This window comes from Bidens hawaiensis, unplaced genomic scaffold (genome assembly GCF_021521415.1).
Source record: "Bidens hawaiensis isolate Kalapana, Puna unplaced genomic scaffold, B.hawaiensis_p1.1 tig00000820_1, whole genome shotgun sequence".
Taxonomy (NCBI): Eukaryota; Viridiplantae; Streptophyta; class Magnoliopsida; order Asterales; family Asteraceae; genus Bidens; species Bidens hawaiensis.
In genome coordinates, this window is record NW_027491048.1 from 2,002,655 (window position 1) to 2,063,807 (window position 61,153).

General features: G+C 35.5%; 3 protein-coding genes and 1 pseudogene across 6 annotated transcripts; 3 read left to right on the plus strand and 1 right to left on the minus strand.

Annotated features, from left to right (window-relative positions):
• Positions 1 to 23,629: 23,629 nt before the first annotated feature.
• LOC143542288 (ENHANCER OF AG-4 protein 2-like) lies at positions 23,630 to 36,431 on the plus strand. Of its 3 annotated transcripts, none has more exons than XR_013136878.1 (13): positions 23,630 to 23,978; positions 25,116 to 25,192; positions 25,809 to 26,266; positions 26,419 to 27,709; positions 27,788 to 28,205; positions 29,861 to 29,969; positions 30,048 to 30,160; positions 30,242 to 30,429; positions 30,602 to 31,175; positions 31,256 to 31,667; positions 33,294 to 33,389; positions 33,488 to 33,818; positions 35,441 to 36,431. XR_013136878.1 is itself a non-coding variant. In XM_077034913.1 (12 exons), the coding sequence occupies exons 1-12, from the start codon at positions 23,868 to 23,870 to the stop codon at positions 33,538 to 33,540; spliced, it is 3,900 nt and encodes a 1,299-aa protein (XP_076891028.1). In that variant the 5' UTR covers positions 23,630 to 23,867; the 3' UTR covers positions 33,541 to 34,068. The 3 variants fall into 3 exon arrangements, 1 of the variants encoding a protein (XP_076891028.1); XR_013136881.1 differs by having other exon boundaries at positions 35,444 to 36,431; XM_077034913.1 differs by lacking the exon at positions 35,441 to 36,431 and having other exon boundaries at positions 33,488 to 34,068.
• A 4,877-nt stretch (positions 36,432 to 41,308) lies between these two features.
• On the plus strand, positions 41,309 to 43,680 carry LOC143539832 (uncharacterized). Its single transcript, XM_077033036.1, has 3 exons — positions 41,309 to 41,493; positions 42,438 to 42,577; positions 42,681 to 43,680. The coding sequence occupies exons 1-3, from the start codon at positions 41,344 to 41,346 to the stop codon at positions 43,369 to 43,371; spliced, it is 981 nt and encodes a 326-aa protein (XP_076889151.1). The 5' UTR covers positions 41,309 to 41,343; the 3' UTR covers positions 43,372 to 43,680.
• Positions 43,681 to 44,929: 1,249 nt separating this feature from the next.
• LOC143539843 (photosystem II stability/assembly factor HCF136, chloroplastic-like) lies at positions 44,930 to 48,766 on the plus strand. Its single transcript, XM_077033045.1, has 9 exons — positions 44,930 to 45,348; positions 46,461 to 46,696; positions 46,848 to 46,978; positions 47,105 to 47,237; positions 47,310 to 47,432; positions 47,525 to 47,599; positions 47,712 to 47,827; positions 47,946 to 48,019; positions 48,472 to 48,766. The coding sequence occupies exons 1-8, from the start codon at positions 45,033 to 45,035 to the stop codon at positions 48,010 to 48,012; spliced, it is 1,197 nt and encodes a 398-aa protein (XP_076889160.1). The 5' UTR covers positions 44,930 to 45,032; the 3' UTR covers positions 48,013 to 48,019; positions 48,472 to 48,766.
• A 3,646-nt stretch (positions 48,767 to 52,412) lies between these two features.
• LOC143539852 (cytochrome P450 76T24-like) lies at positions 52,413 to 58,358 on the minus strand (annotated as a pseudogene). The gene is made up of 4 exons (XR_013136502.1): positions 57,800 to 58,358; positions 56,391 to 56,840; positions 55,882 to 56,225; positions 52,413 to 52,834 (listed from the first exon to the last, which is right to left on the minus strand). The product of XR_013136502.1 is annotated as a cytochrome P450 76T24-like (transcript).
• Positions 58,359 to 61,153: the final 2,795 nt, after the last annotated feature.

Below are 61,153 nucleotides of genomic sequence, written 5' to 3' on the forward strand. Positions count from 1 at the left end.
CTTGTCTTGACAAAACTATTTTATTTTCAACGCATATGCAGGTTATCGTGTGACGTGATTATCAAGATTGTTTGAAGCAACTTAGGATGCATGTTAGAGAAAAGATACAAGAACTTAATTTTGGATGTTTAATGTAATTGTTTATTTATGAATTTGATGTACTTGATTATTTAAATAAATTTAATAGATATTCCCATACTTAATAATGCATAATAGTATCTTGAGAGCTGTGGGCAATCAGTTCACGCCCCGACATTTCCGCCATAGGTTGGGGTGTGACATAAATTCTCTTAAGCCACCAGATTTCTTTATTCTTAAATGAAAGCTTCTCATGCATTTTACCCGAATTCATGGGTATGGGTCTCACCAAACCCAGATAGCCCTTAAACGGGTTATAAAATCTCATTATATTAAAAGTTAATCATATCAAATATTAAGGATATACTAAAAATTAATATCCATTTTAAAAAATATATATATTATTCATAATTAAGAAACAATTTTATAGTAAAAAATAAATAAATAACCGGGTCATGGGTCTCACTAAACCCAGATAGCTTATAACCCGTTAATCCGTTATAACATCTCATCTCATTTATTAATAAAACTCTTTTATCATTATATCCTTATTAACTTGCTTACAACAAATAAAATTAAAATTCAAAAAACATATATAAATATTTTAAACGAATAATGTAAAACAATATGTGATGATGTAAATAAATTACAACACATGTTGTGTGCAAAAAAAAAGAAGAGAAAATGAAAGAGAAAAATGAAAAGAAAAGAAAAACTATAGAACTAAGAATCTTAATCTTAAATATATATAAATAAAACCTTTAAAAGTTTTCTGATTGTTTCTTACATTCTCTCAAGCCATCAGATTGTTTTATTTGTAAATGAATATTTCTCGTGCATTTGACCCGGATTCACGGCTATAGGTCTCACCAAGCCTAGATAACCTTAAACGGGTTATAACATCTCATTATATTAAAAATTAATCTCACCAAATATCTAATATGAAAATCCTATAAAATAGTGATGTACTAAATATTAATATCCATTTTTTTAAGACAATGATATTATTTATATTAAGAAACAATTTTATAAAAAAAAAAATAATAAGCGGGTCATGGGTCTCACCAAACTCATAACTTTTAAACGGGTTATAACATCTCATTTATTTGTGAAACCCTTCCATCATTAAACCCTAAGGTAGCGTTGAGAGACAGAATGGAATGGACCATTATGACGGAATATAAAAAAGTGTGTTTGGTTGGTTAATGGAATGGATCACTCATTACCATGTTCATTCCATTCCCTCCAAAACACCTCAAATTTATTCCATCCATCCCCTTGTTTTTTTTTTCATTCCATCCCTCTTCCACACTATATTACCTCCACCACCCTCCCACCACTAATACCATTGCCCTCTCACCACCCACCACCGCCTCTGCCGCCCGCCACCACCACCCGCCTCCGCCGCCCACCGCCACCAACACCCTCCTCCGTTGCTCGCCGCAACCACCCGCCTTCGTCGTCGCCGCCATTATCACCCGCCTCTGCCGCCACCTCCGCCGCTCGCCACCACCACCACCCGCCTCCGTTGCCTCCACCAACCACCCACCCACCACCTATCATCGCCACCCGTCACCACCACCTCCAACCATCGCTCCCAGCCATCACCACCATCACTCGCCGCTTACCACCGCCACCTCCGCCACCGCCCACTATCACCGCCACCTACCATCGCCAACAATTGCTCTCGCCACCCACCAACCACCACCAGAATTACTGCTCGCCGCCCACCACCACCATCCCACCGCCACTCACTATCATTTTATATTTTATTCTGTCTTTTTCTAGCTTACCAAAAAATTAAAACTAATAATTCATGTCATTTCCACATGGTAACCAAACATGTCAATGGAATGGTAATGATCCATTCAATTACCTCATCCATTCCATTCCCTCGCTCATTCCATTCCATCGCTCCAAACAGACCATAAGTAATTTATTAACTTTCTTACAATAAATAAAATTAAAATCCTAAAAATTATAAGTATTAGACACGAAAAAGAAATACAACCCTTGTAACACGAGGGATAAAAACTAGTATCACTTATATGTAACATTCAAATAGTACATTAGTTTAAAACAATATTACACATATATGTAATATTGTTGATACCATAAGATACATTATTAAATTATAAGCTTACTTAGTGTATCATACAACACGTTTGGACGTTGTGCGACTCCTTACCACACCGTATGACACCTATCAACACTATATAACACCATAAAATGTAACATCCTAGGCAAATCTCACATCATCCGTGGACAAGACAGATCCTTGGTTCATAAGTAAATGTCCCGCCTCTTAAATCACCTGCGCGTTTTGGGCTAAATGGTAGTGGACGAGATGTAACATCCTATTTTCGATGATAATAATAAAAGAAATTCTGTTTATTTAATAACGTGTCTTTTGTCGGTTTAGATAAATAAATTATTAGAGGGTGGGCTTGGACATTTTAAAAGATGGAATAAGGGATGAAATGGGACTTAGGTCCATGGGCTTAAGGGAGTATAAATACCCCTTAAACCCTAAATCTTTTTATCTATCTCTACACCATAGCCTACACCTTCAAAAACACACACACCCTCCTATATCCTGAGCCAAGATACGAAGGTGAAAACCCGAGCTCGATAGTGATAGCCAGACCGACATCAAGCTTAGATCGTGTTCGTGAAAGCCGATTCGTTAAAGGAACGTTTATATCGGAAACTTGTTCATATATGTTCAATTCATTTAAGAAGTCCTATATCTATATGAATATGGTGAAAACGAATCAAACGAACTGATTCACAGTGCAATCCATTAGCATTTGATTGGTTAATCGATGCTATGATGAACAGTATGTAAACATCAATCAAAACACCCTTTAAACACGAATTTTTGGCTGATTGGATGATTATGGTTTGTTAGCGCTGTGATTCCGAGTCTGTTGGTACCAAGATTGTGTTGTTTCATCATGATTTGAGGTTTAATCGCGAATCTGGTGTATGTTAACTGTCCTTGTTTCATATCAATTTTGACTTTGACCATCGGGGTCAAAGATTGGATAAGAACAGATATTCATTCTTTATGAATAGCGAATGACTGATCATTCGCTAAGTAATCATAATGAATGGGATACATGTGAACACACTATTAACGAATGAGCCCTCATTCGTTCTATAGGAGTCACGAATGACATAATTCATTCGTCATCCATTCATTCGCCATGAGGAGACAGCGAATGAAGCCATTCGTTATAGATGCTCCTGTAACGAATGAGCCCTTCATTCGTCTCAAAGATAGCACGAATGGCCTTAGTCATTCGTTATACACTCATAATAAAGAATGAGACCATTCGTCATAGCGAATGGTATAGCGAATGATACTTAACCAGAATGAAGTTTTCATAACAAATGAGATAGCGAATGGCGCATACTCATAAGCCATTCGTCATAACGAATGGGATAACAAACAAGATAATAATTTAAGGATTTTGATGAAATTTTAGTAAAGGACCTTTAATAGAAATACAAATTTTTTAAGCTGACCTGGCAGCTCAACCCCAGCCAGGGGCTTTGCTAGGGGTTGCCGTCCCTGTAACCCCACTGCAAGGGGCGCTGCCCCCGGACCCCCGTTCGATGAGGGTTATAAATAAACTAGAAATACGATATGGGTAATGAATGTAATTGATACATGAAATTGTTATACAGTTAGCCGTGCTCGACTAAGGAAAGTGATTACCATTAACTACGAACGTAGCCGAGCTCAAGTGACTTATAATAATACGTGTGTTTTGAAGCAATTCTTTGTGTTCCTTGTGTGTTTCTCTTTGTTCTTGAATCGTCTACTGTTGGATTTCCGCACCAACAATTAGACACGTTGATATCATAATTGAAAGATCCTTCTTGGACCTTACAATTGGTATCAGAGCCTTAGACCTATTCAGGCTCGTTATTGTGATATCAAGGATTCAAGATCTTGATTTCTTGGTGGTTGTGTTACTTATTCCAACGATCTGCTCATTGGAGAAGAGAATGATTCGTTTTTTTTTGGTAAAATATTGGTTTTGGTTTGGAAACAAATCAAATCCCAACTTTTTCGGAAGTTAGTTACGAATTTAAATTGGATTTCGGCCTAAAACAAGTGTTTTCGGCCAACCTTTGATAGTTTTCGGCCAATCTCTAATAGTTTTCGGCTAAATTGTTGAGTTCTCAGTCATCTTTGGGTTTTCGGTCAACTTTTGTAGTTCTCGGCATCTATTCTTGGCATTCATTAGTTCTCGGTCAACTTCTTGTCAACAATACATGGTTCTCGGTCAAGATTACAGGTTCTCGGCCCAGTGAACTGTAAATGTTGTTTGGGCCTGGTTAATTAGATTTGGGCCTGTGACTGGATTATAAAACTTGTTGGACTAAAATTACTCGTGGACTTTGCAATTTAAATATGGATCAGATAACAAATGGAAATAGTTCAACCAACAACACTTCACTCCATCAAGAATTGGACTCTATAATGGGGACCACCACTCGTATACCCCGTCTCTTGTCTCATGAGGGGTTTAGTGAATAGAAGTTTTGTTTTGATAAATACGTCAAGATGAAGGATGCCAAAGTCTGGAGAAGTATCGTTAGGGGACCCCAAAGAATTACTTATCAACGTGCTAACTCAACTGAAGTTATTGTGAAACCAGTTGCTTTGTATGACGATGATGATGATGATTTTGCTAAAGTTGAGGAGGATGAAAAGGCACTTTCAACTTTAACCATGGCGCTCTCACCGGAGATTGCCCTTGGTTTTAGAGAACTGCAGTATGCTAAAGAGTTATGGGAGGCATTGATTGAGATGTATGAAAGAAATGAAGACATGAAAAGAAGTCGCCAAGACTTGCTGCGACAAAAATTCAATATGTTTAACCATGTTCTTGGAGAGCCATTAGAGACTCAACTTCAAAGGTTCATGACTGAAATGAGATCCGCAACATTTATCTAGCAACCTCTGAGATAAACAACAAGCTGGTAAACTCGTTGCCAAAGAGTTGGGATATGAATGTTGTTGTTATCAAAAAGACTAAAGATCTCAACAGAATGTCTCTCTCTGAGATGATGGCAGCTATCAAGGCATGTGATATGGATGACAAGCAACGTGCAATAAATCATGCAAACTCCTACAGTGTAGCTGGGTACAACGTTGCTTCCAACAATGCCCTCATCTCTCAAGACAGTTTCTCAATGTTCAAGGCCACTCAACATCCACCTCAGTGAAACTTTCAAATGTTCACATCCACTCAAGGCCAACCATCTTCCATTCCACCTCAACCAGCTCCAGTATTCTTCACTAAGTCTGGTCAATCTTCAGCTGACAATGGAAAAGCTTCATCCTCTGGGGTAACTTATGGTCAGAACTCCAGTCAGATTCCTTCCAATCTAAAAGAGACTCAGGAGAATATAGCTCTAATAGCGGGATTCATGAACTGTTATAATGGAATTCTAGCTGGAGACCTGGTTTAACCTGTGGTTGTTGCTTGCTGCTGAACTTGATCAGATCCATCCTGATGATGTTGAAGAAATGGATATTTCTTGGCAAATCGCCATGGTAGTATTTCGGTCCAAGAAGTTCACCAAGAGGACGGGTAGAAACAATTGGAATACGCCTAATAATCAGAAGGTGGGTTTTAATAAAGACACTATGAGATGCTACAACTGTCACGAGTCGGGTCATTTTGCTCGTGAGTGTACTAACCCAGCGAAGAATGGAAACACAGAAAGGGCACTGGTTCCAGTGGGTAATGCTAGAGGTGAAGCTGGGGTAGTTCGGGAAATGGTGAAAGGGGATTGGTTGCTCAACAATTCTCTTGGGAGGATCAAATGGCTGCTCTCAACATTGGAAATCAAACCGCAAACTTCGCAAGTGTTGAAGACACCGGAGAAAAAAATGCTACTGAGGAGAAGATCAAGGAACTTCAGTTTGCATATATGGCGTTCGCTTCTCCAAATTCATATGAGGTAAGTTTTCAACCATGTTCTCTAGATTTGTTGATAAGATAGAATTATATAAGCTCCATAATGATAACTTAATTAGAGACATGAAAAGAATAAAATTTGAAAATTTCAAACTTAAGAAAAATGAAAAAGGCTTTCTTGATAAGATAGAAGCAACCCAAAAGGATTTCTCAAAACTTAAGTCTGAATTTAGTATAAAATGTTGTCATTACCTAGACGCCCAACAAGAAATCGTTGAATTAACAGCTAAACTGGAAGCCTCCAAGTTGGAAATTTTGAATCTAACTAGTAAATTTGAAAAGACTGAACTATATTTTAAAAATTCAATGTTTCAAGTGAAGTAGTTAACTCAATGATTGAAAATTAATTGTGGTGGAAAGAAAACGAAGGTGAGGGCATAGGATACAGTCAAGTTCCCCCACCCTATAACCACAATTATGTTGGTACTCCTGTTACCAAAGAACATGAAGAAAAGGTAAAGGACATAAAGTACGGTAAATAAGACAAATGCGATGGAGCTAGTTCTGTGAATGCAAGTCCGTCCACTTCATAAGTGAACGATTCTAACATGTTTACTTCATATGCAGAAAAAGTAATTTTGAAGGAATGGACTAATGAGGATGACGACCCTTGTTTTGAGTTTAATAATGACATTGTTTTTAATGTTTCTTTAAAACTACTTGTTTTGAATTATGTTATTCTGACTGTTTGTGTGGGCTCTGTTTTAAAGAGCAAGGATTCTTGTGTGGTTGATTATGTTAAAACTTTGAATTATGATAATATGGTTTCCAATAAGATTAAAAATTCAAAAAAAATTCCAAAAAGTACTTACCACCTAAATTTGTTAAAGAGGGATGCTCTAATGACAAACAAGGTGATAAGTTCAATAATAAAAAAATTAGTCCTCGAAACTTTAAGCAAACTGGTCCACACAACCAGTCCAGACGAGGAGTTTCCCAAAATGATTTCTACATAAAACGTTAAACGTGTTTTACTTGTGGCACTCCTGGTCATATAGCCAGAAACTGTCCACGTTGTCCATATGTTCCATATTATGGATTTTATCAGAGGAATATGCCCTATATGCCTCATAATTCGTACATGCAAAGATTCAGGCATAATCAGGCTAATCCTTCTGAAGATGATTGGAATCGAAACAAACATGGCAGGTTTAGTCCTCATCAGACCAAGCCTGACATGTTTCGCTATAGGGTTAGCAAAGGTGCTTCGGTTTCAAAATTGAACGCACATCCTAAACGGAAACAGGTTGAGAAGACACATTCGTGTCCTTCCAACCCAAAATCACTGGAGATGAAGTCAACCATTCATACTTATAATGCCAAATCTTACAATGGTAGGCATAAATGGTTGCCTAAATCTCCGGTAAAAGAGTCTGCAAACCAAACGTTTGATGATCAAAAGGATATGTCATGGCAACCTGTGGCAACTTTAGATGAGTCAGGGTCACCCAGTGTAACTATGGACTGGGTACCAAAATCTAATTAATCTTGAGCATTGTGCAGGGACAGCTATGGAGGAATATCATCAGACCTTGGTATGTTGATAGTGGCTGTTCCAGGCACATGACAGGAGACATTTCCCAACTACACAACATTCAGACATTTAATGGTGGGTATGTGTCCTTTACGGGAGGAGAGAAAGGGAATATTACTAGAAGGGTACTGTAAGTAACGGTGTTCTAAAATTCGAAAATGTTAATTTTGTTCCATAATTGAAGCATAATCTTTTGAGCGTGTCACAAATTTGTGATAAAGAATTTTCAACTCACTTTACTAAGAAGGAGTGCTTGACTCTGAAACCTGGTATAATTATACCAGAAGACTGGATTCTTGTTCAATCACAAAGAAAAGATAATGCTTATGTGATCGACATGAACAAAAATGTTCCTGATGAAATAACATGCATGTTTTCAAAAGTGTCAGAACATAATGCCATGCTATGGCACCGTCGTCGTGGTCATGCTAATGCTAAAAATTTGAGTCGTCTTGCTAAAAATGATTTGGTACGTGGATTACCGATTAAAGATTTCGTGACTATTGAAAAATGTGTGGCCTGTTCTTTGGGTAAACATCATCGTAAAACTCAAACGCTAAAATTGATTAACTCTATTTCATAATTTTTCAACTGTTACATATGGATCTTTTCAGACCGGTTCATGTCTTAAGTCTTTGTCGCAGCTCTTATTGTCTTGTTATTACTAATGACTACTCACGTTTTACTTGGGTGTTTTTCTTGTCAAATAAGAGTGAAACTGCAGATTTGATCAAGAAGTTTATTGTGCTTATGGAGAACCAACTGAATTTGAAGCTAAAGGGAATACGTTGTGATAACGGTACGGAGTTCAAGAATGCATCACTGATTATTTCTGTTCATAAAGGGGTTATCCGTCTGTACAGTTCAGCCCGAACACCACAGCAAAATGGTGTAGCTGAAAGGACAAACAGAACTCTTATCGAAGCGGCAAGAACGATGTTGTGTGATTCTAAGCTGCCATTGTTTTTCTGGGCAAAAGCTATTAATACGGCCTGTTATGTTCAGAATCGGGTGATAATCAACAAATCTCAAATGAAGACTCCATACGAGATTGTCTATGGTCATAAGCCTACTGTTGCACATTTCAGAGCATGGTTGTCCGTGCACTCTACTGAATCTCGAATCTACTCCGAAATTCGGGGCCAAAGCTGATGATTGTTATTTTGTTGGTTATGCGGGTCATACCGCCTGCAGGGTCTACAACAAGTCAACCAAGCAGATTCTAGAATCATACGATGTCCGCTGGTTGGAAGAAAACAAAACCGATGCTCGTGTCGGTCCTGACTGGTTGTTCGACTACAATGAACTATTAAAACCGTTCAACGTGCTTCCAGTCACCAACTCAAACGTCTCAGGTGAAGCTTCCGTAGACACTGTGAAAAAAGATCAAAATGTCGTGTCTCATATATCCCTTGTTCTGGATGATGATCTACAGAACCAATCGATGTCACTCCATCCATGCCTGTAATCCAACCAGAACCTGTCACAACTTCATCGTCTTCACCAACTCCATCAGAAAGTACTTCAACAGTTTAGGGGGAGCCTATTCTTTATATTTTCGGGAGCACACTATTTGTAGATGCCATTCCAAATGAATATGTCGCCAGCACCTCGTACTCACATAGTACAGCGACCTCTGGGTGGAAAAACCCTCTTAATGATATTGATAAAAATATGACAAACTTGCACTCTACCGAGAATGTTTCCGATCATTTGGTTCCATCGAGAATTCAGAAAAATCATCCAATTGAGAATGTCATAGGTCCTCTTGAAACGGGTGTATCCACCAGAAGTCAGACATGACACATAAACAGTTGATTGTTTTCCCGTTTCATCTCTCAAATTGAGCCAAAGACCGTGGAAATGGTTCTTCAGGAACCAAGTTGGGTAGATGCTATGCATGAAGAATTGAATCAATTTGATAAGTTAAAGGTTTGGAGATTGGTTAAGTTACTGGAAGGTAAGAAAGCACTTGATGTGAGATGGGTCTTCCGAAACAAGCAAGATGACACGGGGGTTATTGTTAGAAACAAGGCACGGTTGGTAGTTCGTGGTTTTCGTCAAGTTAAGGGATTAGATTACACTGAAGTTTATGCTCCAGTGGCTAGACTTGAGGCCATCAGAATCTTTCTGGCCTACGCGTCATTCATGGGGTTCACAGTATATCAGATGGATGTCAAGACCGCGTTTCTGTACGGGGAAGTCAAAGAAGAGATCTACGTGGATCAGCCACCGGGTTTTGTTGACTCCAAGAAACCAAATCACGTCTACAAGTTAGACAAAGCATTGTATGGGCTTCATCAGGCTCCTCGGGCGTGGTATGCTACAATGACCGCACATCTTCTAGATCATGGTTACAAGCGAGGGACCATTGATCAAACCTTGTTCCGTAAAACTGTCGGAAAGGATTTGATTATAATACAGATCTATGTGGATTATTTTTGGGTCCACTAATGCTGAATTGTGTGCAGAATTTGAAGGAGTAATGAAGAAAAGGTTTGAGATGAGTTCGTTGGGTGAAATGACTACGTTTTTTGGGCTACAGGTTCGCCAAATCTCGGCGGGAATTTTACTGCATCAAGGGAAGTATTTTGAAGATATGCTGGCTAAGTTTGAATTTCAAGATTCCAAGAGTGCTAACACTCCCATGGCGGAAAGGCCTCTACTGTCATCTGATCCGGAAGAGAATCCCATAGATCAAGCGTACTATCGATCGATGATCTGGTCTCTGATGTATCTGATTGCCAGTCGTCCTGACATCATGTTTGTAGTCTCCCAATGTGCTCGTTTCCAGGCTAATCCTAAACTCTCTCACTTAATTGCTGTTAAACGTATTTTTAAATATCTGAAGGAACAACCGAAGTTAGGTCTTTGGTATCCCAAGAACTCAGAATTTGATCTTTATGCTTTTGCTAATAGCAATTATGGTGGAGATGACGTTGACAGGAAATCCACATCCGCTGGATGCCAGTTTATAGGAGATCGTCTCATTTCATGGCAGTGTAAGAAACAACAAACGGTGTCCACTTCGACCGTTGAGGCGGAGTATGTTGCTGCATCAGCTTGCTGCTCTCAGGTTATCTGGATGCAAAACCAACTGCTGGATTACGGTTTGAAATTTCTTGAGTCCCCTATCTTTTGTGATAATGATGTTGCCATTGCAATTGTTAAGAATCATGTTCAACACTCTAAAACCAAAAACATAGATATTAAAATTCATTTTATTCGTGACTGTTACGGCCGAAAATTGATTCATCTTGAACAAGTTCACACTGATAATAATGTGGCGGACTTATTTACGAAACCGGTCGGGACAAACAAATTTAATGTGATTGTGAGTTTTCTTAAAATGCTCCGTTTCGAGGATTGAGTCTTTTTGTACATATTTTATTTTTGCACAAATTTAGGGGGAGAAAAACTTAAAAAAAAAAATTCAAAACGAGTGTGTGTGCGTTTAATATAAAAAAAATATTAATTTATAAAGTTATAAATGTTTTGTCTATGTCTTTCAAACTTCACTCTCGCTTAAAATTATGTCGGCTGCTCAAGTTTGAGGAACATATACTTGTATATGTTTGGTCCGGTGATCTACTTGTAGATCCACATGATAGCCATTTATCTAAAGACTGAAAGCATCTGGGGCGATTGTGATGTGTCTTTGTGTGTTTTGAATTCTTTCACTTAAAATTATGTCGGCAATTCCAAGTTGGAGGGACACGTATTCCCATATGTGTTTTGGTCCTGTTAACCATCAGTGGTCATACGGGACAACCATTTACCTGAAAACTGAAGAGTCACCGGGGTGACTGAGTTCTTAACATGTGTGTCTTCTGCAACTTTCTGGGAAGTGATATGATTATTCAGTTAACAGCATTTTAAAAGCTTCAAAATATTTTCAAATGAAAATTTATCCAACCTTTGGAAAATGATAGATAAATTGTTTTTGTGTGACAAACGGGTGAAGTTGTTAAGCTTAAAAGGCTCTAGAACAGTCATTGATTTGTATGGTAGCTTTCCATGAAGCATAAAAGTAGAAGTGATATAAACTAAATACGTTGAACTTACTGTGGAGAGTCATTTTGAAGACATGTGCATGTCTCCATATACATCTCTCCGAATGATAGGCAGAAAATCAATTACCCAGTCATACACGAGCCCGTTAGTGTCTTGATCACCAAAAATATTATGCTGTCTTACTGTAGTGATCCAGATTCCGGACTTATAGGCATTCGTTATTGATAATATATATATATATATATTCAGTTAAGTTTGTATATAATCTTTGATGTTGTACATCAATAGGCTTAAAACTCAAAGTTTTATTGCTTCTTTAAAATTTTTGATCAACAACTAGAGGGTTGAAGTCAAATTGGGGTGATCTGGGGAAAGCCAAATACGCTTTGAGAAGAGATAGGAGGCATCACAGGTCCATAAGTGATGTCTATCTAAGATTTATGCCGAACTGAACCTAACTCATATCACTGATGCAATGAAAATCATGCTAAGTTTGTTATACCTGCTATCAACCTGCTTCTTTAGGTTATAATAACGCTGAACATGAATCCTTGTGAAAGCATCTTGAACAATATGATTCCATGTTCGAATCTTTTCATAAAAGGCGGCAGTTTTATCATAGTACTGAAATTTGATTCCAGATTTGCAAAATTCAAAAGGATTATTTGTTTCATGTTACTTTTTATTATTATTAATTTTAGTTTTGTTTATTTATGTCTTTTTCGTTTTATCTCGAAACCACTCTCCTCGAAACATATGTTTTAACTGGGCTGTCTTCAACATAATTGAACTGTGTTTTGGGTTTCAAAATTTATCTACTGGATTGTTTGGACGTCGTTTTTGGGCTGTGTTTTGTCTAATGGATACAATAAAACCTGGTTTGGGCCAAGATGGCAATCTGGACTCATCTGGCCTGTTATTAAAGTTTCTCGGCCAAACTGTTGGAAGAGTAAGGAAGTGCTGATGTGGGCCTATTAGGGTTCTCGGACCATAAGTTGTGAGATTTAAAAGGTCTCTCAAACTCATTTGTTTCATTATTTTCAAAATCATTTGTTCATTGCATCTGTCTCTCTATCTCACAAATCATCTGGCCGAGGACCCTCTCCTGCTATATTAATCATTAGCTGTTATCCGTATTTCGTGTTTATTTGATTCACGGGTATATGAACCCAGGTTCAAGTAAATCATCTTAGTGAGACTCGATGTCGTGTAGACGAACATGGATAATGAGTAGTTAGGGGCTTCGATTAGAGAGTGCTAGGGTTAATTGTTGGGGATCCAATAGTGATTGTTGCAGGTTTAATGGAGTTTTTGGCCATTCACGGAGAAGAGCGCACATGTTTCAAGAAGGGAACACAAAGGGTTTTTTCTCTGTCTCCAGCTGTCAACAAATCAAAGGGTTCTCGGTTGACTTTCGTTGACTGAGATCTCCTGGGTTTGACCGAGAACTCTCTTTCTCGGTTGACCTTCGTTGACCGAAATTGCTGGCCTTGACCGAGAACTCACATTCTCGGTTAACTTGACAGAAAACCCTGGCTTTTGACGAAAAACTACTGTGCTTGACCGAAATCAATTATAATGTTATTGTTGTTTTTCTCTTATGGTCCACCTAATATGATCTTGTCATCTTTGGTCCCTTATGTTTTAAAATTTGACTAACTCGCTTTAAAATATAACTATAGTCAAGTTTGCATTCACTAATTTGACTCGTTTGATGCAGTAATGGCTGAACAGGTTCCCTTAAAGTTCGTTGACACTCACAATATAGCTGGACACTTGTTTGATCCCCCTATAACACACAAGGAGTTCAAGTCTATGATTGTTGGCCTCAACACCTGCAGAATTTCTCACGCCTTACGAGAAAATCCTGTCATATGCAGGAAAATGATCACATATTTTTGGAACAACGCCTCAATCAATCAACGAGGACTGGGGGGGTTGTGTTGATATACTCCAAAGTACAAAAGAAGCCGGTCGTCATCACAGAGGCCATCATACGGGAGGTGCTTTTGTTTGGGGATCAACCTGATTACCCAACGAAATATTCAACTGCTGAGGTATCCGAGGTTCTCACACAAATGGGATATGAGCGCACCTATGCTCCAGCAATCAAGAAATTGTTTCACCCGTACTAGAGATTCTTGATAGACAAGTTTTTCACATGCGTGTCGGGAAGAAAGGGAGGTTCTTACGAAATAAGCCACATGCAGATGTCGCCTATAGTTACTCTGATCATGGATTGGAATTTCAACTATTCCAAGTTCGTCTTTGATGAGATGATGAGCAATTTGAAAGGGAAGAAGAATGAGATGTTTCTTATGTATCCTTGTTTTTTACAGATGATTTTTGACTCTCATTACACTGACCTTGTCAAATCTGTTGAAACGTTATATATGAAGTCTATGGGACCCAACACTTTTGGACTGATGAAACAGTCCAGGAAAGGATCAAAGATTGTTTATCAGGGCCTTCATGCTTTGGTTAAATTTGGCCGTTTTGCCGAAACAGAAGTTATTCCTTTCATAGCTCAAGTGGCTGAAGAACATGTAACGCAAACTCAAAGGCGTGTTGCTACACTTGAGATCTCTGGCAATGAAGATGAAGAGACTGAACACCGTGACACCGTTAGTGCTCCGACTGCTGAGCAACTAAAGGATTTTGAGACCTTTAAATAATTACTACAGTCAACTGCATTGAAGCCTCTCATGCAGTTACTGTAAATGAAGATGATGAAGATATTCCCGAAGAACCAGTAGCCAATCTCATTCCACGTAAACGAAGGAAGAAAGATCCAAGATCTGGCGTGCTGGTAAATGAAGATGAAGCAACCACATCGTCAACAACAAAAAGCCCACAACAAGAATCACATCAACCTGAGTCAACCGCTCCTGAGACTCATATTGATCCAAACCCATCTACTACTAAGCCTCAAACTCAAGATCAGATTTTTGACGATATTGCTCGTGAATTTGAGTTTGAGGCTGACTTTCAACACACTGACGCTCCCTCTGGCTCATCTGGCCCAGTAAATCAAGGTAAGTCAAGTTATGGTGTTCATGATAAGATTGCTCAGATTCTTGCCATGCTAGAAAACTTTCTACAGAACAAAGGCAAGGGTATTGTGCTTGAAGATGCTCCAGTTGATGTACAAGCTCTTCAACGTCGAGTCTTTGAACTCGAACAAGACTCTGTCGTCAAAGATGTACGCATTCAAGAATTCGAAGCCAGTAACACTGATAAAGATTCCAAGATTAAAGAGCTTCAATCTAGCATGGGAGAACTAACTGGTATATATCCAGACCTCCAACAAAAACTTGTTCAGAAGTTTGAAGATGAATTCAAAACCAATGATAATGTAACTTCAAAGGTGCCCAACGTTGATCAAGGTGATAGCTCTGGTATTCGGACAACTTCAAACATCGAGGAATCTGAGACGTTGAAATAGTATATGAATGCACCACCAAATCTCCAAAGAAAAGTCCGATAGAATTCAGAAGAAACTACTGGTGATGAAAAACTCAAATCAAAACGTTGAATCATCTCATCACCCAGACAGGTTCGTTGTTACCTTTCCAAAGGGATTTTCAGACAAATATGGAGATCGCTCTGGTGTAGTGTCATGGGGTTTTGACGCTGAAAAGAACATGTGGTGGGTTAAACGGAAGTCCTAGGCCACTGAGTACTATAAGAAGATGAAAGATTTTGGATCTTGGACTAAGGTGGATCTCAGTTACCTGATAAACTCTCCATTCCACAATCCAACGAATGATAAACGTGGTAGAGATTTCTGGAACTTTTTGAGAAGTCAAGTTGATAGAGACTTTCCGAATATGTCAAATGCAAAATCCTTTTTGAAGAAAGCTAAGGGGGTCAAGGATCCAAGGACAGGAAAGACAATGGTCAACGTTATGTGGCCTGCTACAAACAAGGCCACTCATATTCCTATGCCTAAAGCTATTCCAGATGGTACTCTGGATAACATGAGATTCCGGATGTATGATAGCGAGACTGCCACCGTTGTTATACGTTTGCAAAAGGGAAAAGGGCAGTACATATTTGTTGGTCCAAGAGATTTGCTAAAGCTAGGAGAGAAAGACATCAAGACGCTCAGTACATTTCAGATAATTGCTGACCGGTTTTTGAAGCGGCTGCAAAAGAATACACAAGCATGACAACCTCTATTATCAGGTGCAAATTTTGGGCATGTGCTTTGAAAGACGCTGACATTGATTATATGGAGCATGATTGAGGACCAAGCTACAAACCAAGTGGGAGATTGTTGGGCCTAGTTAATTGGTTTGTACTTAGTTTGTTTATTTTGTTTGGGCCGCGTATGTAAACCGAGATCCCTTTGGATCTCGGTGGGCTTTTATTCATTGTTGGGCTTGCGTGTTCAGTACCCTATATATAGAATGCATTGTATCGGGTTCGAGGTTGTTCATTCACTTGTAAGTTGGCCGTCTAAGGTTGTTCTAGACGTGGTTGTAATCGTAGTGCTTAAGCACCCGACGTATAATAATACGTGTGTTTTGTAGCAATTCTTCGTGTTCCTTGTGTGTTTCTCTTTGTTCTTGAATCGTCTACTGTTGAATTTCCGCACCAACAGTTAGATACGTTGATATCATAATTGAAAGATCATTCTTGGACCTTACAGATGACTGTGTCGTACCGATCATGCAAAAACCTAATTTTACCTATAGACAGGGTAAGTCAGGTATCGAATCCAGAGGAGCATGTGGTCAATGTCATACGTTTGTTCATTTATCTAAATATATTTACAAAACAATTATAAAGAAACAATTATGAAGTTTTGTCGAGTGTTTATCACACTAGCAAGTTTTGTTTGGAAGCAACACACACTTAAACGAGTTTAACAATTAATGAGAATAGAATCACACATAGGGTTCAAGCATGCAACTAAATATTAATCTCATGTTATTTAACACATTAGTTATTGATAAACAAATTTGGTTAACTGATTAATCTATTCTTAGGCATCAACAATCGCTAACGCGCGACACCACGTATCACATCAATTGACAAACTAATCGATCTGATCAAAATAAACCTAAACCGACTGAATGCTCAACAATACCAAACATCAATGCTTATAGATCATAAACCAATAACTACAATCATTTAGTTCTAATACATAAGAAAATACCGAAAAGTTACAATACTCTACATCCCAGGAATGACTCGAGATGAATCAGTCGCTCATGATGTTCGATTAGTCTTCGGCTATTGATTTAGAATGATGAACTACGAAACCCGAGGTGATTGGAGGTGATCTGGGGCTCCCGGAATCGCCCCATGTTTGTCCCTCAGATGGCTGGAAGTCGTAATAATGGACATATACCCATCTCGTCGCGTATCGTGACCAAAGATAACCTCATATTCAGATTCTTCTCGCCTGGGAAACTGGGTATGACCTTAAACCTTACTATTATTAATGGTGGTAATTAACATACCTATGATAGAGGTTGATGTACGCACTAGAGTTTACTTGAGGGCAGAAGTCGGGAATGGTACCTGCAACAAGAAAATTAATAATATCAGCGTACCATGGTAAATTAGAGACAACAAACAGGTGCTTGTCTGGAAATGACTCATTAATAGCCCTTGTGTTTTCTTCCTATTGACCCATCAATTTGGATAGGTGATCAGCAACCACGTTCTCGCTTCCCTTCTTATCACAAATCTCCACATCAAACTCTTGGAGTAACAAATTCCATCTGATCAAGCGTGACTTCGCATCCTTCTTCTCTGTAGCAACTAGGGTTTTCATATAATATATTAAATACCAATACCCGACCCGTTTTCGTGTTCGGGAAGTTTTATCAATAAATATCGCGTCTATCAAATTACTATTATTTTATTTTAATTTGTTTATTATATTTATTCAATATATCAAAATAACTATCAAAGATATACATTTCTAACCCCTAAACTATATTTAACCCATTTATGTATCCATATATAAACTGGAGAGACCAAACAACAAAGATCTGATAATTATAATATCCTAACCCATTTACCCATTTCCCAAACCCGTTTACCTTATCCATTTACTAAACCTGCAACCGTTTAGATATCTTGGACATTAATATTGACGTTTAATTTGGAATTGAATCATGTATATGATTCCTCATGCCTAAATCGATGTCACCGATGTATGTAATTTCTTAATCTAGATTCTAATGATGCGTATTTACATATTATAACAAAACCATCGAAGCCCATTTGGTATATACGATCGACAGTAGATAATAATTAAATTAAGCTTGTTGACACCTTCCTTGAGGCCTCGCGAACAAAACCCTGGTAGCAATTGACCCGTAGCTGGTTGTGGTGGCACGTTCAGTTCGTCGTTTTGCCGATCCCTACCTCGTTCCAATTAACCATCAACCCATCATCAATTCATGTTATTCATATGGGTAACACGATCGCCTTAACCTATATTACAATAACCCTATGATTAATTAAACAAACATGAACGGGATTAACCAATTTCAATTGCTAGGGTTCGTAGATGATCTGGTTCTTAATGATGCATGTTTAAATATTTTTGTATTCTGTATAATACTTGAGTTAGAAACCAGCCCAGTTGGCTGGTGCATATGAGTTAAGACTTGGGTGGTGTAAGGCTCTGATCCCGGTGCCTTACTTTGGACGTTGGATTTACTTATAAACACGGTTCTAAATATTAGAGCTAATTTAAACTTTTGCGGAAAATAAAAACTTCAACCATAATATATTACATAACATCCAAATCTTGTCTTTAACAAACATTCATAGTCTTTTAAAAGTAAAAATGGTCTTTAAAACATCATCACATTTCCTTGAGATGCCAGTGTTTTCAATTCCATGGAATGTGTCCACATCAAGCGAACTGGCTCATCCTACTCAATTGCGTGCATACTAAAAGACAGCTACGCTGAGTGAGTTCTAGTTAATCAAGTAACATACAATACTTTCACATACTTATACATACGCATCTGAAGATACATATTATATACTTAACCTGCTTATCTTACTTTCGTACATACATGAGTATATACCTTCTCCCTTTCTTTCATTCTTTCTTTTATTCTTTCATTGCATACTTTACATCTATTCATACTTTACATACTTATACGTTTTAAAGAGCATTACGCTCTACCGCCTCGAGTATTTAAAGAGCTCGGTCCTTTTCTTCTGTACCTAGTCATCCCTTTATATTCATTCATATCATACATATATCATCCATACATTATATATAACATTCATATCTTTAATTATAACCTGGCAGTACATGCAATATCCGAAGATCGTTCACGTACCGACAAGCAATCATTCATATCTTTCACATAAACATATATGACATACACTTACCACTTAAGATAAGTGTATTAACTAATTACATCGAGTATGCACACAACTTCGAAAACATAACAAGGAAAGGGGGCTAGAAACTCAACTGGATTCTGTTACGTTCTCTTTTAATCGTTATTCCTCTCTTTAACTGAGCTCTGCTAACTATATATTAAGCATGTGTATCAATACTTGTCCTAATCATATTATTCATATTTAAGCCAAAATGGCTAAGTCTGGTCTATTCTAATGGTCTTATATGGTATTGTATTAGAATACATTTTACTTAGAATATAATTTTACCCTCAAACACTCATGTATTTGAATACAGTGTTTTCCTTTCTTTCATTCCTTTTGTAATCAATTACTTCAACCATTGGTTAATCTTTCTATCTTTCTTTTCTGTATTTGAATGCATATATATATATATATTGTGCTATATTCAAGTGTATATAAGTTGTATGCCAAACATCAATGTATTCAACTATGTACATTGTATTCGAATTCAACAATGTATGCTAATATGCATATTGTATACGGTATTCGGATCATTTAATGTATGCTAATATCCATGTATGCGAGTGTATATGTTGTGTGCAATTCATTTAATGTATTCAAGTCACTTGTTGTAATCGAGTAGGCTTAGTGTATGAGAATACATAATTGTAATTGAATAGGCTAGTGTATGCGAACATATTGTATATATTCGATTGTAGCCATGTATTCGAGTCTTTGTCTTGTATTCGAATAGCCTTAATGTATTAGAGTGATCTGTGTGTATGCGATTTCTTGTATTGTATTCGAATAGGCCTTATGTAATCGAGTATAATGATTGTATTCGAGTCCGCCAATGTATTCGAAATACTCATTGTATGCGAATGTAACCCTTGTAATCGAACGTAACCATTGTAATCGAATTTAACAATGTAATCGAATAACACTATTGTATTCGAGTTTAACCTTGTAATCGAACCATTCATTTGTATTCGAACGAGCTGTTACGGTTTACCTCTTTTATCATCATTTCATTACATAACACGACTTTAATGCCCTATTAAGGTTTGGTATCAACCCAAAAACGTTTTCGTTTCCATTTTCGGCCAAGTCTTGACCCGTGTAACCATAAAGCTTGGACCTTTATGGTTTAAAACGTTCCAAGTCTTGAGTTCGTTAAGTCCATTTTAAGCATCAAGTTTGCAACTTTATGATACATCTAGACCCGATCTACTCTAGGGTTAAGTTTTAGGGCAAATCGTTCATAAAAACATAACCTTTAAAGATAAAGAACATACCTTTATGCGTTTTTAGGCTACGTTAGCTTCGGTTATGAACAATAATCTTGTATCTTGCTTGTATATCAAAGATCTAACAAGATCTAGGCTTGGTTTCGTTCTTGGATCTCTCTCTAGCTTGCGGCCGTGAAAGGGTATTGTATGTGTGTGTTTTGTGTGTGCAGGGACTAAGATAGATAGAAATGAGGGTTTTAGGGTTTTAGGAAGGTTTAAGGGAGTATTTATACTCTCTTAAGCTCATGGACCTAAGGTTCATCTCATCCCTTACTCTATCTTTCCCCACCCAAGTCCATACTCTTTATTATATTTAATCTTAATTAAATATGAACACACATGTAACAAACATAAATTCCTTTATTAATATAAATTTTAGGATGTTACAGGTGGCATGGGGCGCGGGTTCGAATCCCCCCAGCCCGTTTTTGTTGGCTTCTATTCTTTTGTTTTAATGGTTTTAAATGGTTATAAATTATTTGAATTGATATTAAAAATAAACTAAACATTATTTTATCTAACCGACACTTCTATATTGCCGTATCTTGTCGTTGAACATCTTTTTGTACTTTATATAACTAGCTGACGAAACCCGCGCGTTGCGCAGAGCTACAACTATAATTCAGTTATCGTACTCATTATACCAACCAAAAGAGAGAGCCCATAACTAAATTTGTGATACGTTCAAAAGGATATTGACATGTATTTTACATTGATAAAAAATCATAAAAACGAATACCGTTATCGGTTTCGATAAACGGTGTCGAATGGATGTTAAAAGGTCGGAATCAGATTGGTTCGTCACAATATCAATAAGATAACTACACTCGTATGGCTTATAATACCGGAAATATAAGCTTGTCATAATGATAACTTTGAAGTATGAAATATTATATTGCAAAAGTTACGAAAGGTAAATAAAGTACATGCAAAGTAATTACAAGAATTTTTATTTGCAAAAATGAAAAACTAAAATAAAAAAATTTAAGCAACAAATGAATAAAAAAGAAACAAAAATTGAAGCAGCAGGATTCGAACATGCAACATGTGCATGTGAAAGGAACAATGCATAACATAGAAGAGCCACTATGATAGATTAATTTTTGTTAACATATCGTAAAGTGTCTATATTTAAAAGTAACATAAACAAACAACGAAAAGTTCTGCGGCACTGCCATTTGCTATTTATCTAGTATATATACACACACATATTACATATACATTATTTTTTTAGATAAAAAAGTATAATGAATAAAATAGATGTATTACATATGTTTTTACCACTATTTGTCGTTAAAAACTCGAAATAAAGATTTATTTAAATGTTATTATTATATATATATATAGTACATATTATATTTGTTTATTTAATATATATATATACATATATATATATTTGTATTATCTTTACCCAAATATTATTATAAGGGTATTTTGCATTATATTTATTTAAACATTATTATCATATATATTATAATTATTTAAAACATTTGTTTCTTTATATTTTATCTATTTAATGCAATACATGTTACATATAATTAGTTACGCATTATTCTCATTAAAAGTTATTTATTTATATATTATATTTAATTTATCATAGTTATATATTAAATTATATCTAAACTAATTATTTATAAGTCCGAGTGCATCTAATTAATATCAAGTATAACTAATGATTTTTTTATAATAATGATAGAAATTGTTTGTTCACTCAATAATATTATAATCCCAAACATAATTCAAAATCATTTCAAAATCTTAAATTCATTATACGTGTTATCTCAATTATTATTAACCCATAATATTAAAGGGAATGCATACATCAATCATAACTGCTATGATGTATGCCGGGACTTAACTTCTACCATAACTATAATCCCAATGATCATAACGCTTTTCTACTCAAAAGACATTACTTTCTAATTACAAGTGACAAAAGTAGTAACTATACGAGACATGGTTGTTTATTCAATTTTTTTTTTCTAATTTCATAAAATTAAGCACCTAAAAGCTTTGCTAAGGGTGAGGGGATGGTTTACCCACTCACTCAGTCAAATTAGTGAATTACCCACTCAACCGATCAATAAGGCTTTATCATCTAAAAAACTATTCAAACTTCACAATTTAAGGGGTAGTGTACATAAGCATTCACTCAACAATTAACCAATATAATAATATCTCAAGCCAATCAAAACTGTCACAACATCCCAACTACTAACAGTGAGTATAGGTACATACTGATTCTACTCCATTCAATTACTCAATCCAAGGGGGTGGTGTACCCGACTTCCCGGCATACTCGTTGTACTCCTGGGGTACTCGAGGTGGCGAGTAAACCACCCCGTTAACCCTAATCACAAGCATCTTCACATGGTCAGTACACAAGTTTCACACATTGCTTATACATGCACTTCTCCCATATACACACATGTCAAAAACAAAAAATAATTGCTCAATCCTTGACACACAGACAAATGCAAGCCACATAACCAACTCCTAGTATCTATTTGCTAAAAGTTATTCCAAGGATAAAATGAAGCAACCAGATACATTAAATCTATTATCGTTAAAGACAAATATAATATATTTTTTAATACAAGATGTCAATCAAACATACTGATTTTAACGGTAATGTAAGGTCATTGGACCATAAAACTAGCTGACATACGTGTACATACGTATTTCACCATTTTAACTATATTATTGTTATTATTAAACGACATAATTTTTTTGTCCATGTTCAGTTTGTTTATTAAACGGACGAACATAAACGAACTTCTTACCAAACAGACAGTCGGACGTCGCTGAACGTCTGGTTCGCTTACAACCCTACACAAGATTCACACATTGCTTATACATACACACATTACAATGTGGATTAGCAAGCATCATGACAAATGCACCTAGTTATATCAAATTTACTATTGTCAAATATGAACATAGCATTTTTCTAACACATGAGCCAATTATGAAGCATGACCAAGTGATCCGACTCACATTGGACCTGGTGCCCAGGTGGTTCGCCCATAGTGAAACTCCAATGAATAAAAATAACCTCTGTTTTTCTAACAAACTCATGGAATAAATAATAAATTATAACTCTATTGTACCACAACGAATATCTAAATGTAGTATTAGAAAATTGTTGCAATACCAATGGCTAGACGGTAAGACCACTCTTTCTTCTAAGAACGCCTAACTCGCCGCACCGCTCATTCGGGATGATACAAGATTCCAACCGTACATATTAATTTTAATGGGATTATAAAATTATTTGATCAGAAGGCCGACTGGGTGACACAGTTTAAATGATAATATATGTTTGGTAAATACTTGGGAAAAATAGTGTCCATCACCACCACACCCCCCACTCTTTTGTTTCTTTCAATCCACACCGCCTCAACAAAACCACCTTCTTCCGGTTATCGAATCTTCTCGAACACACACCCGTTTACGATCGCCTTCAACCACCGGACTCCTAGGGTTTTGGATTCACATCCAATCGAATCGTTAGGTTTACGATCACTCATTCTATACATATCCAATCGAATCGTTAGGTTTCCGTTAGTTAGGGTTTTGTAACCGGAGACGATATGCCCGATGGCTCCAGGGCGGAAACGCGGCGGAGCGAAAGGAGCCAAGGCGAGTAACCTAAATTACGGCGATCTTGTTCTCGCTAAGGTCAAGGGCTTTCCGGCTTGGCCTGCTAAGGTTAGATTATTATTTCATGCTCTTAGGTTTGGATTATTAGCATTGTGCTTTTATTCGTTTCGGTTTGGTTTATGCTTCGTGATAGGAACTATTGATTTTAATCTGTTTGTTTGGGATGGCTAACCTAGAACTTGAATTACTTTATATGTTAATAATCACGTAGGCTGTGGACAGTGGTATACTTTCCGAGTTGTGTGTTTTAGGTGGTTAGCTTCGTTTGGTTAGTTGCTAATCCTCGCAGGTACTCGTATAGGATGTAGCTTTAAATTTCTCGTTAACTTTTTATTTTTTTTGAATTTAGATCATTAGCATTGTGTTCTAATTCGATTTGATTCAGTTTTTTATGCGTGAAAAGAACTGTTGATTTTAATCTGTTTGTTTGGATGGCTAACCTAGAATTTGAATTACTACGTTTGTTAATAATCTCTCGTAGGCTGTGGCTGGCAGTATACTTTCCGATATGTGCGTTTTTGGTGGTTAGCTTTGTTCCGTTGTTGCTATTCCTCGTAGGTACTTGTGTATGTGGTAGCTTTAAATTTCTCGTTAACTTTTTATTCTTTTAGATCATTAGCATTGTTTTCTAATTCAATTCGATTCAGTTTTTTCTGCGTGAAAGGAACTGTTAATTTTAATATGTTTGTTTGGGATGGCTAACCTAGAACTTGAATTACTTTATTTTTTAATAATCTCGTAGGCTGTGGACGGTGGTATGCTTTCTGATTTGTGTGTTTTTGGTGGTTAGCTTTGTTTCGTCAGTTGGTATTCGTTGTAGGCACTCGTATAGGTAGTAGCTTTAACTTTCTCGTTAACTTTTGTAACTTGATAAACTGTCAGATGTGATTAATGATTATATTTAGGCTGTTTATACTTTATATGATTTTTTTGTTCCACCTTTGGTATTGACCTGACTCTAGCAGATTGATATTTTGAGGTGTCTACTATTCTGTTGATTTTGATTATCTAATGCCGTACAAACCTTGATTAGTTCAACATTTTGTGACATGAAAAGGTTAATGTATTATGCTAGGTTGTATGCTTCATGTTGCACTGCTTGCACGTGTGTCATTTTTACATTTTGTGAAGATAAACTGATGGTAGACGGTTTTTTAAAGTTATTTGTTTGTTTTCTTTATGCAGATTAGCAATCCTGCAGATTGGCAACGGAATCCTGATCCAAGGAAATGCTTTGTACATTTTTTTGGTACCGAGGAAATGTAAGTACTGGTTACTCGTAAAGGCTACTTTAGTTATTTAAATTTACTATCTTGTTTTAGCTACCAATTTGAAAAGTTTTAACATCTGTTGATGAGGTGTGACAAATTCCATCAACTCGTGCTATGTTTGATGAACGACATTGTAATAGACAACTGAATGTATGAAACATGTTTGACAATTATACTGTTATAATATCTAAAATCATAGTTTATTATATAGATAGTTTATATTGTATTAGAATAATGCATGTGGAAGTGGTGCTGGACAATTGGGTCAAATTGTTATATTAGAAATTTAAGAAGTAAAAACTGGTAGATCTTGCAACTAAATCCTACCAGCTATATTTATGTAAGGAACAACTTCTAAGCATAAAAGAAATAAAAAAACATAACCTGTATGCTTAAATCAAGCATTGCTTGTTTTAGTGCTTAGTCTTTGGCTGCACGATTTTGGGATTATACTCATCACTTTTGACCCACAAACGTGATTAGAACCATCAAGTAGGCGTTGTTATTGCTAGTTTATTGAGTGCAGGTTAGTTAAAAGTTTTCACAAACAGTTTATTCTTTATTAAGTTTTATTACTTACAAGTTTTTTTTATGTTTCAAATTGCAGAGCGTTTGTAGCTCCGGTTGATATTCAGCTTTTTACCAGGGAGTCAAAAGACAAATTGCTGAATAGATGTAAAGGAAAGACAGTTAAATACTTTTCTCAAGCTGTGAGGGAGATTTGTGACGTATTTGATGGGCTGGAGAATAAGAGTTCAGATTCTTTGAAGGATGGTAATGATGGACAAACGTGTCAGTCTAATGCTAATTTTATGGAGATGGTGGATGATGGAATGACTACTGATGGACCCAGTGGTCAAACATCTCCAAATGATATGCTAAATCAAGGCCCTGGATTAGAAAGGTGCTCTCACATACACAGGGAAATGGATAACGAGGATGCAGTCCCTAATATCTCACCCCTTGTTAATAATCGTTTATCTCTTTCCACCAAAGAACAGGCTGAACTTTCCAATGATGATATAACCTCACCTAATGGGGAGGGCATGTCTACTTCTGGTGCAGGTGCAACCTACTGCTACTGTTATTATTATGTTTGTTGTTTTGTAAGTTAATAGTTTGTTATGTATAGGGATTTGGGGCTTACTACAGTTGCTTATGTGATGCCATATTTGGATTTCAGTGTATGTTTAATTGGATACTTTTGTATGTTTTAGGTCATATTACAAACTCAAAGACTGGAGTGAAGGTAGAAACAAACGGGCAGAAATCCAAGAAGACTGCGAAAGTTTCGAAGAACAACCATGATGGTGTTGATGGAATAAACAAAGTTAATAGCCCAACAGGAGTAAGTTGTGCAACTGAGAACACGAATGATGGAAAACGAAGGACTGCCTCACATGTGAGCACTGATGTAGCTACTGTTGGTGTGGCAAACCAAGATTCTAGGGACAGTATTAAGAGAACAAAGAATAAAACACATGGTGGATTGACTAGTGACTTATCAAAGGATGTTGAAGGTACTGGAAGGAAAACGAAGTCTGAACTCGGGTTAGGGAACAACAATGTTTCTAATAATGGAGTTTTGCATCCCACGAAAAAGTCAAAATTCTCGGATGACACCTTGAAGAAGTCCCAAATGGACAGAAAAAATGAAGTCAGAAAGTCAACGCTACATTTGAAAACAAAAAACCGATTGACATCCAAAGGGCAGACAAATGGTTCTGGAGTTATTGGTGATGAAGATGTTGTCCCAATTAATAAACGCCGTCGTTTGGTACTGGAGGACATGTCTAGTCCCACTTCAATGTCTGAAAATAGAAGTGAAAGCTCTGTGACACCCAAAAAAGGGGAAAATACCGATTCTGTTAAATCTGGTATTCAAGTGCCTGTGAAGAGGAGAGCAGTTCGTATATGTGATGAAGATGAGCCAAAGACTCCCGTGCATGGAAGGCCATCTAAAGTAGTCGATAAAGCCTCACACCCTTCAACGACTGTTGAGGAAGTTGCTGTAGTGACTGAAGCTATTCAAGGCTCTCCTAGTTTGAGAAAAACTGTACATGTGAAAGAACCTGTGCCCAATTCTCAGAAAGATATTACTGAAACAGTTGAAGGGAAGTTGATTCACACTCCTGGGAAAACAGAACCTGAAAATAAATCCTCTGAAGAGATTCTAATGAAGTTTGTCTCTCCCATCAAGTCTCGTTCAGATGCTAACAACAAAACGGCAGAACCTTCTAAAGTTAGCAAGTCTTTAGGCAAAGCTTCTGTTAATGTTTCTCAAAAGAAGGGTCAGTCGGGGTCATCTAAGGCCTCAATTGGGATTAATGACTCTGGACATCATTCTAAAAATACTGCAGTAAGTGAGAGAAGCAGTGCTGTTTTTTCTGGGGAGAAACAGAATGTTACTTTAAAAACTACTCCAAAGTCGACTTCACGGGTTAATGATTCTGCAGCTGTATTGAAGAAACCGAGTGATAGCAACTTATCTGGTTTTTCTAGTGAAAGGTGTGTTAGAATATGCTTTTGTTGCTTCAAAAGTTTGTATCTTTTCTGCTGCTAATGGTATTCCTCTGGCTGATACAGGTCTGAATTGCGAGTGGATCGAACAGCTTCATTGGCTGATTCTGGAAATGCAGATTCTAGTCAGTCAATGAGGCATCTGATTGCTGTTGCTCAGGCAAAAAGAAAACAGGCTCAATCACACAATCTTGTGCATGAAAGTAACTTTTTGCACACTGAAGCATATGGTAGGAGTCCTGGTTTTGTTTCTACTGTTCAGCCTACATCTAAGGCAGAGGATCAGCCTGATTCTGCAGAACTTGAGAGAAGGGTCAGTTCAGGACAACGCCTTGCTGGCGGATCTCTTAGTGGTGGAACTGAGGCGGCTGTTGCTCGTGATGCTTTTGAAGGAATGATAGAAACTTTATCAAGAACAAAAGAAAGCATCGGGCGTGCAACACGGCATGCAATTGACTGTGCAAAACATGGTATTGCTAGCGAGGTAGGAAAATGAATTACTTTTGTATTTCGTGTTAATGCACATTTTAGGAAACCTTATATATTTGCACCATACAATGCTATGTAGTGCTAATAGTTTGGTGATGCAGTATTGGGTCTCTTAACTTGTTTAGTATTGTTTAACACAAAAGACACATGGTCTTTTCTGTTGGTAGGAAGTTTGAGATATAGAAAGTTGTTAGTTGCATTTTGATGCTTTCTTTAACTATTATATTGTTAAGGGGTGGGCATAAAGTGCTTGTTTCAGATAGTGACGACTAGAACGGAAGAGCATGTAGATCTTCTACTGTGAGATGTTAGGGTGTTTTGGCTATTGTATGCTTGTATACTTAGATGAAGAGAGTGAGTAGCAAATCGTAGAACATCTTTCCGTAGTCTATGCTTCCGACTTCATAATAAAACTTCATCCAGTCTTGTTAAAGGAAAATTCAATACTTGGTGTGAAAGCATGCATTTTGCTGTATGATTTTTTATGTTCAGCACTAGCTCATTCATAAACAAAAGAAAAGCATCATGTATTGTGGCTCAATATTTGTTAGGAAACATTTTTTTGGCATCATATGCTTATCACACCTTTGGCCTTAAAAAAATTAATATCTATATTATAGGTGCTTGTTTCTTGAGCACACCACATTATTTTGGCAGTTATCACTAGCTTTATTTAGATCTAGAAGCACCACCTTGCACAGATTATCTGTACTTCAACTGTATTACTCCTTAAAATGCTGACTGAAAGAATATTCTCATTATTTGGGCATAAAATCTGGTTGATTATCAACACTTCAGTTACAATTCTTAAGAAGCTATGTTCAATAAGACTATCTTGGTCCCATCGTGTGGCTTTTTGTAGGCTTGCGTGCTCACTTTTGGCATTGGCATATTCTGTTTGAATATTGTTTTTCTAGAACGTTTTCATAGTTATCTACTCGAGTGCTTCTTGTCATTGGTTGTTTTGAGCAGGCCATAAACCACTTAAATGTATTTCCTCATCGTGGGTCTGTGTATGATTGGAGGCCTTTTGGGGGTTAATTTGTTTAGATAGTCTCTTTGAGCTTATAAGTTGTAACTGTTCTCTCTTTTGACTTTCAGTGGCTTCGTCTTCTACCTTGTAAGTGACGATGCAAGTTTTTAACAGTTTAATCGGGGAGGACTTATGTTTATTTGAGTCTATGTTTCAGCATGTAGGAAGTTATATGTTGTATGATAATTCTGATCAGTTGGAGGTGTGTTACTGTGTTAGCAACATGTGAAATATTTGTTAGTTGCAGCCCTAAATTTTTTGGTAATCAATTCCAAGCCAACATAAAGTGATATAAATCTTTTTCAATAAGAATCGTGATCAGGAAGTGTCTCTTCAAATACTGTTAAATTGCCCAAATCTCATTGCCAGCTTATATTATTACTTAAGTAGGTACTGGATTGAGCATGTTGATTAGTTTCTAAAATCTTTTACTTATAGTTTGTTTAAATGGACTGCATTCTATTCATTTTGTGGTTATCGGAATGTGAAGAGTAACTGAGTAAGTGCTTGCTGGTTTGTGTACACCATAATCATGTTTTATGATTGCTAAAATAAATTATTCAGAGCTTTCTAATTGGTTGAAATGCCATATTGTGCATGACACTGTTCTTCTGCAGGTTGTGGAGCTTCTTACCAAGAAGTTGGAAAATGAATCAAGCTTGCATCGAAGAGTGGATCTTTTCTTTCTGGTGGATTCAATTACTCAATGCTCTCATTCACAGAAAGGTAAATTTATTTGACCCCATACATTACTTATTCTTATCAATTTTATATTTGGAATGCACTAAATTTTTATGTTTTCAGGCATTGCTGGAGCCTCTTATATTCCTATCATTCAAGAAGCATTGCCTCGTATTTTAGGAGCTGCTGCTCCACCAGGTGCTAGCGCTCGTGAGAATCGTCGTCAATGCCTAAAGGTGGTTGCTCTTTTCTTTCAGATTACGATTTGGTTTATAAAGTTCGTTCTTATGGAATTTGAGTTGATGAATATTTTATAGGTTCTAAAATTGTGGCTTGAGAGGAAAATTTTACCTGATTCTCTACTTCGGAGCTATATAGAGGACATTGGGTCTTCAAATGATGATACTTCTGCTGGTTTTTTCTCCAAGCGCCCATCTCGAGCTGAACGGGCTATCGATGATCCTATCAGAGAGATGGAGGGCATGCTCGTTGATGAATATGGGAGGTGAGCGATCTTTAATCCTCTCACTAGTCTTTGCTAGTAAGCACGTTAATGTTATATAAATCTAAATCGAGGTTCACAGTCATTGGATTAAATGTGAAGTGCATCATCTATTTTTTAAGATTGAAATATGTGCAGAAGTTTATATATTATTTCGTTTTCTGTTATTTTCCAGCAATGCAACGTTTCAGCTGCCTGGACTTTTGTCAGCTAATGTCTTCGAAGAAGAAGATGATTTTCTCAACTTTTCACATAAAGAAGGCAGCGGTAAATCAGTACTAGAACAAAACACTGCCACAGGAGAACTTGAAACGTGCTCGGTAACTTCAAATGAAAAACGTCACTGCATCTTGGAAGATGTGGATGGTGAACTAGAAATGGAAGATGTGTCTGGACATCCAAAAGATGAAAAAAACTTGACAGATGATGGTTTGTATGAGGCTGTTCAAGAGGATGATGGCTCCGCTAGGAAAATGGACACAGCCTCAACTAATTCCAATGAGGCGTCCCCTCTTCGTGAAGGTTCACCACCACTGCCACCCGATTCTCCTCCTCCCACTCCTCCCTTGCCTTCTTCACCTCCACCACCTCTGTTACCGCCCATGGTTCCACCACCTCCATCAACTCCATCACCTCTACCACCGCCCCCACCTCCTCCATCCATACTTCCATCACAAACGTATCCTGTTCTTGCGGGTCCACCACAGGCGCCGTTTTCTCAATCTTCAGGGCAGCCTATGCCATCCAATGTAAAACTGAACCATTGCTTTCATGATATTGAATTGTATAATAATAATAATAATAATATGTTGAGAACCGACTTGTTCAGGTACCTATGAACCCTCGTGTTGGAGCTCATGATGCTGCAGTCAGAGGCGAAGTGTTCTCTCAGCAACCACTACCCTTTTTGCCAGCTGTGCGTGAAACATATACAAATCCTCAGGGTTCTCAATCACAGCAGTTCCAAAATGGCAATGTATCTTTACCTTCTAGAACATTTCAACCTCCCATGCTGACTCAAACTGCTGCTTGTCAGTTTCAATATCCCAATCCTGCAATGCAACAGCATCCATACCCTCCTCGGTATGGAATAACAAAACCTCCTGATGGCATGAGGCGGTATGGTGCTGATGAACAATGGAGGCCGCCTCCAAATGAGTTTGGCACTGAAAGTCAGCGTGGTGCATGGATAAGTAATGGGAGGCCACCGTTATCCACAGGCCCTCCTTTTGTTCAGGAAGGTATGGAGTTTTACTTTCGAAAGTAGCTTTGGTAACTAGGTACTTTAGATGCGTGAACTGTGATGCTTAGTAATGTCTGAACCTGTTACCCTGGACATGCTTTAATTGATATTTAATAGATGTATATGCTTTATGTCTTAGATGCGCTTTTGATATATACTGTTCTTTTGTATGCTGCTTATAGAAGAATGTGCAAATAAGGTTAGTGCTCTGTAGTTTCTTTTCTTATAAGAGCTATAAGCTAGTAGATTATTAAACCATCATGCGTCGGTTGATTATTTTGTTAATTTGCCAATGTTATGAGGCATAAGAACAGTAATATATGGAAAGCGACGAGCATGCATAACAAATTTTAAGGAAATGATCTAGAGAACACACAAGGAATGAGTTCACTAGCTAAACTGAGTTTTCGATAAACAGCATAAGGGCTTGGTAGCAAGTAGCAAGTTGAGTTGAATTGACAGGGAAAAGCATCAACCATCCTTTTTACATGCAACTTATTCGTTTTAAGAAATGTTCTTGTAGATAGAAGGTTAAGTATCAAATAAAGCTGTTAAATTGATCAAGTATTAATATAGATAAACATCTGAAGAAGGAAGTTGCATCTAATGATCTTACATCCATTTTTATGGAGTTTTAAGTAAGAGTTACATGATGGCACATAAAACCGATATTACTTGAGAGAATGTCTCAGCTGAATTAACTAAGTTGCTAAATTTGTGCTGTAAATACCAAAAACGGTTGAATTCAAAACCGCTATTACTTGAGAGAATGTCTCGGTTGAATTAAATAAGTTGCTAGGTTTGTTCTGTAAATACCAAAAACACTTGAATTCAATCCTTTCTAACCTAGACAAATTTGTTTTTTTATCCTAACTTCAACAATTGATAGACCTAGGTTGGGGTGATTGTTGTTTTAGGGGTTCATTTTTGAAGCACCGGGGATTAAATAAGCTGTCTTCAGATTGGATTCTATTTACGGCCTGTGTGCACCCGCCTGATAAAGTTGAATGTTAAGGCAAATCAGTATCTTTACAATTACCAAGATAAGTTTTAACGCAATGCGCTTGATCGGTTCTAAGTCAACCTATGCTATTGAGCATTTACTGCAACTTATTTGTGTTATATCTTTTTTTTACATCAGAACTGCAGGTAGGTCCTCCATGTTTATAAGAACAATTACTAGTTAATTAATCAATTTTTAAATGATGCTTTACTTGATTCAGACCTTGCAATGATCTTGTGAAACTTGGGGAGTACTGTGAGAAAATCATGACTTGTGTTTTCTCCTTTTTTATTGATCAGTGATCATCTGTTTTTTATGCTTCTGCTTTTTTGTAAACACTCTAGAGTAAAGAATAGAAGTAATAGGCTTTCTGTTAAGTTACCTACACGATTTTGGCTTTAAACTATGTCAACACACTTACAAAGTTTAAAAGTTTAACTCGTGGCTTCCAAAAAGATACTGTTTATACCAAGTTGGAACAATTATTTAACAAAAAAATGAAGAGTAATAATATACATATGAGTATTGTTTTGGATGGTGTTGCTTACTTCTAATATTCAACATATTCTTGAAAGTTTTGCATGAACTTTAGTTTGTTGACTAATCGGTTTTCCATGGCAGGTTATTTTCGACCACCTATGGAGAGACCCCCAACCAGTAATGTTAGTTTTCAACCCACGGGCCAGAATATAGTTCCAGCTGGTGCTCCTGTTCCAGGTGATTTAAGCATTGTTTTTTATTCTTCATCTTGCTTCTTAACCTCCAAATTATGGTTTTTGGGTTTGATTTAACTTCCTAGTCTCTTTCGTTTTCAGGCCATGGTGGTTCGCTGATGATGCCATCTCATAATGCTTGGAGACCAGCTTAAGTAAGCTGCCAGTTAGGATGTAAATACCTGTAAGCTTCTTTCCTCTTTGCAGAAAAAAATATAATACACGGCCTACTCAGGCTCGGCATCTCTGATGGTTTTATTTATTTATTTTCATTATGTTTTCCATGGGTGGTGACTTTGGTTGATATGTCTTAAGGCTTGGTGCGTTTTTGTTTTGCATATCTAGCACCAATTGACGGGAGTTATGAAGAGGGCCTTTGCAAAATTGTATATTGTAGTTTTTCACTTGGCAGATCCTTCCTGGACAATAGAGTGTAAGCCCGCATCACTCATTTTTTACATCTTCTTTCGACTATAATGTAAACTAGAATAATATGTCATTTATCTTTAGAACATAAAGAATTACTTCTTTGCTCAGATGGCTGAAATAGAATGGATAATACCTTTTTAATGGTGGTTTTTAAACTCTTTCTTATCTCCCCATGCATAGCTAGAGTTTTTTAGGGCACATTTTTATAATCGTATGTTTTTCGACTTACTTTCGCGTATTTTATTTTACTTTTTTTAAAAGTTCTTTCGTTAGATGTTCATAATGATAACTGATGTTTGTATAAGTTTAAAGATCTTTTATTAGATCTTCGTTTTTTGTTTCAGAAAACAAACATTATTTCATGTTATCATACTACGATAGTAAGTTAGATAAGTATATCATAAAGGTGGTATTTTTCTAGGATTAGCTATATTTTTAGTTTTTGTAAGGGTATATATGAAATTGTCATTTTTCTTTATGAACCAAAGAAGCTGACGTATGTAAAGAAAAACCATGCGTGTCACCTAGGGGTTTTTGTTATTCGAATCACACTTGAAAAACTCGAATACTTGAACTGAATTTAAATTTTGGTTTATTCGAATCAGATTCATATTCGTGAACCTAGTAAATATTTTTTAGTTGAATTAGATATCAAATATCTTTTAATTGAACCTATTAGAATATATGTGTGTATTTTTTTTTGTGATGTATGATCATTTGAGCTTGTCTAATTCTTTTTGAGCCAGAAGACAATCAGATAATCTATCTAATTAGTAATTACATTTGATCGACTCATTTTATGTTTAATTCAGATTTTGCAGTTGTTTTTGTGCTAGATTGTTAAAAGTTTAGGAATATAATTATTTAATTTTTTTATGTAATTCTAATTTTTAAATAGCTTTTTAAATAACTCGAATAAACCTGATATTAACTTAAATTCCAATTGGTTTATTCGAAATTTATTCGAATTGGATTACAATTTTCAAATCTTCAAATTTGAATACCTTCGATTTATTGTACTCAATAAATACTCCTAAGTCCTAATAGTGCCACGGGAGCATTTTAAATAAGATGCTTTGCAATTGTTTTACTTTGATTGCATACAATAATATTTTAACATATTCCACAAAGTTTGCTAGCTTAAAACATAATGTATTATAAATAAAAATATAAATATAAAAATATTACAAGGCTTTGTAAGTACCTCTTTTACAATTAACACCAATTAATTTATTTTATCAATTTTAATTAAAACTGGCAAATAAAGTAATTATTCTAAAACAAATAGCTAAACCTTAATGAACGTTGACAATTATATAGTGGAGGAGATTTAACGTGATTAATTCTTATTTGCTATTTATGGAGTATTACCCTTTTTAGATGCAAAATAATACAAACATACTTCTTTTTGCAATGATTTTATTAAAAAAATCCTTTCTAAAACTACCCATTTTCTTTTATGGCAATCAATGTAAAAGATTGAAGCATATGTTACATGTTCTATTATGTTTTTTACTGGGCCAACTGCATATCTTGTTTCTTTTTCTTTGTTTTATCATTTGGTAATTAATTATTAACTTCTGTGTGGTAACTTCATGCTTCAAATTTTTTATTTGCTAGTAACAGGAGTTCCTGGAGATTATTTGCTGTGCGTGCGTGCGTGTTATTATCAACCACCACGTGTACTAGTTAGTTATTAACGTAATGATGCCATTTATTATTTATACGGAGGTTGATGTGAAGATTGGCATGTAGAGTTGTAGACTAGTGAAGTGGGATATTAGATGTTACCATTAACTTGTCTAGTGGCGTCATGCTGGCATGGACCGAGCAAAGCCATTTCTTTTTCTCAGAATGTGCACCAAAGAACCGTGGAAACAAGTAAGAATTTTGCTACCCGAAACATTCTTTTTCGTGTTAGTTTTTGATAAATGTTTACAATATACTTCACTATGATATTTTTTTATTCAAACTCGTGTCACGAGAACTAAGGCGTGTTTGGTTTGTAAAAACACGCATGTTTGAAGAATCATGAGACGGCAAATACTATATTAGTTTTGAAGAAACCTATGAATTATTCTAAACCGAAGGCATTTTAAATTGAAGTTTTGCATTACTCGTGTAAACTTTGAAACGCGGTGTACAAATTCTCCCCATTGAGAGCCAGTCATCTTTTTTTACTGTACCTTGGGATACTTGAGATGACAACCATATGGATTTCAAAGTCAGTTATATGACCTTAACTCACGTAACTACTTTATATTCACGTACTAGACCAACTTTTATTTAATACTGGCTTAAAGCTATATGATACGCGTCGTTACATTACATGTCATCATCTAACGCCTATATAACAATCAAAGGCGTGGCTAAAGCCACATTATACATTAGACCTGTGTGACAATATAACTTTTGGGGCTATCGAACTTGTTTATACGCATATTTAAAGATGAATTCATAAATTAATGGAGCCAAAAATATTTCAGTGAATAAAAAGTGGAGGGAAGATGGTAACAAAGATTTAGGAATTAAATATTAGAAATGAGAAATAAAATTATATATTTACGTGCAGAAAAAAAAGGAACTAGAAAAGTGAATAAACGGTTCACAATTATAAGTAGCACTGTTTATTTATTTATTTTTAATTTTTATATATATTACAGTCATTGGCAACGATAGTGATTTTATAATATTTTATTGATCGGTTGATTTTATAATAAGCAACGATAGTGTATGAGATTGCTTATTTTCATTAACTTATTACTTAATTAACTTTTTGAAAAGTTAAAACTTGTTTGGAATTCCTTATGTTGTGAGAGAATATAAGTTAATAAATCACAAAGTTATTACTTATTAACTTTTTGAAAAAATTCTTTTGAAAAAGATTAAGGAAATCCCAAACAGCCTCTTAACTTTTGTTTGTTTAACATTTTGATATAACTTTTGTTTAAAATATAACTGTATTTAAGATAAGTTTTGTAAACGATTTTCTCACTAAACAAGATTGGTAACTTTGGCGGAATATAATTATATATTTTGACAAACCGGCGACGATAGGTGATTGTTTTAAAAATTGTTAATATTGATTGTATTTAGGAATTTCAAAAAGTGTTGGTGAGTGGTATAGTGGTTAGGAGTTTTTCATTAACGGTTTCCTCTTGGAGAGGTCTCGAGTTTGAATTTATGTAGCATCAAAATAATAATGGACGGTTGAAATTTCGTCTTAGTGCTCGAATTCGGGTATTAGTGATTAGTAGGCCTAATGACTTATTGCAGAGTCAAAACGCTGTTAAAACAATTTTAAGTATCGGTAACATACATAACCAATACCATTGGTATTGGTTCTGATACTAGCACCGATATTCAATTTGTATGGCTTAAGTTTTCAATGAATTGTTTTTTTCTTTTTAACCACTAGTTTCAAAATGGTATGTATCTTCATAATTGGTTTGTGTTTTCTCATTTTTGTAATGTTTCTTTTTTAGTATTGGCATCGAACCAATACTAACCAAACAAGGGTGTCACTATATATATGTATGGTTTTCAATATTTATTTTCCGGCTCATGGGCGTGGTCTTTACTGTCGAGAAACGAAAGAAGACTTCCGTCTCCAAGTTTAACTCAGACGTACATTCCTTTTTGAGTGTACCCATGTGAAGCAGTGTCTCACCAAAATACCAACAAGAATTGTTGAATTCCAATAGCTTATTACACGAAACCCCATTTTTTAAAACGAGTTGAAGGAGTGGCGTTATTGGTGGAGAGAAGCAATTAATTAGGATTTGTCGGGACCGATACAACGAGCTTCCGGAATACAATGAGATCTTCATAAAGTTGATCATTATGAGTGTTACGATGAATTTGTTTGGGGGATTCGTTAGCTCGTTATTTAGTATGAATCGTTGAAATTACAGTTGCCATCAATATTATTCAACAGGCCCTGAAAGGAATCCCGGGAGGGCTTCTTTAGAAATCCGTCGTTTTGATAGAGCCAAAGATACTATCAGTTTCAAACTAGTATTGTATTTGTCATAATTGGCACAATATTAAATTTTGGTTTTTACTAGTTTGTATCTATATTTTCAACATCGGTACCGGTCTCATCCTTGTTTTCATGGTTGATTTTTAGCGATACTTTTGTATTCTATGATTTTTTTTATTTCCATATATATATATATATATATATATATATATATATATATATACATACATGTGTGAACGAATATGTGGGTCACCTTTTTGTATAATATACAAGATTTTCATTGTATCGTGTGGGAAAAAGCTTCTTGTTTGTTATTTAATGGTCAGTTGTCTTAGATTGAGTATAACTAAATTAAATTTAAATTCATATAAGAGTAAGGTATGGGACTTTAGTTAGTAGTGAATTTAAATTTATTTTAGTTATACTCATTTTATTTTGGTGATCAAGACATAGAAGTGACTAAAACAATGTATTTCAAATTATAAGATCATTTTTGGCTTGTGATTTGTTTGTAATGTGCTGGTTAACTAATTTCGCTAGTAGTGATAGGTCTCTTAGTTAATAAACTATAACCTTATTGTTATAATAATAACGGACGTACTGTATCTTTTGTAGATGTTATATTCATACCCTAATCATGTCAAAGGTGGTAATATATGTTAGTAAATTGGTTCATGATTGATGCACGATTCGTTCGTATGCACACTCGTGAACAATCATCAAAAATCGCCTAATTAGTGATGCAAATATGTAACTTCCGACTTACCGTATGACATGAGTGTGTTCAATAAATGACTTATGTGATGCCTCATGTTATGCTCGGCATATGTTTATCAAGGTTTTTGACTTGGCATATGATAGGACGGAAGGTCTGACTGAAATACCATCTACATCATGGGTGTTTTGTTTATACGGTCATGTGATATTGTAATTTTGTAATGTCCAAACGTTGCTTGGCCATTTATAAGTTTGTGGACTATGTTAAAAGTATTATGCATTATTGACAATCTATCGTGCTTGGTTCTACTATTATTTTTTTCTCTCTAGAGTTGTTGGTGGAAAAAGACATTATATGGATTATTATTTTGTTGTTACATCAAACACTATTATTTATTAGAGACTTTAGATTAGTAGCATCATGTGGACATTCTTGATTCAATGTAACATTGTCGGTACTTGACTATATGCATAAAGAATTAAAGTTTAAGTGTTTCCGTCTCCACGTTGCGGCAGAGCGCTTTAAATGCATTACATGTTTGAAAACTAATGCTTGCTACGACGAGAAGTCAGTCAGAGTCAGTAACAAGTGTTATAAATGATTAGTGTGTTCTATTATTTGTTTTTATTTATATCCTCCACCTTATAAATGGCTAGTTAGCTCACAACGTCTAAGTTTATGGGCGAACTAGTTGAAACCTTATTGCCTACGTGGCAGTATCTTGGCATTCTAACTAGCACAAGTTAATTAGCCAACAATACATAGCCTAACAATGAATATAAAACGATTAAATTTTCATGTAATCGATGGTGGTGGAGAAATATAAGTAACGTGGTAAATAGTAACTGACGATTGGCACTATTTTTATGTATACGTTGGTGACAGAGTGAACATTGCTACGTATTAACTCGATTAGTGACAATTTTTTCCATTTAACTTGTTTCTTCTATAAAGATATATAATTAGAGTAGTAATCAACGATCGACTTATCTTTATTTACATTTGCATCATATGACTACTTTCAAGATTTGTATAATTGTATAAAGTATTTGTATACTTCTACTATTTGTTCTTAAAATACTTTGTTTTTATTTATTTGTTATATTTCGGAGCTCTGTTTTTTTTTATGTTCCTAATCTCTCAATTTTCACAACTTTAAAACTCATGATTATTAACATCATGCTTAACTCCTTTCTAACTTTATTTATTAAAAGCTAAGTTATTTATACCATATTATAATAAAAGAATTTTTTTTTGGTAATTATACATAATTTGAAAAGTTTTTAGTAATTAAAACTTTTAAAATATATGATACAATTCTTTCAAAAAATCCAACTTTCTCACATGATTTTAAGTTATCATAATTTTTCCATACTAATATATTTTTAAAAGAATCACACCGTAGAAACAGACATTTTATTCTCTTTTATTTGAGTTTTGAATTTTTATAGTTTTTATTATTTTAAAAAAATAGCATGTTACATGATTACCAACGTCTGTATTCTACGACGAATCACACGGAAACCTCTATACTGTATATATATGCAAATGAATACATTAAATATATGAACCTGTTATTCTAATCAGGCGTGTTATTTACAAATTTAATTGCTGATAGTGTATTACATCCATATGTTTTCCAATAGGGAGATAATATTTAGAAGCGTGTGAACAAAGTCGACCGAGGTTTTAGGATCGAGTGTACCTCTTCCTATGAATACAACTTTGATTGTTGTGGAATAAAGAATACAGTCTCAAAGGATTGCATGTGCAACCTCGTAAAGAACCAATATCGTTTACAATATATTGGGAGAAGTAGTTGCAAAATAGATTATAAAATTAATATTTTATATATTAGAAAATTAACTTTAGTTTAACAATATAATTACGATATGTAAAGGTGCACAAATACCCGGTTCTGGGTATGAAACCGGGTTCGGGTATGACCGGATATTAAAAAATCAAGTATTAACCATACCCGGGTCGCGTTCGATCCATATATTGTCGCTAAAAACTATACCCTATGCATTGAATTCGGTGCTACTCAAATTCGTATCGATAAAAAGCTTGAAATGAGCCGATCTTTTTCGAACCCGAGTTTAACGAACCTTGTGTTTATTTTTAAGTTTTACCCTTTTCGGACTATTATGTATTAATTTCACACAACACAACCGACTTCGACACAAACTTTGGGTCGTTTAAGGTACTACACAAGCTGACTTCGAGCTTTAGAAGAAGAAAACTCAAAGCAAGCTGAACTTAACCTCTTTAAGAGTATTAGGAAAACAAACATGGCCACTAATTGATCATTTGATCCCACGATTCAAATAAAATATAATCGAATATTCATTGCCAGCCAAAACCAAATAATAAATATACTTTTTGTAACGCTGACGCTCCTAGGTTATTTATTTTCAAAACTTACTTTTTATTTTTATTTTTATTTTTATTTTTATTTTTCGTTCACACGCATTCCATTATTTAAACCAGAATAACAACCATCATCTTCCGTGTCGGTAGAGTTATGCACCGAACCGACTAATTATAGTCAAACCGGCCGGTCTAGCGAAATTAAGCCGAGCTGGCAAACCGAGTAACGGATTAAACAAACAAACAAACAAACAAACAAACAAATATTCTGTTGTACCTTGTGCTGCATCAGCAGTACGTTGTTCAGCTGACCAGTATAAACGGTGAATTCATTTTGACCGTAACAGTTAGTTAATGGCGCTTCAGCAGCAGCTGCAACACTAATCTCTTCATCCAATTCAACAGTCAGATCTCGAAGATCAGCTAATATTAATGTGCCGTATATAATTATTGTGATATATGATTTTAAGTAGATCGGAGATTATTAACGGAATGCAACATTATTATTCATCTAACGGTGGTGAATCAAGTGGTGTCGGTGGTTGTATTGTACACGCTGTCACCAGATACGATACACTCGCCGGCGTAGCTATTAAATATGGTGTTGAGGTATTATTATTATTATTATTATTATTATTATTATTATTATTATTATTGTTTGTTAGTTTGTTGAATTAGTATGTTGAGGTTTATGATTTTATAATTTTATTATTACTATCTGATATGTTCATTATCTGTTGTAAATGATGTTTAGATTTCTGTTATACATTCATTGTTTCGTGTAGATTGTGATAATGTTTATCAATTGCTTTTGTTAGTATGGGTGGGGTGTTAATGAGCCAAGCCCGAGCTCGAGCTTGGCTCCTTTTGACTTACGAGAGCTCAATCTTGAGCTCCGGCTCGTTTTGAGCTCTTTTTCTAAAGCTCTAGCTCGGCCTGTGAGTTGTTTTCTAAGGCTCGGGCTTGGCTCGTTTTGAGCTCTTTTTCTAAAGCTCTATCTCAGCTTGTGAGTCAATTTCTAAGGCTCGGGCTTGGCTCGGTGTATTATTTGTTATACATTTTTATTATTTATATATATTTTTGGAAAAAACTTAAACGAGCTTAAGCTCGGCTCATGAGTCATTTTCTCAAGCTTGGGCTTGACTCGGAATATATATATTTTAGTTAATTTATATACATATTGAATAATTTTATATATTTTGAAAAAACCTAAAACGAGCCTAAGCTCGGCTCGAGCTCGTGTAGTACCTTAAACTCGCCAAGGCTCTGCTCGAGCTCAGTTGTGCAGTGTGGAATTAATATATATAGAAGTCCAAAAGAGGTAAAACTAAAAAGCGCACAAGGCTCAATAAGGCTTGACGAACCTAAACAAGCTTCCCATACAGGGCTCGAGCTCGAACTCAATGACTAAACGAGCTTATTTGAGACTCTGCTTGAGCTCGAAAAAGCTCGGCTTGTTTTGAGCTTTTTTTGTCGATCTGATCTTGAGTAGTGTGAGAGGGGTTTGGCTCACTTGCAGCCTTATTTGTTAGTAATACGATTTTCTATCATAGGTGGCTGACATCAAGAGGATGAATGGCCTTACAACCGATCTACAAATGTTTGCCCTAAAGTCGCTTCAAATACCATTACCGGGGAGGCATCCACCATCTCCCGTAATATCAAATGACTCAAATGGATATCATACTCAAGGGTATTTACATTTTCCGTCTTTCTTGTTGATCAATGTTATATTCTTGCTAAATGTGTTAATGTGCTTATATAGATTCTTTATCATGGTTACTTAATTTTTGCAGACAAACAACCTCCCAGACAACACCACCACCCAACCGTAGATATACTGATTCGTTTAGTCCAATTAAACCACTGAAATTATCATCTTCACCGCAAAGAAACATCTCATCATCCATCACTTCCTTAAGAGACTATTACGGTCTCCCATTGCATAACCAGAAACGTGTTGGTGAAGGTTTTGAAATGACTAATACGCCCCTTGGTCTTCACAGGAAGTCAAAAAGTGAAGCTAACGGGTTTTCCAAGATTTCTAAAACAGATAAAGTTGCTGCTGGTGCTGATAAAAGCATTGAAAAGTTGGTTAGAAGGCGTAAATCAGAAGTGGACCTTAACAACCGCACCCCAGAAGACTTTGCAGCATTGCAGCCTAATATGGCTAACCATACAACTACTGAACTCGAACCAGGTGCACCCGACATGGTTCCATTAGGATTAAGTTCCAAAGATTCATCAGTGGCTCAGGGTTTTAGTGGGGTGAGGAAGTCTTCAAGTGCACCAACATTTTTACCATCAGAGACTAATAATAATAGTAATAATAATACCAGCCCGGTTACATCATCAGTTTGGCCAGTTTCTTGGCTAAATTTTACTGCTGATCTTCAAGCCATGTCTATAGCAGCCATAGCAAGTCCACTATTTGATGGGTTGCCAAAGCCAACAAGCGGACGGAAGAACAAGACGGCTCGTGATTAGTAAATTTTCCTTGTTCTTTATTTTTTGTCTCTATTTATATTGAATTATGATTATATGTGTCTTCCACGCTCTCGGATTGGTGTCATTTTGAGAAACTAGAAAGAATTGGTGATAGGAAATAAAAGAATTTGTAGCACCATTGTAATTTTTGGCACTTAAAAGAGTAGCAGTAGTTAAAGGTTGAATATATATTCTTTTGGCACTAATTGAGCCTTTTAAATTAGTGGTTATGCCAGCCTGCACTTGACCAAACACCAACCATGAAGCACTATAGCATGAGGTGCACAGACCGGTTTCAAACCCTAAACCATTTCGGTTTGGTCAACAAAAGTCAAAACCAGTTTATGATTAGTTTCGTTCGGGTTTAAACTGGTTTCTTGACTGGTTTACGATCGGTTTTGGCCGGTTTCGGTAGCGAGAATTACAAACTGGTTCTAAACCGATTTCTACATAATTGGTTTCAAACTGGTTTTGTTTCAGTTCGATTTTCGGGCCGGTTCGATTACCCCCCCCCCCCCCCCCACCCCCACATCTATACTAACATTCTAAGCTCATCTTATCATCTAAACCGATAGTGGTCCAAAAGAAACCTAGTCCACTAGTTGTACCAACAAACATACTTCATTGTACATAGATACTGATCCTGTGCTGGTAACCACAGGTTTGATATTTTAACTTGAATACAAACATTTAAAATGAAACAACGGTCCGAATTTATACTATGGTACAATCCTTAATGACCACCTGACATATTTTCTTTCAATTTATTTTCTCTAGTACATACCCATTATTTATGTTGCATGATCATCTCGGTGGCTGAAATATACTGAAGCAAACCTTGTCCACTAGTTTGACCAACTTTGGTAGTGAGAAAACATACTTCATCGTCCACACCAACGATAGCACTAACTGTACCATATGGAGCAACGCGAGACAGACAAGAGGTCATTTCGCACCAATAACAAAAGGCATTGGGGTGTATATTAAATAGAACTCGAATCCACACCATCAAATAACCGCAATACATCACATGTTATACAATACTTACAACCGATTATTTTTGTTTTGTGATAATCATAAGTGGCTAGAACACTTGATACTCTACCATGTAGGTAATGACTTTAACTAACCAATCATTTAACAAGCGCGTTGCAGTTTAATTAGATATTAAAAAAAGCAAAAAAATAAAAATAAAAATTGATTGGCTAAATGGGTGGACCCCATCCTTTTTAGTCCTCTTGGGGGTAACCGAGACAGCGAGATGAGGGCTTTAAGTTTGGTGACGGGAGCATGTTGTGGGTTACCACTTACCCTTACCCGCTGACGTGGCATGGTTGACGCCCCCAACCAGATTGACGGTTTCATGTTACAATCTACAACATTAGAAAAATAATAATAAACCGGTCACATTGAAACAGGAATTAGAAAAGATAAAAAAAAAAAGAGTTATGGAGATGCGGGGTATCGATCCCCGTACCTCTCGCTCTACCATCTGAGCTACATCCCCTAGTTGGTTATCCAGCAACAACCAATATCTGTTTACCATTCTTAATTCACTCTATCCACTCACAATAGAATTCGAATCCTGCTTCTGGATAAGACGACGTGGCAGCAAGCAGAGACTCCAAAATAAGCAAGTAACTAACTGAAACCATACGCAAATGGCGACTACCAAATTCATACTAAACCCTTCGTCTCTTCCAAACTCACTCTTCAATTACCGTCATTCTCGAACCTTCCAACAGCAACCTCCTCATCGAACCGTCAACAACACTATTAGAGCTTCTGCGCTTAACCGTCGTGACTTCATTGTCGACACCGCTGCTGCGGCTGTGCTTTCAGTTTCCGGATTAGACAGTGTGACGTCATCAATTGCGAAAGCTGACTCGCTTTCGGAATGGGAACGAGTTTTGCTTCCGATTGATCCCGGTGTCGTGCTTCTGGATATCGCTTTTGTCCCTGACGATCCGTTACACGGTTTGCATTTATCAACTACATATTAATTAGTTATTGTGTATTATTATTATTATTATTATTATTATTATTATTATTATTATTGTTTTAGGCCTGTAAACAAATTGAGCCAATACGAACATAGTTTAACTTCAACCAAACACGAGCATAATATAATTAAACAATTCTTTTCGTGTTCGTTTGTTTAAAACCTAAACTAAGCAAACATTTCACGAATAATTGACCAAATATAAGCAATCGTAAATTAATAAACACAAACGAACAAGTCTATTACATCACAAGTCATCCAAAGACACATCTAAATTGGTGGTGAATATTTGCATTATAATATAACCGTCATAATTCTACCAAACGAGCACATTTTTATGTTAATTCTTATACGAATATATGCGTTAGAATTTAAACGAACGAACAAAATGTGTGCTCATGTACGTTTGTTTAATTAAAGGAACAAAAAAAAATTGTTCCTGTTGAACTTTATGAGTGTTTGGTTCATTGGCAATCCTAACTATTTTTTTTTTGCGCGGAAGTGCTAGTGCGGGACAATCCACTTTGACTCGTTTTTATAGTTTACATACTTTTGTATTGCCACTTCTTACTGCCGTATTTATGTTAATGCACTTCCCAATGATACGTAAACAAGGTATTTCTGGTCCTAACTATTTATTTATATGATTACAATGAGGATAATTATAAAGGAAACTTAGATAAAATAATATCTTCTAAGTATGGAAGCTAATATATGAGATTTTGCACAGGTTTGGATTTTCAGATTCATGTTATGAAATTATTTGGAAGATGATGATTAGTAACAACATTTCACTTTTTAGTATTTGATCACATGTTATTGTTCTTGTAAAGATATCAACTACAGTATTTTGTTCAATTTAACGAAATTAACTAACCTAAATCGTCAAACTATTACCCAAATTGACATTAAATCTTGGTTTCTGGATCAAAATAACATGAAATGATGCAATCCATCAGTTAATATCGGATCGACTCTAATGGTGATCATTACACAGTTGCATAAAAGTTTTGTAAACAAATTTATGATGATCAGAGTTTTTGTTTGGGTTGTTTTTTGAGGAGCATTTGGATGCTGTTTGTGGTAGGTTTTCTGTTGGGGACAAGACAAACTCTTTTAGAGACGAAAGACGGAGGCAACACGTGGGTGTCTCGCTCAATATCTTCAGCTGAGGATGAAGATTTTAATTACAGGTTTAATGCTATAAGTTTCAAGGGAAAAGAAGGATGGATTGTTGGAAAACCAGCAATTCTGTTGCATACAGCAGACTCTGGTGACAGTTGGGAGCGTATACCGTTAAGTGCTGAACTCCCAGGAGACATGGTAAGAAAGACCTTTGCTATTCCACTTTGGTTTGACTTTTGATATATTTGACCCGTTACTATCATTCATCTTGATTCTTGAAGCAAGGATGGCAATACTGTAAATTTGTATATATATAAGTTCTAATTTTTTTCTGGGTAATAATTTGCAGGTGTATATAAAGGCAACCGGAGAAAACAGTGCAGAGATGGTAACTGATGAAGGTGCAATATATGTTACGGCCAACAGAGGTTACAATTGGAAGGCTGCAGTACAAGAAACTGTTTCAGCTACTCTTAACAGGTGATCTATTATTCATAAGAATGATTAGTTAACAATATGATTACTTTGTTTTTAACCCTCAAATAAACTCAAAGATGTTGTACTATCTTGGTCAAACTAACAATTTAAACTCTGTTTCAACTGCAGAACAGTTTCTAGTGGTATTAGTGGTGCTAGTTACTACACGGGCACTTTCAATACTGTGAATCGATCACCTGAAGGAAATTATGTTGCTGTTTCCAGTAGGGGTAATTTCTACCTCACTTGGGAACCAGGGCAGGTTAGCCATGTTCTCGATGCTACATAAAAAGACCATTTTAACCTTACTGCTTCTAAGTTTCTACAATTGTAGCCATACTGGCAACCCCATAATAGGGCAGTTGCAAGAAGAATCCAAAACATGGGTTGGAGAGCAGATGGTGGACTTTGGCTGCTTGTACGTGGTGGCGGTCTTTATCTCAGCAAAGGCACAGGGGTATGTAAAAGTACAATAATTCCCTTGTTCACATAAGTACATAACTCATACAATAAATGCATTCGCTTTGTTACTGAACGTTCATTTTCCAGATAACCGAGGAGTTTGAAGAAATTCCTGTACAGAGTCGTGGTTTTGGTATTCTTGATGTTGGTTACAGATCAAAGGTAATAACCATTTGTTAACTTTTTTTGTTTAGTTTGTACACATGAAAATTGGCAGTTAATTTGAGCTAATTCTGTGTTCTGAAATTGTGATTTTGGTGATATGAATGTACAGGAAGAAGCTTGGGCAGCTGGAGGAAGTGGTGTTCTTTTGAAAACTACGAATAGTGGAAAGTCATGGAGTCGTGACAAAGCTGCTGATAATATTGCCGCCAATCTTTACTCAGTAAAGTAAGTTTTTAGTCTCTTTTTTGATCTTACACGTGATGATTCTTGATTTTTTTTAACTCGATCATCTGTTACAATATACATCTTTGATGTTGATCATCATCTTACCTATCTCTTGCAGGTTTATCAATGACAAACAAGGATTCGTGCTAGGAAATGATGGCGTCTTGCTTAAGTATCTTGGATGATTTCATGGTATGCAAAACATTAACGCTTATGTTTGTTAGTTTTGATTTCATTAGTTGGTTGGGGTGTTTAAAGCTACACACCGAAATTGGAGTTATGGAGATTAATGGATGTGGCAAAATGGGTTGGTGACCGAGTCGGGTAGTGGGTCAAAATCTGTACTTTTTAATGCTGGTCAAACAGGTCAAGGTTGACCCTCAAACTTTAGTCTTCAATTTCAAAATCTATAAACAGTTGATATGCTTGTATGATTACGAAAACAATATTTACAAGTTGAATGAATTTCAACACGTCTGACTTGTTTCCATTTGATTTAATCTTTTAATATTTACCCCTTTGACTTGTTTGAGATAAAATATAGTCATTTACCTATAAAAGTGTTGAAATTGTCTCTTCTAGAGATGATGGCACGAACGGGCCAGCATGCTAACAGAGAACTTGACTATTCAATCTTAATGCAGGTTTTGCACAACTTGTAATTTTGTAAAAGCGAAGAAAGTATCATACATATATGGGGTACCACGGAGAAAGTAAGTTCATTATATTGAATTTATGATGTATTTAGTGAGCAACCCGAATTGTGATTGTTTGTGAAACCCTTGTAAATGAATTCAAGAACAACACAATAATTCTTCTTTCATCATCTATAATCTTGTTTTGGTGATGTTGGGCGGTTATTCGGTTTTTGTTAAAGTACATGTCAAAGACAGTAGAACTCTTCTGTGTGGTAGTTTTTAGTCACATGTTGGACGGTTTGATGGTTTTCGTTGAACTACATGTCAAAGAAATGATCACTCTGTACTCTGTAGGTTTCGTGTGTCTAAAATGTCATGATAGCTTCATGAAATGTTGTTGGAAAATAAGTTATATTGTTTCGGACTCATGATGAGCTAGCAAAAAGTATATGCAATTTTCTATATATACATAAACATTTAGCTTGAAACATTACCAAAAAGTACATACATGTGAGTAATATGGCAGGTGGTATATATCCGTATTACTCTCGAAAGAGCAATGACACAAGACAAAGGTGGCTTGGCCACTGCAAACATCCAACCACCATTCCTTCTTTTCCGCTACACCTATCTTTTCCCCGTTTCTTTCGGTGCATACACTGCACACAACTAGCATTGACCCCAACCCAAAAACAAGTAATCAATGAAAGCACTTACATTCTTGTGTATCAAGCTTTGCTGATTGGGTGATTGCGGTGTACAAAGGCAAGGAAAATGTGAAGAATACTAGCTTCTCCATGGAGTTACGAGGCTTATAAATATAAATGCCTACGGCTCCACCAGAGGCATATTCATAAAATTATGTTACGTGGGGCGCAACATGATGTGTTCAAATGGGTCAGATGAAAGGCAAAGCATGCCGCAAATTGTGTTCGTGATATCATAACTTTCATTTAATCCAACCCTCTATATATTGTGAGAAAGAAATATTTAAAATCAGATTTACGAACACTACAAATAATTCATATGAATGAAACATATATACAACAGGTTAAACGGATCACAAGTCAACCAAAGTGAAATGATACAAGTCTTACCATGTCTAGGAAGTTGGCGATTTAAGTTAGTTAACTTGATAAAACTAGGCCTCTAAATGAACTGAGTTCTCTAGAACAATTCGGCAGGAAGTTCATTTTGAATGAACGAAAAGGCACGTTTAGTTCCTTCATTTATGCTCGCTATTTACACACACTTATGTTCGTTTAAATTTTAATAGATACATAAGTAGTTATATTCATATGTGTGTTTTTGGAAGAATTGTAAACTATTGAACCTTTTCGTTTGTGTTCACTAAATGCATGTTTATTTACTTTTGGTCAATCATGTTCATTTGTATTCGTGTATGTTAGGTAAATTATGTTTAATAGTGTTCCTGTATGTTTGTGTTCAATTACAGACCTAGATAAAACTGAAGAAAAAATTGATATAATTACAAGAAGACAAACATGTAATGAAATAAAAGAGTGAAATGCTGTTATTAATCTCATACATTAGCTAAGGTTTATTTATTGTTATTGTTATCTATTTACTAAAATTAGAAAATATTATTTGATTTAAGTTTCCTTTACACTTATCCTCACTTTACTCATATTATTCTATAGGTTACACAAACTTAATAATAATTCAAACACAAGGAAAAGGTTAAAATGGACAAAAATAAAAAGTGTGAGAAAGATTTGTGATTATATAAAAAACCATAAATAATTAAAAAAAGACATGACTTAAAATATAAATAAAAAACTAAATTTTTTTCCCGTCTTGCTTTTTAGAAAAAATAAAAACGACACAACGTCAAGAAAAAGACACAATGATGAAATAAATAAAAAAACACAATAATAAATAACAAAGACACAATATAACACAGTGTCAAACAAAATATAATACAATTTTAAGTAATATAACACAATATCAAGAATAAAAGACACAATCTATGACGAAAATAAACAAAAAACTCAATGATCTTTTTTTCCTTAACATTTTTTTAACAAGGAAGATGGAGGACACATTTTTGTTGCTTATACTTTTTCGGGGTTTTTTTCTAAATTTTGAGTTATAATTTTTTTTATTAACTTTTTTTTTTATTTTTTTGTCACAAATCTTTCTCATCTTTCTTAAATTTGACACCCTTTATAGAATAATCTGACCCTAATTTAGTTATGTTTATTACAATTTTTCTTTTTAGATACTAAGGATTCAATAACTATTTATTTTTCATAAATTCCGTATTCATAACTCGTACAAACGTTAAGTTTAGGGTTTTGAAAATCAGGGTTTTACAGTTCCTTTAGTAATTCTCCGTAGTTCTCGCCATTGATCTCCCTCTGGGAGCAACCTATGAAGTATTCTTGGTGGTTCTTCACACGGGTTGTTCGGGGACCGACCGGCCAGACAACTGTTGGTCATATTTGTGAGAGTTCTTTGTCCATGTCGGATGATGAAATGACTACTGTTGTTCTTACTTCCAGGCTTAAGCAACATTAAAGGACCGTAAAGTTTAGAGAATGCGGCTAGCTAGAGAGCGATGGGGTTGTTGAGTTTTAAGAGGTTACCTATGATCTAAAATGGGTAAGGCCGCGGTGGAAGCCATGGGTTGCGACGACCGGAGATGGTGTAAACATAGATGAAAGTTAAAAAGGAAAGGTAGCATTATCCATGCAATTTTGCTAGAGAATATTACACACAAGGAAATTGCTTTCAAATTAAAGGTTCCAGCTTTTCTAATTAACACTTGGAGAATATATAGCAAACTACATGTAACATTCATAATGAAAACAACCAAGAAAAATAAAGGACCCATTAACGAACTAACCTTACTATAACTTATTCTCCTAAACTTTGCATGCATACACGTGAAAGAAAATAAATTAATTTTTAACAACTCACATTTGCCTAATATGGTTTCTACAACCCGTTTCTAACTTGAATAACCCAACAATGATCACCCCTTTACAAATAATTAGTTTAATTATCGAGTATGATATCATATGGTTAAATTATCCTACACAGTCTCTTAAATTTAGGAAGGGTACAAAGACACAATATATCACAAAACATAATACAGTGACTTAAAAAATATAACACAATGTCGAACAAAATATAATGTTGAGTAATATAATACAATGTCGTAAAAAAAAGACATTGAATTTGTAATAAACAAAACACACAATGATAAATAAAGACATTAACCTGAATAAAAATTCTAAAATCTGCAAGCTAGAATATTCGAGAAGCGAAAATAAAATATCATAGAGTTCAATAAGACAGTTTCAATGTCGCTAGTTTCAGTTCAATTGGAGTCCGTTTGATACACTTCTTAAAACTTCCTAGTTTTAGAAGGCTATGTATCTGAACCCGACCCTGATATCATAATTCTCTTGGAGTGAAGGACACGTGTATAAGCACTTGGTAAGTTGAAAGGCTGTAATCACTACTGACGCACAAAATGTGTTAGCGGTAGAACAGTACCTCTTTGTGAGTAGCACCGACCTTCACAATTAATATATATATATATATATATAATTAGTGTGAGTATATATGATTTTAAAAATAATAATAATTTTTCAATCATTATCTAACAGGCCTGTTGTGAATGTTTACATATTCGCCGGTTTCATCCAATATATCCTCCTGAAAATATGCACCGTACTAATTCAACAGTTTTGCAAATCATAAAATTTATGACATTATTTATTTATTTTTATGTTTACCTGAAGAAGCTCTTCAATGACATCTTTCATGGTCACACTCCAACATCAAATAAGTTTAACTTAATTCTAAAAATGTATATGTATATTTATATGAGTTAATATAATATAGTTTAGCTTAAATATGACTATGCTCTTTTTGTGATCTTGCAATGCTACATGCCGACTTGTCTATGCATCCAGTAATGTTAATAGCATTTTATTTCTGAAACAATATATACAAAAAACATACATATATATATATATAGGTTTAAATTCAAATACATTACAAAACGTACTTGTTCCAAATTAACAAATATATGACGCAAGTACAATGATTTAAAGACGGTCATAGTTTAATCGGAATGGCCACGAGTGGTACATTTTTTGGTAGCGAGAGCCCAAACTTTTCTTCCATATCCAAGTCTTGTGCTCTTGTATTTCCTTCGAGCTTCCAATCAAAGTTGTAAACCAAAGAAGCCAATATTGTGTGTAACTCTCTATGAGCAAGATTCAATCCCGGACAGCTCCTCCTCCCTGTACCTAATGTTATAAAGTTGAAATCTTGACCTCTATAGTCAATTTTAGCTTCCAAAAATCTCTCCGGCATGAACACGTGTAATATACTAAAATTCGAAACAATAAAATAATAAATGTCGATTATTAGAAAATTGATAAACCGATGAACCGTTAATAAACGAAAAATCATGATTTACATATAAATTATATTTAATATAAAATAATAAATAATAAATTGATATGATAATCTAATTGAATAAATATTAAGTAGATTGTTGGTGGATTTATATATTTTTGAAGGGGTTTTCAAAATATAAATATATGTATTTAAATAAATTAAAACAGGAAAGGATAATAAAACAAATGGATATATTAGAGTGACAAATATTTTAAATTCTTGATCGATATTCGAATTCTCAATTGTTATCATCAAATAAATTTAAATTTTAAGTTAACTTTTAGTGTACGATTGGGAGAACTGCAACTTCGCTGCTTCTTTGTTTGTCACCATTAATCTGACTCAAAATTAAACATATATTCTTTGCCGCCGCCGCCCTGCAACTCGCCGCAAACAATAGCCAGCGCTGTTGGTCGTTGGAAGGAAGGCCGCGCGATTCGCTGGTGCCGAAACTAGTCACCGCAGCCCTTGCAACCCGCCAGAGAAGTCGCCGACACCGCTGGTAGTCACGCACCACCGCTCGCCTCCGCTCTCCGTGTTTCCGCATTAAGCCGCTATGTACCGCCACCGTGAATCCCCCACCTTGAAGGTAACAGCCTAATACATGATCGATTCCGCTATTTTTTTTATCTTTCTCGCTCGTTTCAGATTTGAATTACGGGTTTAAAATCTGGGGTTTAACGAGACGAGATTAACATATATGTTCAACAAACTTTGAAAACAAACTTCACTAATTAGTTCACCGGGTTGCAATATGAAGGTAAACCTTTTTCAAGCTAAAACATGTTTATATTTAAGATACTAATCAGAGACCCATGGCTCACCATAATAGCCATATATAGATCTGAATTTTGTTTGTTATATTAGCTAAATGTTGTTGTCATTGTTTTCGGAAGTTAACTGTGTGTGATATAAAATTCAAAATGAATAAGGAATTGTGAAAAGAATTATTATTGTTTAATATTTGTGTGCATGTACATCTTTTATTATATAACAGATAAATAGTATCTGAATTGTAAGCATACCCGAATGAAATAACATGATCTAAGTTACAATAAAATATGAAATTTTGATTTTGAATTTTAAACAAAGTTATTCGTAACTCTCTGTAGGTAAAAAAATTCGTTTGGCTTATCTCAACAAACTATCAGTTATCGTGAAATTGAAGGTGTTCAATTCGTTTAAATATAATAAACAACCTTTATATAAACAAAATCAAAATCATAATCTCTCTGTCGTATTCACAACAACCATCGCCGCCCCTACAAATCGTCACGAAACGTGTCACCTTTGCTGGAAACTTTCTAACGGAAACCACCGCGACCGCTAACGATCGCTTTCGGAAACAACCGCCACAACCTCGGTCGCGTCAATGGTTGCAAGGAATCACCGACACCGCGTTTCCTCCTCTTTCGAGTTACGCCACCTACACTAGAATCACAAGTGCCATAGTCACTGCCACCGGAACGAACCAACGCTGCGTCCACGCTTCTACCTCCAACGAAGGTTCTCGTGACGTTTAATCAAGCTTAAGTCTTTTTACGATTAACACTATTCCGCTTATAAGGTACGGATTCTGTTTTTGTTTCTTCTTAGTATTAATATATTTGTTACTTCGTAGTACGGTTTCCGTCTTTGTTTCCTCTTAGTATTATTTATATTCCGTTACTTCGTAGTACGGATTCTGTTTTTCTTCACTCATAGTATGGGTTCTAGTCCATTTTATATTCGATGTCCGTCACTTCGTAGTGCGGATTTTTGTTATCTAGTTCGGTTTATTCGTGTGATATGGTTATATTAATTTTATAGCATGCAATAGGTTATATATATTTTGAATTCATTATTGCATGTTCCTGTTTAAATATCTTTTAGTTATACGACTTTAGTTCAGTACTCTGTTACCCGAGCATTTCTGACTTGTCGTTGGGGCGTCAACGACATGGCACTTATCGTGACAGTGCGTAATCAAAGTTCACGGCGTCTCTGAAAGTACTCATGTAGTACCTTGGCCACTTAGAGGCGTATAGATCGATCTTAGCTCCGACTCCTGACTCCTGACTCCTGACATGGCACTTATCGTGACAGTGCGTAATCAAAGTTCACGGCGTCTCTGAAAGTACTCATGTAGTACCTTGGCCACTTAGAGGCGTATAGATCGATCTTAGCTCCGACTCCTGACTCCTGACTCCTGACTTCTGTTTGAGATGGAACAATGTGTGCACGCCACCCACACCGTCTCCTTGGTGCATGGACTAGCTAGCTGTGTACCCCTCTGTTTAGGCTCTGGGTGCTTCCGTATTACACGACCTATTTATTTTAACATCATCGTCGTGTATTTTAGTAATTATATTTTGTTTTGCTATATTTCTGGTCCGTTTTGATATGTGTATATGCATTTGATTAAATTTGAGTATATTCAGATTACGTCCCGATCGTGTATCGGATTATGTTTCGCATTTAATTATAGTTCAGTTAAATGTTACACGTTATATGTTACACGTCACACATTATATGTTACAAGTTATATGTTTCTGGCTCTGGGTGTTTTTGTTATAGTTCTGATATATTTCCGCATGCGTTTGACCATGTTCTGGCCAAGTGTCGGATCATACATCCGAATTTTATTAAGTATATGTTTAGGTAAAAAGGGTTGGTTTCGAGTTTGAATTGAAGTTCGTTTATTTATTCTCTTACGTCTGTCCTTACCTATACTATTGTTCTTTCCGTTACTGGGCAATTTTTGGCTCAGCCGTGTTTTCTTGTTTTGTTTTTCTTATTTTGTTTTCAGGTAATCCGGGATTCTGGGAATTTAGTGATGAGAGATAAAAAATGAAGTTCAAGCTTCTAAAAGTTAATTCATTTTGTTTAATAATATGACGTAGGTTGCATTAATTTTTGTTGTATTTTGGATTGTGGCGTTGATTTGATATCTGTAATAGTAACACGTTAGCCTGCTCCGGGTTGGGGTGTTACAACACGTGTGGGTTGGACCAAACTTTTGGGTCTCGGCCAATTGCCCAAATATTACAGAGGATTTGTGCATTTTTAGGGACTAAGAAGCCTTTAACTTCTACGTCATGTATGGCTTGGTGAGGTATAAGAAAAGGGGTGGGAGGATGTAGCCGAAGAGTTTCTTTTATGACCGCTTGTAAGTAAGGTAGTTGAATGATATCACGTTCGTTTAAAGTTTTGTCATTATTATGCATGTGTTTCATAAGCTCCAATCGAGTTGTCTCCATTTTATTTGGGTTACGAATGAGTTCAGTCATCGCCCATTCCAATGTGGTTGATACCGTATCAGTTCCACCAAGAAACAAATTCTACATTAACGTAGCAAATGGTTATAGTAGATATAATATTCATACAAGTTACGAATAACTAATTTCGGGATTTTCATAACTTATATAACACATTTTATGAAATTACCATTTTATCTCGCAAAACCTATTACCACACTAGCTTGTTAAGTACGAGTATCTACTTACCGTGAACAAATGTTTCATGTCAATTATACTCATTTCGGTCCCATCTTTGAAGTTGATATCAAGCAACAACTCCAAAACATCATTTTTTGTTGATATATCATTATCGCGCAACGTCGAAGTCTCTCTTCTTTGCAATCCTTTATCAATGATGCTATCGAAAATAGCATATAACTTGTCAAAATAAAATTTTGCTTCTTTTGCTATGCGTTGTGGATCGAGGGATCTGAGTATCGGAAAAAAGTCTGCTATATTAGGCTTCCCGCCGCCTTCCATCAAACCCAAAGTTACCTCTCTGATTTCTTGTGATGACTTTGAATCATATTGTGAGAAATCCATAGAGAATAACATGTTTGATTAAATGTTTAGAATTGTGATAAATGCAACTTCACCTATATTTATAGGTTTTTCATTCATTGAACATTGACTAACATGTTCAACAAGTTGCTCTACCTGCAAGTATGTATAATCAAATGTCAAAAGGGCACTATAGATATTTGCATTTGTAATTTGTATCAATATATAAGAGAGAATCAAATGTCATAACTAAAACAATTCAAAAGAGTTGAAAAAAAAAAATAAATTAGTGAATAGTATTTTGTATTGAATAACCAAAAATTGGAATTTTTTGAAGAAAAAAATAAAAGGACTATAATTAATCTAATTGACCAGCTAATCAGCTAATGAGAAATAAAAATTATCAGTATCATAATATTCAAACTAGTCGTGTCTATGACCAACAAAAGGGTATTAAAACTTAAATATATGCTATTTGATTCCAAGGGCGGACCCACCTTAAAGCGAACGAGTTACGTGCCCCATTGATTTTCGAAATTATAGTAAAGCGTACAATAACCATCATATCGAGTAAAAATTTCAAAACCATATCTTTGTCGTTAAAGATGAAGAGGTTGCTTTTAAAGAGACGTCTAAAACAATATAAAAGAGAACATATTATGAGAAAAGACATATAAATACAATAAATAAATAGGTAATAGTAGTGGTCATAATAATAAATAGATAAATAAAATAATAATATTATTATTAAATAAATAATAGTAAAATGTTAATAAGCGTAAAATATATAAATAAAATATTGCAACAATTTAACATTTAGTACTCGAAAAATAAATAAATACATAATCAAATTTAATTAAGTACGTGGAATAAAAAATTATAAATAAAAAAACTTGAAGAATAAATAAAATAAAAACATAAATAACAAATAAATAAATGAATCTCATAATGCATAGTTTATGAGCTGCAAATTCGATAGGTCTTCAGTGGCTTTAAATCTCACAGGAAAGTTTGTTTTTCGGTCACTTTATTGTAATCGTTTTAAATTTAATGAGAAAAAAAAATACTAAAAAAAGAAAATTTTCTGAGTCCACCACCATCCGACTTATGCGTACCTTTTGTATGCGTACTTGTTCGCTGCCATCCAGTCGTTGCCTAGAGAACAAGGATTCCTGAGTAATTCTTCGTAATTTTCTCCATTGATCTCCAACCGGGAGGAAAACTATAGAGTGTGCTTGGTGATCCTTCACACAGGCTATATCCGGGACTGATCGGCTAGAGAATGATTGGTCATGTTTGTTACAGAATTCTTTAGCCATGTCGGGTGATTAAATGACTATTGTTGTTATACTTCCGAGCTTAAGTGACATTAGAGGACCGTAACGTTTAGAGAGTGCGGCTAGAGAGTGATGGGGCTTGTTGCTTAGTTTTAAGAGGTTTCCGATGATCGGATAAGGGTAAGGCCCTGGTGGAAGCCGCGGGTTACGATGGCTGGAGATTGTGACAACATAGATGAAGGTTATGAGGAATAGTAGCATAAGAAAGAAGGTTGTATTATCCATGTTTTTGCAAGGAAAATGGTACGTGTTTTATGATTAACACTTGGAGAATATATGGCCAACTAAATGTAGATCATAACGAAACAGCGAAACCAACCCTAAAAAGTAAAGAAAAGGACCCCATGGGCGGATCTAATATGGGTTCATCGGGTTCACAAGAATCCGTATAAAATTTTATGTTAAAACCTGTAAGAGTTTTAAAAATAAACTGGAAAATTAGTTTTTATTAGTCCCAATTATCGTCTTTTGGTCACTGTCGGTCTCAACTAATGAATTGGCTGCTGACGGTCCCAACTTTTAATATATTTGTTTCTAACGGTTCGCGACTAACAGAATTCTACCGCCGTTATTTCAGGTCGCCGGAAAAAACGTTTTTGGCAGGAAACACACATTTTTTCCCGAAAACTCAATAATTTTGTCCCAAACATCATGGTAACTTTGTATCGTACCTTTAGGGACATTTTTCTAGTAAAAGCCTCAATTATTGAGGTCGCCGGAACCCTAGACCATCGTCGGAATAAGTTGATGGTGCTTAAGTGATGGTGGTTGGTTGGCGGTGAGTCAATTGGTGGTTGTGGCGGTGTTTAGGTGGTGTTTTCCAGCAACAAAATTGACTTTCCCGGCCAAAAACGATTTTCTGGTGACCTGAAACTATCGGCGTTAGAATTCTGTTAGTCGCGGACCGTTAGAAACAAATACATTAAAAGTTGGGACAATCAGTGACCAATTCGTTAGTTAAGATCGGTAATGACCAAAAGACAATAATTTAGACCAATAAAAACCAATTTTTCAAATAAACTAATAACAAAAGGTTTAAAATGGTGTAGTGATAGACTAGCTAAAACCCTTTCAATCTTGAAAGGTCTTTAATAAGTTCAGCCTATTTAATACCAATTTTGTAAACTCTTTTTTTCTTTACTCTTTTAAATAAATCATTACTTTGTTATTAGTTGGAGTTTTCAATATTAGCTAAAAGAAAGAGTGTTTCACGTCTCCACAACTCATTTATTGTAATTCTTTTTTATCCCTAATTTTTAAGGATCTTATAGTTTTATTATATTATGTGTTTTTTATATTAACATATTGTTTTATTATGATATTGTATTATATAACATTTTTCGATCTAAACCGAAAAATTTTACGTTTGATTATGCAAAATTTGAACAACGTAAAAAAATGAATCAATAGGAAAAAAATCTGGATCCGTCAATAAAAGGTAACACTAACCAACAAAACTTACCATGACTTATTATCCTAAACTTTGTGCATAAATCATAGGTGTAACTAAAAATAAACATGTACCTTGGTTAAATAATAAAATCAAAACAGCTCCATGCATTGTTTAACAAGCCATGTTTGCCTGCAATCGGTTTCTTCATACCTGTGAACCCATCAACCGTGAACACACTCGATGAACCCAACAATCATCCTCTTAATCGCTGTTTGTTCACGCCATTCGTCACTATAGCCTTCAGGTCTTGTCAAACCATGTCCACTTTTTCCGAGCAACACCATGTTAAAGGCAAATCACGTTTTACTAACTTATTTATTTTTATTTTTAATCAATAAAATATGTTTCTAACACTCATGAATCAAATAATATCATTATTTTTCTCTCACATGCATTGACATTGATTGTGTGACAATTATTAACATTACTATAGGAAATTGAAGGCTTAGGTGGGTCTACCACAAAAGGAAAAAAAACTTCAACCACTAATATGTTCAAATAGTAAAATGGTCGAAAGCAACTAGTGATAGGACGTCAACATTAGAGGTCAAAGTTTGTGTGCACTGAACACAAAAGTCAATGTCAATTGTAACACGTGGTTGAGTGAGGATAGTCTATATTGTTCAACAGATAAAAGCTTCATTTACACACAAAGGGTAAAGTCTTACTTGTAGAGAAAATAAGAGAAGCATCATACCCGTTTTGAGCGCCTGAGCTGTCCACAAAGATATGGCTTGGGCGAAAAGTGTCATTATATAAGGATGTCTTAGGCATGTTCTAACTCGTTTCTTTAATTTAGGGGTTGTTTGGTAGCCTCTTAACAGTTATTAAGAGGCTATCTCTTAATGATTCATAACCTCTTAACCATTAAGAGGATATGAGCCATTAAGAATCATTAAGAGGCTACCAAACAGCCCCTTAGGCTATGTCCTATGTGGCATATTGGACTATTGGTGAACTGGGGAACACCACCCCCACTATTTGTGTTTGGTGAATTGTTGAAAGTTTTAGGGGAATTCCCCCCAACCATTTCACCAATATCTTCCTCCCTTTTTCTTTTTAATATAATTATGTATATTAATAATCTTTGCTTAATAATTTGTATTTGTTAAAATTTTTTGAAAAACTAAACACATATGTTTGTATAAAAAAGTTCTAAACATCACCCTATAAACTTTAACGGAAACATAATTTTTTCAAAAAAAAACAATATTTTAGTCTCGTAAACGACTTTGACACGTGTTTGAACCTATGAATTTGGTTAAATATATTTACGTTTTCCGAACTAACCGACGACTATGAAGACTCAAATATATACATATCTATACTATATATAAAGCATGAGTTAGGGACCTATTAAATTTTAAGAGTTACCAAACCCATTGCTTTATATACAACATATAATGCATCAAAAATTTAAAAATTAGGGTAGTAAGTCTTTACTCACAAATATGTTACGTAACTTTCATTCTTTCAAAATGTATTTAAAACTTTAGTCCCTCAACTTCACTACCTTTTTGTAAAGTTTAATAATAATTACACATATGGCCCCTAATTCAAAACTAACTAACTACCCCACACTTTTTTTAACTGTCATAATTTTTTCACACGTTAAAATTCTTTAAAAAAATACATCATAAAAACGAGCATTTTATTCTCTTTAATTTGATTATGATATT

Coding starts and splice junctions, on each gene's coding strand:
- LOC143542288 (XM_077034913.1), top strand. CDS start 23,868: ATGGCTCCAGGGCGGAAACGCGGCGGAGCGAAAGGAGCCAAGGCGAGT. Junction 26,267..26,418: donor CATGTCTACTTCTGGTGCAG/GTGCAACCTACT, acceptor TGTATGTTTTAG/GTCATATTACAAACTCAAAG. Junction 30,161..30,241: donor ATCGTCGTCAATGCCTAAAG/GTGGTTGCTCTT, acceptor AATATTTTATAG/GTTCTAAAATTGTGGCTTGA.
- LOC143539832 (XM_077033036.1), top strand. CDS start 41,344: ATGATTTTAAGTAGATCGGAGATTATTAACGGAATGCAACATTATTAT. Junction 41,494..42,437: donor CTATTAAATATGGTGTTGAG/GTATTATTATTA, acceptor TTTCTATCATAG/GTGGCTGACATCAAGAGGAT. Junction 42,578..42,680: donor AATGGATATCATACTCAAGG/GTATTTACATTT, acceptor TAATTTTTGCAG/ACAAACAACCTCCCAGACAA.
- LOC143539843 (XM_077033045.1), top strand. CDS start 45,033: ATGGCGACTACCAAATTCATACTAAACCCTTCGTCTCTTCCAAACTCA. Junction 46,979..47,104: donor GTTTCAGCTACTCTTAACAG/GTGATCTATTAT, acceptor TTTCAACTGCAG/AACAGTTTCTAGTGGTATTA. Junction 47,433..47,524: donor ATCTCAGCAAAGGCACAGGG/GTATGTAAAAGT, acceptor TTCATTTTCCAG/ATAACCGAGGAGTTTGAAGA.